Genomic DNA, 63,493 nt, shown 5'->3' with positions numbered 1-63,493 from the left:
CACGCTCCCCCACACCCTCCCTCCTGTCCAACTCAGTTCAGTCTTCCCCAGGTTTGTCCCGGGCTCTACACTCAGTCCATCCTAGCACCTGCCTACAAAGGATCCTGGGGGGAGGGGGGGGCTCTATTCCACTACAACCCTGTTTCCTCAAACCTCCACCTTTTTCTGTGGGTTCTCTTCCAAGACCTCACCTTAAGGGACACCCAACTTTCCTCCCTGGTCATCACTTCTTCCTTCTGAACCTTCACGCAAATACACTCCTAAGCTCTGTTTTTCATCTCCAAGCCACTGTTCTCCCACTACAAAAGCAACCTCTATTGTTTTGAAGTTCAGGACATTTTTACCGTACTCTGGTGTTTCTTCACCCTAATTCTCCTTCCCAATCTCCAGGAAGAACACACACACACACACACACACACACACACACACACACACACACACACACACACCGTTTTATGATGACATCAGCAGTTGTCTAATTGTTATCTTCTCCACCTTTAACCCCTTGTTGACTGTCCTTAGAGGACTTTTACTTTGTAAATATTTCACCTTTTAAACGCCAATGATTGCCCCAGCCTCTCATTGGTTCATCCCTGGATCTTGAAATCTCAAAATTCATTCTTTGACCACAGTGTCCATATCCTTACCTGAACCCATTCTTCCATAGAATGCATTCATACCACGTCTTCTCAAAATTTCAAACTGAGAACATTGATGCATCAGTCTTACCATGCCTGAGAAGTGGTGGGCATTCTTGGATGTTGTGCCTTTTGATTGAATGTCCATTTCGAGATATCACAAGAGTCAGTGTAGCACAGGGGCTAAGATCCTGGTCTGTGTTTGAACCCCAGAAGTTCCACTTGTTAGCATGTGACCTGCATCAGTTATTCAACCTGTTAGGAATCTCTTCCCTGGTTTGTACAACAGAGATAGTAACAGCACCGAACTTACAGAGTTTTAGGGATCAAATAAGTAACTTTGGACTTTGTGCCTTTTGGTTGAATGTCCTTCTGATATCCCTGAGAGGCTTCTTTAGCTCAGTTATCACCTCTTCCATAAAGATCTTCCTAACCCCACACCTCTCAAGACAAAACTCCCTCCTCTGCAAAGTTCATTGTCTTGTGCATATCTGCTATCATTGTTCTTACCCTCAAGGAGTGTAACCTAACTCCTAAAAGTCTTCCTTTCTAAACTGTGAGATGCTTGAGGGTAAAGACTTTTACTTAAGGTGTCTGGAACATAAAAGGTATTCATTGGTTTTCATTCAGTTATTTGTATTCATTAACAAGTATTCTTCATTTTGCATTTAAATTGCTTAAATTGATTTTCTGCATAAAAAGCTTTGATTGCCCCCAAAATCTTAGAATCCCTTATTTCTGCATAGTCTCAAAGTATTTAATATTTAGTTTTAAAAAACATAATGCTGGGTGTTCTTTTAAAGTTTTTTGTTGTTTTTTTAAATAATAAAAAGATATTTTCTATTACCAAGGATGCCAGGATAATAGGTGGTTTGGAGAAAAAGTATACATAATCAGGGGAATGGGGAAGGGTCGACAATGCTAAATCTAGGATGGGATTGTCACTAAGATTTTTTTGCCCATTAAAATATGCAGTTGCAGAATGAACCACAGGATATCTACATTTCTAAGATAACTACAGGTTCTCGTTTTTAGAAATGTGTGTATATGCCAGTCATTCAAGGTTAAAAAGCAAAATTTGTAACAAAATTAGAAGGCTACAGAAAGCAGGAAATAAATGCAATATATATATATATATATATATATATATATATATATATATATATATATATATGACAGATGAGGATTTTTAAATGGCTTTTACAAATCAATAGGGATGAGATGGACACCAGGACATAAAATGAATAAAGAACATAAACAGATCGTTAGAAAGATCCATTAACATAAACGTGTTCCATTAACTTTACTAATTACAACAAAATGAAAAACACTCTAATATTTTTGCTTACCTATCAAATGGACAAAACTTTATTTTGAAATAATTTCAAGCTTAAAAATACGTATCAGTATAAACTCATGTTTTAATTGTACCCTGTCAATATCCCCTAATCCATTTTCTATCCAGTCTCTGAATTTTATTCACCCTGACATTCCAATAATTAGAGATTCATTTCGATTAATAACCAATCTATTTTTCATTTTCCTACTTCTTCAGTTTTATTTAAAAATTACTAAATATATGAAAATGCTGCAAGTATGTGTTTTCAAAAGCCAAATAGTACTAAAAGGGTTGTAATGATATGTAGCAGTCCCCACCCCACAGGCCAACTCTAAGTTTTTAAAGTTTATACATTTTTTAAAGATGTGCCCTGCTCTGAGCCTTTTCTCCCATTCATTTTGTTGTTCACTCAGTGGGCCCTTCAATCTTGAGACTTATCTAAAAAATTTTCTTGTATTTTTTCTTTATAATTTCCTTCCGTTTTTTTGCTGGATGTGGGACTTCCTCACCTTTCTTTCATACTTTTTTTTCCATCTATCATTGTATACTATTTTCTGAAGTTTTCATCCACTGTATTCTATCTTTTCTTTTGAATCTTTATTTTGAAACATTGTATTCTTTAATAGCCCAAAAGCCCTTTCTTGTTCTGATTGTTTATTTTGCACCTTTTCTCCTTTCATTGGTAAGAGATCTTATCTCTCTATGGCTATTCACTGCGCTACTTTTGTTCTGCTGTTTCCTCTGTTTTGCTTTCTTTTTTTTTTTTTTTTCATGTTAGAACTTTCCACAAACATCTGGTGATCCTTGGCTATCTGTTAAGATTTCATCATGAGGCCCAAAAAGCTAGTTGGTAGTTCTGTGTGCATGAAATTGGGGTTTATTCATTGGGGTTTCTCAGAGGTGATTTGCCAGAGAACCAGCTGATTCACTGAGGGGAGATTACCCAGTATCTGAACCTGTGACCATCCCATTTTTCCCCAGGAAGGATCATTTTCTAACTGACTGCCAGTATTCTGGAAGCAGGGTACAGTAAGTAGCTTAAGAGTCCCACAAATGAGTATGCAGATTCTGAATCCTTAAGGCCTGTTTTCATCCCCTACACCTTACTGCCCACAATGACTCTCACGTATTATAACCAACCTGTTTTAACATGAGAATACATTAAGAGGGTTTTAGTCATTCTAGTATGAATTCATATCTGCTCAGTGTGCTTATTTTCTAGCTCTTAGCTGATCTGAGGAAATGGTAGTCTAATTGGTCAGGAAGTGGAGTAGGTGGGTAATTTGGGGTCACAGAGTCCCTTACCAGAAGAGCAGCCCAGAGGAGGTAAGGCAGATTGGGGAGGGTGCTGTGATCCAGGGCCGTTACCTGAATGCCACAGAGAGCTGGGAGGATGGAAAAGAAAGTTAGCTTACACTTACATGGTGCTCAGAGCCAGAGCTAGATGTGGAGCGTGAGAGTTGGCATGTTTTCTCCCTCCTGCACTGCACACAACCTGTCCTCAAAGACCCCGAGCCCAGGTACAGTAGGGGCCGGACAGTACACGCAAGGGAACCTGAGCACCAGTCACCCTGGAAACACGGCATCGAGGGCAAACTCAGTCGGCTTTCCAAACAGCCAACATATAACTGAACTGGTCTTTTGGACCACATCCTGCTTGCAAACTGAGGCTTGATTTGCCTGTAATGGGCCAGCCCTCGTAGTTCCAAGGGAGAGAGGCCATTAGCAGAAATGAAGAGCAAGAAATCTTTTAGTCCATTAGGTTAAAAGAGGATTTTTCTATCTTTTATTATTTATGATTTGTGACTTCAGTTACACTTTCCCGGAACAAACTGTTACAGTTTAACTTCAACTTTTCTGGTGCAAATGAGTGCTTATCATCAATCATACTACATATCACTCAGCAGTCACTCAGCCCTTTGGTGCTGTGGCTTCTTTTGCAGTTCTTTGATGTCTTGTCAGGCAAGTTCTTTTCTGTGCCTCGTCAGTTTCCAAAAGCTACCGCAGTCTGGGGTGTGTGTGTGTGTGTGTGTGTGTGTGTGTGTGTGTGTGTGTGTTATATATATATATATATATATATATATATCCATATTTATCTTGCAAATGAATACGATAAACTCAACGAAGTGAACAAAAGTAGACTCTAGTTTTTACTTTAAGAATGTCGCTCCTAAAAAATAAATATGGGGTCCCAAGGGTCTCCTGCAGCGTTTGGGACTACTTGGTGGGAACTAACAAACTCGGTTTGGAAGAAAGAGCAGGCCAAGTGGCCTCTGTGACCTCTGGAGGGTGCCTGATCCACCTGGGTGAGTTCCCTCGCCACTGCTGAAGGACGACACTCTGGTCTCCCGTGCTGCAGCTACTTCGGAAATTTTCAGTTTCTTTCACGTTCCCCTTTTCAGTCTCCAAGAAGGCGGGGGTGGGGAGGACTTGAAGGAGACACAAATGAAAGAGGAAGTGTCTCAGCACTAACCAAACATACAACAGCCCACTCAGTGACCTCTATGGAAATAATGAAGACATCCTCTGTGTCCTTTGGACTTTCCAGGGGAGGGGACAACAAGCTTCCCTCCAGCCAGGTCTTTGCTGGGAGCTGAGGACAGGCGGCTGCCTGCCTGAAAGTGGAAGGATACCCGGGGTCTTCCGATGGGTCCGAGGCAGGAAAGGCCTCCTTGTCCCTGTGTAACCCTCAAGGCTTCTTCCTCACAAGCTGGAAACCACTTTGCTCACAACAGGAAGATGTCCAGGCTGTGTTAAATGCAACGCAGGTGTCACCTGAGGCAGCAACCCTTGGACAATGAACCATTACTACCTGGCCTCCTGACTTTGGAGTCAATTGGCAACACCCACTGAACACCTATGGGGTCCAGCTGGTGCTAACTTAGGGACAAGATGGAGGGACTGACAGCCCTCTGATAGAGGGGACATGAAGACATATGAGAGTGGCCAGTGATGGAACCAAGTGTGCTGCAGAGGAAACAGGCAAGACAGCGTCGCTAGAGGTGACACCGGAGTGGTTAAAAAACCCATATCTCTCATGCATTGTGAAAATACATTTCTACTTGAGTCAATGTAATGAAAGACCATAATAAGACAGACTTACAATAGAAAAATCTGGAAGGACAGAAGAGTAAACAAAAGAATAAAACCACTCCTGGTCCCTCTGCCCAGAAATTACCTGTGTGAATGTTGGCTGAACTTTCACGTTTTGTGGTGTGCATTTTTTAACAGAATTGTGGTCATACAGGACCTCCAAAATTGTACATACTGATTTTTCAGTCTATTTCTTTCTTACTCCAGAAAGAATTCTCTCTGTACAAGATGTTCATCACAGCGTCGTTCACAATCCTGAAAACCAGAAAAATGAATGCTCATCATTAGCATTTCAGTCAAATAGTTATAACCTCACAATATATATTATGTAGTTATTAAAAAGATTGATCTCATGCTATGTATATTAACATGGAAGGATGTCTCCAAGATCTTGCTAAATTTTTTAAAAAGTTTTCAAAACAGTATATATATTTTGAGCTTATTTATATAACAACATGGGTGTGTGTGTGTGTGTGTGTGTGTGTGTGTGCAAAGATCTTTGCCAAAATAGTAATAATGGTTCTCTCTAGAATTCTTTTCTGTGTTGTTTGCTTTCTTCTATTTTTTAGTACTATTTACATTTTTTTTGCAAATGAGCATTTCCTAGTTTTATAGTTTTTTAAATTTCATTTTGAAAAAAAATTATTTAAATCCATACTTATATCAATATAAAATATACCTATTATATAGTGAGTGAAAATGACAGTTACAAACCTATACATAGTATGATACCATGTTGGTATTTTACATGTTTATATGCAAATTTACACATTTTATACATATAATTGCAAATACAAAAACATAAATATTACAAATGTCAGGTATAAAATTTACATACATGGAAGTAGAAAACTAGTTTAAAAACCTGGCTTGTATTTTTCAAATAACAACTCTGTGTGATATTTGAAACAATAATATTTTCATGGGTGGGAGCAATATTTGTGGCTGCACCTTGGAGAAATAGGGGCTGGCCAGTGCAGGGCAGTCCAGGCTGAAGGCACAGCTCGTGCCAAAGGCACAAAGTCACAACAAAGCCCGGCGTTTGTCAGCATATCGCCCCGGGCATCTGACACCACAGACACCTCCCTTCTCAAACTTTCTGCCTTACCTTTCTGGGTCACAGTTCTCTTTGGGATGCTCAGTGGCACCAGTTGACCAAGCAGGCACTGGGGGCCCTGAGGGAATGAGACACGGGCCAATGACCTTGGTTTTGTTGGGTGGGGACTCCATAGAGATCATGAGGATTAAAACAACCTGGTTCACAATATTCTAGAGCTCAGGCCTTGGCACCATGGGGGAGAGAACTGAATCTGTGGTCAGTGGACTTGGGTTCAAGTGGAGACACCACCCCCCCCATTGATGTCCGGTCTTAGACAAGACCCTTTACCTCTCTAAGCCTCAGGTCTTTTAAATAAGAGTCAGGAAAAGCCCCTGACAACTAACATTTTTTATCAGAAGAAGCTGACTACAGTAATAAGAGCATGGCAAAACCCCGAAGGCAAAAATGAAAGCCCTGACATTGTAACAGGTCATTTTTTGCCAAGAAGCCAGCGAACGACAACTACGTGTGACATATCCTCGTGGTTGGACATGTTGGTCACAAGTTCTAATTATGGAAATAAATGCTATCTGACAAAACGGCCTGTTGACATGAATCACCGGGTGGTTTAACTCTGTAGGCCGGGAACTTTCCTCAGAATGGTTTGGAGATATGTACATTCTAATGAAAACAAAGCAGTGATTGATCATCATTTTCACCCAGGAGGATTACTTTTACACTCCTGACCATAACAGATAACTAACTGGCTTCTGACACAGCAGGTGATAAATGTAACTTGCTAGGGTGCTCCTCCCTTTTACTTCCTTGCAGCACCTTCTTTTGAATTGTCTCCCATTTAAAATCTCTTCTTTTACATACACACCTCTGTTGATTCAGGATCCGGCCTGGTAACCTAGGTAAAACATTTTCAATGGTAATTCAAATAACTTCAGCCTGCTTGAAACTCGAGAAGATTCTACTTAATACGGGTAGCTATAAAGTGACTTCAAAACCGATTAAGCTTTTATTAATGGCCCTGGGTGTGAGAGGGTGTGATGACATCACTTTCCTTCAAGGGTGAATATTTCTTCCTCCTTAATGTTTGGATTTCTTATCTGAAGGCTTCTTGAGCTTGTTTCCTGAATTGTCAAGGTATTTGTCAACATTTAAAGCTCTTCTGTGCATGATTCCATAGATAGCAGTCAGAAGCACATACATGGAAGGGTGTTCCTGAAATCTTGCTGATTTAAAAAAAAAAAAGAAAAAGATTTCAAAACCATATCTATAACTTGAGCCTATTTACATAAAAACCTAGGAAAAGAAGATGCTTGCCAAAATGTTAATAATGGTCAATAATCATGGGGAAAAGTCATGAGTCTGAGTCCCAGCTGTGCGGTGTACTGGGGTATGTGACCTGGGACAAGGAGTTAGTTACAAAGCGTCTCTAAGCCTATTTCTTTCTCTCTGAAACTGGGATAGAGAGTTGTTATCAAGACTATGTGAGATAGCAGGCACTCAATGAATGCTGCTTATTATGATTCTGCATAGACCCTGAAGAAATGGATTCTTCCATGCGCTGTATTAGAGACCCAGAAAAACAGAGTGCGGTAGGTGAAATAAAACACAGCTTGCTGACATTGGGTGTCCCCTGGGGGTGATCCGCTCCCTGAGAATGGATCAGGCTCCTATTATCCAAGTTCACAGAGAGTAAGGTGTAGAAAAAAAAACCCAATGCCATTTAATGGTCATCTTCAGAGGGCTGAATACATCCGTTCTTAGATCAGCACATTCACTCCCAGGAGGCACGAGAAGCCAAATTCTAATGTTTTCTTGGTAAACATGGGGACTTCTTGAGATGACCCCAGTGGCCCCCGCCACTCAAAGGCCTGGTAAGTCTATCTCCCTGATGAGATCAGAGTTGTCCCTGACCTGGAAGTTTGGTGCTCTTGGACAGTGATAAAGAAAATGGCCAAAGTTTGTCTCTTTGACTCTCCATTTTCTATTGTTGACCAACCCCCCTTTCTGACCGGCACATTCTTAAGATACGTCATAAGAAAAAGTTCGAAGTGTTTTTGTAAATATGCTTTTCTTCCATGCACCAATTACAATCAAGTCTTGCTGAAGGACCCATTCTAACTTCTTCAGGAAGGTGCCTACATTTCTTTGTTTTAACCCGTATGCGTTAGTTTTGTACTTGAACACTCCAAGTAGGGTTGTCACGTACATACAGGATTCCCAGTTACTTACATTTTAATTTCAGATAAACACTGAATAATTTTTTAGTATAAGCATATCCCAAATATTGCATGAGACATACTTATACTGAAAAATTCTAATCAACGGGGCACCCTGTTGCTTTATTTGCTGAATCTGGCAACCCTGTCTCCAAGGGAAATCTTATTTCCCTATTTCCAAATTGTGGGACGTGGTGGTGACTTCACTGGTTGCTCATATAACGTATACACCATTCTGGAAAGGTAAGAAAGGTAATTCTACATGCACAAAGACACCTACCACTCCAGTATCTCCCCATGCAAGGCCGTGCTGGGTGACTGGGAGAATAAAGTCTGGTAAAACAGGGGCCCTGCCCTCAGGGAGCTTCCAGTAAAGAATATACAAATAACGGCAGTACAGGGCAGGACACGAAAGCCATATGGAAGGTGCTCCAAGCATTCTAAGTTCAGAGGACATCACATCTACTTGGAGGGGCTGGATGGAGAAAGGCTCCTTGTGGGAGTGGCATTTAGATGCACTTAAAACATATCAGCAGGTGGAGATGGATAGTCTGGCATTCCTGCTGGAGGGAGTGACTCGAGCACATGTAAATTAGAGGGAAAGAGTCATATTTGGTGCCTTCTTTGCACAGAGCATAGAAGATATAAAGAGGCCATGAAGGAAATAAGGCTGGAGAAAGTAGGTTAAGTAAACATGCAAACGAAAAAATAAGCCAAAAACAGAACCCAGAATCACTGAAACTTTTTGCGAATATAATTTTCAAATACTGAAATATTCCCAAATATTGTCTTGGAAGAAGAGGTGGGGGGTTATCTTGCCCTTCAAGGAACTGGTTTTTATCACATCTTGAGTGAGCTGAATTCACAAATGGTTGCCGCTGCCATTTAACTCATTCTTGGATTTAAGCAAAGGACAGGAAAAATAATCCGGTATGTTTGAGTAAAGCAGTGACGTCTGTGTCAATGTGGCCCATGGAAGAAAATATAGATATCAGATTAGATACAGTCCAGGAAAGTGGGCCAGGGAATGAATTTCTGAAAAGGAAATTTATTTCCCTCGTTTCAGTAAAATATGAGAGTCCCAGGCTCTGAAGCCTAATTTGCTAGTTTATTATGTAGCCTTCAGCTAAGTGCATAAGATGAAAACTCAGACTCAGTGTTCTCATCTGTAAAATGAGAAGGTGTCATGGCCCAAGTTGTTGCATTTGCCTCCAACCAATGAATCCAAAGGAAACCTCTTGGTGATGAGGGTCTAGCAGTATGGCTATCATAGAGGGTACCTGTGGTTGGATTAGTCCTTTCTTGATAAAATGAAAGTAGATTAAGCAACTACTGGGAGCCAACCCATTAAGAAGGGTGATGAGGCATGGGACCATCCTGCATGCCTCGAAGAACTAGATGCCACCTGAAAAGATGAGACATATAGAGCACTTGGTTACAGAGGTGGCGCACAGTGACCCACATCTCCTAATACCCTGTTTCCCCGAAAATAAGACCTAGCCTGACAATCAGCTCTAATGCATCTTTTAGAGCAAAAATTAATATAAGACCCGGTCTTATTTTACTATAGCATAAGACCGGGTCTTCATATAGTACTATACAATACAATATAATACTGGGTCTTACATTAATTTTTGCTCCAAAAGATGCATTAGAGCCAACTGTCCGGCGAGGTCTTACTTTCGGGAAAACTCGGTGTTCACATCTTCTGGTATTCAAGATATTCAACCTTGAATCTGGGTATCTTAAAACAATGGAATGTGACAGAGGTGACACTGTACCAGCTCTAGGCCAACACTGTAAGAAATCTTGGTGGATTCTGCCTTTGCACTTTGGGGTGCCATGGGGTATCATGTAAGAAGTCTGACTGTCCTGTTGGAGAGGTCACATGAAATGGCCACGTGGTGAGGCTGCATGGAGAGGTCATGTGAGAGGAAGAGGCCCTGAGACTCCGTGAAGGAGACCTGAGGAACACAGCCAGACTTGTGCCCTTGGTGGAACCGATCCAGCCAGTGCCAGGCTTCAGAGCCAAACCAGCTAGGACACGTGACATGGGGGTGGTGATGTCATCTTAGATGTCCCACCCAGACAGAGACCAGCCAGTCCGCTGTGCCTTGTTTAAATTCTGGGCCAGCAGATCTGTGAGCAACATCACTGCTGCTGTTTTAAGCCACTAAGTTTTTGGGGAAGTCAGTTAGCAATAGGTGATGAAACCTTATACTCACAGGACAGGCAATATGCCCATAAAAATGTCAGGAATCTCTGCCGTCAGGCTGGTCAAGTTTTTCAGGGTCCAAAGAAAGGACATGCCCAGTTTATCCATAGGCAGGAGTACTTACTATTGGGGACCAAACAGGACTCCTCTGAGGACCCCAGTTTTCAGGACTCAGGTGGGAATGGGTGACAGGAACCCGGGGGAGTCCCTAGGCTCTTGCCCAGAGCACTGCTGGACAGACAGGTGTGCCCCACCTGCTGGGCAGTAGCAAAACCCAGGAGAGACAGGAGGAGTGGAAGAGGGAGGCAGAAAACCAACCCACGAAGCAGCAAAGGCTGCCAGGGGCTCCTTCAGTCAACCCAGGGCAGGAAGCAGGACCCACAGGTCTCGGAAGAGTACATACCAGGAAGGGGGGCTAAATTCAGGGCCGGCTTCACGGGCAAGGACTGTGAAGGCTGGGCTGTGAAGGCTGCAAGCTTCAGCAGGGGGCGGGAAGGGACAGGGAGTTCTGCGGACAGGGAGTTCTGCACACAGGGGACACGGCCCTGAAGCTACGCAGGCATCCCAGCTGCGGGGATGGGTCATTTGGGGCAGCTTGGGGGCAAGGGCAGGAGAGGCTGGTGAGAAACCTGAATAGGAGGCCAAGGCAGCAAACAGGCCAGACTGTGACTGGAGGCTGGGCCTGGCTTTGGTGCACCATGGAGGCCCCCCGCCCCGTCCCAGCAGCTAACATGTAATAAATGCTCAAATATTTGCCGAATGGATGGACTTCGCATCTAGGTCATGCGGAGACGCTGAAGCTATTTCTGCAGGGGGGACCCAAGTGAAAGAAATGAAAAGGATGCTGGCTGGGGTGACAGGCCAAAGGGGAGGCTGGATGAAGAGGGCCCGTGAGGCTTCTGCAGGGTCCCCAGGACAGGAGGCAAGGCCCAGGTCGAGGCAGGGGCAGCAGAGATAGAGATAAGGGATGGGGGAAGCATCTGCCTCAGGAAGAATTTTACCAGGAAGGACAGCCACGGTACGAGTGGGTCTCGGCGCCCTGGGTTCTAGTCCAGCCTTGCCATTAAATTGCCATGTGACATGGGCAAGTCACTGCCTGGCTAGGGCTCAGCTCCATCTCTGTGAATCAAAGGTGTTAGAGAAGTTTCCCTTCTGCGCCGAGACTCTGTGATTCTGAGATTGGGTGAGTAATATGAAGTATTAGGGAAGGGAAGGAACTGGAAAGGTCAAAGACAGTTCCGAAGAGGGTTATGGAGAAAATGATGTGGCTGTGGCCAGAAACAGGAAGTCAGAAGGGAAAGCAGGGCTAGGCGGGAAGGGTGACGTGTTTAGGGAAGTTTCAAGGGGATGACAGCCCATCTCCAGAGCAAAGGGACAGTGGAGGCACAAAACCACAGCCAGCGGGAACAGTGCGTCTGTGGCCCCCCAAAAGATATCCAAGTCCTGATCCTTGGAACCCGTGGATATTATAAGGCAAAAAGGCCTTTGCAGCTGATTAAATTAAGGTTTTGAGACGGGGAGATTATCCTAGGTTATCTGGGTGAACCCTAAATGTCATCACATGTATCTTCACAAGAGGGAGGCAAAGGGACATTTGGCACATGGAGGAGAGGACCACGTGAAGAGGGGACAGAGAGAGATGTGAAGACGCTGGCCTTGAAGACTGGAGTGATATGGCCACAAGCCAAGGAACGTCGGCAGCCCCAGAAGCTGGAAGAAGCGAAATACAGACTCTCCTCTGGGAGCTGCCAGAGGGAGCACAGCCGAGCAAGACTGTTTACAGACATCTGGCCTCCAGAACGATGAGAGGGAATATTTCTGTTGGTTTAGCCACCAAGAGTTTGTGGTGATTTGTTGCAGCAAACACAAGAAATGAATACACTTACGATCGCTAGGCTCCACTCACAGCCAGGTCCCCTCACCTGGGCCCCAGGTTGCCACGTGTTTGTCTCTTATTTCTTAAAGAGCCTGTGAGGCAGGAACTGTGAATATCTCCACTTCCCAAAGGAGGAAAGTGGGGTGTAGAGAGGTCGGATAACGGAGAGCTGGCCAGTGACAGAGCCAATTCATGCTGAGACTTCAGAGGGACTCCCCTTAACCACTCTGCTAGTCTATGTCCCAGCTAAACACATATTCCTACAAATGTTACCTATGCGAGGTTTCAGGCTCTGGTAACGGAATCAATGCCTTCCTCTCTCAGCACCCTACGTCACAATGTTATTATGAATAACACCCATACTTCAAAATCCCGACTCAGACACAGGGTTACGGCACGTTAGTCTTGTAGTGGGCCTAGAGCCTCTATGTCCTATGACCCCTGTGTCGCAGGGGAGCAAACTGGGATGCTAAGAGGGGTGGCTTGTTCAAGGTCCAAAACTGGTCCATTGATATTAGGACCAGAATCAGAAGCCAGTTCAGAATGTTCCTACCCAGCAAACTAACACTGAGCATATTTTAGGAGCAAATTACGCAGCTTAAAAGTAGAAAGACATGCAGGCTTGCTCGCAAGACCCTTGCTACTTAAGAGGGTCCCAAGACCACTCTCCAGAATTAAAATGTAAAATCAAACGAACTTGACATACACAAGCACACTGGGCACTTCCCAGATGAGTGATTGGATCAGGGGAGGTCACCTGATCAAAACAGGCCCATCCATTGGCTGACTGGAGGCCTACAGGTGCTCTCCAATGGGACAAGCTATTGGATTAATCAGGCTTGTTCCTTGTACTGAATTGGAGAATGTGGAAAAGATTGACGGGAAGGGGGCGGAGAGAGAGAGAGACAGAGACAGACAGAGACAGACAGACAGGCAGGCAGAGACAGAGACAGGGCCACCTGTCCCCAGAGCTACTTTGCACCCTGGAATCTTTCTCAGCTGGGCTTGCACACCTTACTCTCCAACCTGAAGGAAGCTTCTGTGATTCTACATCTTCACAAAGCACGCAAACCTCCTACATAGCTCACAGGGCACCAAGCAGAGGCAAACGGTCACAATTCCCGTTTTCTCCCCAATCCTTTTGCTTTGCACCTTTGCCCTCAGATGTCTACATTTGCAATTCCTTTCTGAGGCGATATACTTATAAATGTCTTCCTGAATTTATTTTGCTGCCCGTCACACCAGCAAATCCACCTTGGGTAAGTTGGACTGCAAGACAGTGGGTCCCTCTCCGGAGATGGATCCCAGGAGGGCGCCTAACGGACCAGATTCAGGCAGAGACCACCCATGTTCCACTTTTTCAGGCTCTGAGGGCCAAAATGAGACAGGGGTCGGGGCCGGGCAACCTGGGGCCCCATTTCTCTATATCAGTCTTGCCTGAATTAAAATGGTTTGAAAATAAATATTAAACCCTTTACCCACTGAGGAATGTTAGTATCTCCCCCGAGCACAATGCTAACTTAAGAAAATACTTATTTTGTGTTTTCCCATAGTAAAAATAGAGTAGAGCTAAACTCTGTTGGTCATTGGTCACTGGTTTAATAATGATTTATACCTGTGGTACTAAATCAATCACAAGACTGGGATGCACAGCTTCCACACCCCGACCCTCCCCCATTTTATTGCTGTATTCTCTTTACTCAATAGTCCTCTCAATTTACTAATATTGCACTGATGTTATAATATAGATTTCGTGGGCAAGTGCACAAAACAAAAAGATGGCGTGCACAAGTATTTTGCTTAACAATCCTATTACTACAAGGCTGACCTTCTCCAACTGCACCCTTTCCCTCCAACCACCAATATCAACACACCTTCTTTCTCAGGGGACTTTTAGCTTAAATAGCACCTCTGGGTGGCAAGAGTGACATAGCCTGAGGATTTCACACATTGGTTTCTGGGTTGTTTGGGGGGGAAATCTTCAAGTTGAAAAACAAAGGAAACAAAAGAGTAGGTTGAGAGGGAAGAAAAAAGACAAAGAAAGTAAAGGGTGTGAAAAAGAATAACATAAAAAAGATAAACATTGCAATGGAAGTAAAAACTAAAATAAACGAATGGGATTATATGAAACTGAAAAGCTTCTGCACAGCAAAAGAAACTATTGACAAAATAATGAGGCAACCAACTGAATGGGAGAAGATTTTTGCAAACAGTGCCTCTGATAAGGGGCTAATATCCAAAATATACAAGGAACTCATGAAACTCAACAACAAAAAAACAAACAACCCAATTGAAAAATGGACAGAGGACCTGAAGAGACATTTCTCCAAAGAGGATATACAAATGGCAAATAGACATATGAAAAAATGCTCAACATCGCTAATCATCAGAGAAATGCAAATGAAAACCACAATGAGATATCACCTCACCCCAGTCAGAATGGCTTTCATCAACAAGACAAATAGTAACAAGTGTTGGAGAGGCTGTGGAGAAAAAGGAACCCTCATACACTGTTGGTGGGAATGCAGACTGGTGCAGCCGCTATGGAAGGAAGTGTGGAGGTTCCTCAAGAAATTACGAATAGAATTACCATATGACCCAGCAATCCCTCTCCTGGGTATCTACCTAAAAAATCTGAAAACATTTCTCTATAAAGACACGTGTACTCCAATGTTCATTGCAGCTTTGTTTACGGTGGCCAAGACATGGAAACAACCAAAATGTCCTTCGATAGATGAATGGATAAAGAAGTTGTGGTATATATACACAATGGAATACTATTCGGTGGTAAGAAAAGATGATATAGGAGCATTTGTGACAACATGGATGGATCTTGAGAGTATAATGCTAAGCGGAATAAGTCAGAAAAAGCAGAGAACCCTATGATTTCACTGATATGTGGTATATAAACCAAAAACAACAAAAGAACAAGACAAACAAATGAGAAAGAAAAACTCATAGACACAGACAATAGTTTAGTGGTTACCAGAGGGTAAGGGGGTGGGGGGTGGGTGATGAGGGTAAGGGGGATCAAATATATGGTGATGGAAGGAGAACTGACTCTGGGTGGTGAACACACAATGGGATTTATAGATGATGTAATACAGAATTGTTCACCTGAAATCTATGTAAATTTACTAACAATTGTCACCCCAATAAATTTAAAAAAAAAAGATAAACATTAAAATAGATAACTCCAATTCGTGTCAGTGCCTAGCACTGCAGCCACTGCTGGCATTGCCTGTTTAATAAACAAATGGTATGACCGCACAGGTGTTACAGATGAGGCAGTCAGCGCCCAGAAAGGTGAAGTCATTTGCCCAAAGTCACACAGCTTAGGAAGTAGAGAAGCCTGGATTTGAATCCAACTTCGTCTTACCTCCAAGTTCATCTTCTTGTTTATCAATCACAGGAGCACCCTCTAGTCATTCCTTCCAGAACCTTCCACAATAAAAGGAACACGCAGCACAATAATTCCGTAGAAAAATCATAACATAAAGTTGAAAGCATCGGTGAAAAAATTGTAATGAGTTATGCCCTATGCTGGAATTTGGCAGTTTGGACCTCTTGTATTATTGAGCAAAGAGGCCATTAAAGAAATAGATCACACAAAGGCTGGCAACAAAGTGCAGCCCCTTGGGGCTTCACCGCAAGGATGCCACACAAGGTCTGTGACTGAGATGAAAGCATCTTGCTGTCATGGATCTGGCATCTCAGCAATGCATGCCTTCTGGTATGGACCCCACTCCAGCCCAGGCTTTGAAGCTGTTCTTACCCTTACAGCACCACCCCCGTGAGGCCATGATCTCTTTATTTTTTCTAATTTTTTATTATGAACAATTTGAAACATACACAAAATTTGAAGGAACAGCATAGGGAACAACTAATATTTTGCCATTTGCTTTATCTGTCTCTCTTCAACTGTCTCTCTGGGCGAGTTCTTGCTGCTCCCCCCACTTGTAAGTTCTGCCATGCCTCAGTGCCTTTGCACATGCTGCCCCTCTGCCTAGAACTCCCTATGTCTTTTATCATAGCCTTTCCCATTTTTGTTTCCACTGCTGGACAGTGCACTTCTTGGGGGGGTGGGTGTTGTTTCTCCTCTTTACTTCCACTGCCTTACAGAAGGCTGCTCAATTAAAAGTGGTTTCTCATTTCTATGCTGTTCCATCCACTAGGCAGGGAGCCTTTCCTGCTCCTTATGCTCAGATATACGTAAGTCATCTTTGAAGGCCCAGCCCAAATGCCATCTTTCCTACAAAAGTGTTCCTGATTCCATATAGATGGAAGCAATTGCCTTTTTCTGAGGACCCGTAGCACTTTATCTAGTCCTCCTGACTGGAACTTATTGTACAACTTGGTTTAATTATTCATACACCCATATTTTATCTCCCACTAGACTGTGAGCATCTTAAATTCAATTCCATTAAGTGGATCATTTTCTCATCACAGGAAGTATCTAGCACATAGCTGATATAGTTGATATTTAATAAATTCAGTTACATTCCACAAATGTTTTTGAGCACTTACATGTATCTAGCCAGCTACCAGACTCCGGACATTGAGAGACAGACACAGCACAGCAACCTCTGCCCTCTGGGAGTTTATGGTCTATTCCAGATGTCAGACTGGAAAACAAGTCACTACACATATGATTGTGGAGGTAACAGGAGTCCATGAAATGCTCTAAAGCAAACACAGAGACGCTTATGCTTGGCTGGTCAAATCCAAGGTTGTTCTTTTACTTTTAAATGTTCATTGATTGGTTTTCTTAATATAAAAGTAACAGATGCTCTCTGTGGAAAATTTAGAAAATGGAAAAGTGTTAATTAAGAAGACAAAATATCTTGGGATTATTATCACTCCAAAAAAAAAAAAGTTAACCTTTTGGTCTGCATTTTCAGTCTTCTTGCACACGATGTGGGGTGACTGAAGGCTCAAATTCTTTTTTTGAAAATAGCATTATTGGCGCGGCCGGTTGGCTCTGTTGGTTGGAGTGCAGTGCTCATAACACCAATCTCACCGGTTCAATTCCCACATGGGCCAGTGAGCTGTGCCCTCCACAACTAGAGTGAAAACAACAGCTCGACTTGGAGCTGATGGGTCCTGGAAAAACACACTGTTCCCCAATATTCCCCAATAAAAATATTTTTAAAAACATAGTATAGCATTATTATTTATATAATTGACATACTATAAAATTCACCAATTTAAAGGGTACAATTCAGTGGCTTTTAGTGCAATCAGAGTTATACCACCATCACTACAATCTGAGAACAATGTCATCATTTCCCAAAGCATGTCCCCATTAGCACTTACTCCCCATTTTCCCTACCACCAGCCCTAGGTACCCACTCAGCTATCTTCTGTATCTATTGATTTGCCTGTTCCGAACATTTCACATAAGTGGAATCATAAAGATTAAGGCTTTTGTGTCTGGCTTCTTTCACATGGCACAATGTTGTTAAGGTCCATCTCTACTGTTGCATGTGTCAGTACTTCATTCATTTTACTGAATAATATTCCATTGTATGAACATGCCACATTTTATCCATTCGTCAGTTGTTGGACATTTGGGTTGTTTTCACTTTTTATCTGTTATGAATAATGCTGCTGTGAACATTCATGTACAAATTTTTGTATGAATGTATTTTCAGTTCTCTTGGGTATACACCTAGGATGGAAATTGTCGGATCACATGGTAACCGTTTAATAGTTTGAGGAACTGCCAAACTTTTCCAAAGGGGCTGTACCGCTTTATAATCTCACCAGCAACAGATGAGGGTTCCAATTTCTCCACACCCTTATTAACACTTATTATTGTGCGTTTCTTTGGTTCTAGATATCCTGGTAGGTGTGAAGTGGTGTTTCCCTGTGGTTTTGATTTGCATTTCCCTAATGGCAAATCATGTTGAGCATTGTATGATGAGCATATTAAAAGCTCAGAACACTTGGTTATTCAAGGATTGTGCTAAACACAAGTATCAAATCAACAGTGAATAAAAGCCTGAGGTTTAGCTGCCAAATGCCCTTTCTGGGAGACGCTCACAGATAGTTTTGAGCTGCCTTTTGTAAACAATTCTGAGGACATCCTTGGACATAAGCCCTATCCTGCTAGAGCATGTCCCTGAATACACAAAACTAACAACAGAAAAGCTCCCCAAATCTAGGACCATTAAGTGTGAAATTCAAATAAAGCTTAATCTTACAGTGCAGAACTAAAATCATTTCACTATTTTTATTGATAAATGGGTAAAATTATTTACTATCTTCCTCAAAATGAGAGTTATTCATGTAATACCAGTGACCCACAAAATACGGGGTCAGTTTTACATTTTTCTGGTCTGTTCTGTGGTGCCACAGGGAAGGTGTGGTCCAATCTGGAAAAGGTCTTTGAGATACTGGATTTATGATACTGGAAATACTGGAGGATTTCAGAACCAAACGCACTGGTGTCTGGGGAAAAAAGTCAGGCTCAGAAGTAATCTGATTTGTAGGAATCTGAAAAGAAAGTGGATGTTATCATTGTTGCTACTGTAAGAATAGTTCCCATCACGAGTTTGGGCAAGAAGTCCAAGTAGAGAGATATAGGCAGGCACTAAGTGAAATATGTAACTATTTAAAACCATTATCAGTGGGGCTTATGCTAACGACATACACACGGTGCCAAAAAAAATGTATATACATTTTAAGAAAGGAAAACTGTATTAAAATTGTAATACTCAATACATACCGATAACAAAAGATGAATACAAGTCACCTTTGACTTCTGCAATTACAAGAGGAGGTCAAAATGGTTACCATCAGCGTCCAGACACTTCTGATTATGGTGAACTACTGCTTGAGCAACGTTGACCAGTGTCCACTTGTATACAATTTTTTGGATATATATGTGTGTGTGTGTATAAATATATATATATGTATGTATATATAAATATATATGTATATACATATGTATATACATATACATATACATATAACTAGACAGAAACATCAAAATTATAGTAGTTGTGGAACAGTAGTAGGACTGGGGTGTTAGTTTTTGGTAACACATGGAGTTAATTTATGGAGAAAATTTATACCAAAAAAAGTGTTAAACAGAAGACGCTCAGGAGTTTCTAGATTCTTATCCCTGCACTGATCACTGAAAAAAATGGTTTTGTTTGAAGAAAAAAAGGCAGAAAAATCAAGCTGGGTTCAAATCAACCTGATGATGTTTTGGTAACTATTATGAGCTAAATATTTGTGTCCTCTCAAAATTCATGTATTAAAGCCTTAATCCCTGTGTGGTGGTTTTTGAAGGTGGGGTCTTTGGGAGGTGATTAAGTCATGAGGGTACAGCTCTGATGAATGGATTAGTGCCCTTAGAAGAGGCCAGCTGGCTGTCCTGCTAAGTGAGGACATGAGAAAAAGGCAGTGTGCAAACCCTTTCCAGAACCCTGTCATACTCACACCCAAATCTCAGACTTCCAGTCTCCAGAACAGTGAGAAATAAATTTCTGTTGTTTGTAAGCCACCAATCTGTGGTACTTTCTATTGCAGGGACCAACTAAGTCAGTGACCATGAAACAAAGGAATCGACCTTCATATACCAGAAAGCTCCAACGAATTTTGGAGGCTATCAGATCCTAACTTTCAAACCTCAGAAAGACAAACATGGTCTTGAACATCTATAGCTTGTTATAAGGAGATTCCCCGTGAGGAAAAGCGTGTAGAAAAAAAAAAAAATTAACCATGGAAGGAGGCCAAGTTTTTTATAAAAACTTACTGAGTTAATCTTAGTGTCCTCAAAGATATTTATAATTTCCCCTCATGAAGTCCAACCTTTTATTTTTCTCAGGAAAAAAATGGTCGATCTTATCAGAGGAACTTTGTATTACCCACTATAAATCTACATTATGCTATAAACAATTTTTGTTACCAGCTGGAATATTCTAGAAGGCTTTCAAGAATCTGAAGGCAGTAAAGACCTTGTTAGTCACCTGGTCCAAACTCCTTACTTCTCAGTCTAATCAGGCCACTCCTCAAGCTAGTTGACAGTCATCTGGGAAACCAAGCTCCACAGTGGTCGAGCAGAGTTCTCTGCACCCCTCCACAGTCTAGCTTCACTCAGGCTCCCATCACAACTCAACTGTGAGTCTCCTAAGAAGTACGGGCTGTGTTGGTTACTCTCGGAAACAAACAGATGTGTCAGGCAGCTACTCAGGGAGCTTAGGAACAGCATCTGTGCAATAAGGTTGAGTTCTCATCACGGTCAAGTAAGGTTGCTAAACCGTGAACACACATGGCTTCAAAGTAAGGTAGGACCTTTGAAGTGCCCTGAGAGAGGAATAAGATGGAATAGGTGTTCAAAGGAAGAAAGCTGCTCCTAGCCTTGGGGTAGGTAGAAATTAGGAAATGTTCCTTACGGTGGGGCCTTGATGGAGGAGTAGGGTTTGGCCCGAGGCAAAGAGAACCAGAGAGAGGAGGTATGGGGGAAAATTATGGTGTAGTTCAGTTGGAGTACAGGAAGCAGGAAGGGAAGGTTGGTTGGAAAGCAAGGTTGAAACTACCTCAAATGCTGGGCAGGGAGTTTGAACGTTTCTGTTATATGCACTTTAGAAAAGGTTATGCTGCATAGTATACTTGTGTTAAATTGATGTTCATTATTCCTATAAGGTTGGTGAGCCAGCTCTTGCTATGGAATGTATTTCTCTTTTACACTGATTTATAGCATCTTCCCCCAAACTATAACCTGCTATATAAATGCCAGGATTGTCGGCACAAAATTAGCTTTAATAATGTAATTTTATCAATACATGCTGAGCCTTGGGTGCTGTGATATTCTCTTTCAAGATTAAGTTCTGATTAACTAATTTTGATGTCAAAAATAAACCAGCTAGTTAAATTCCACCATGTTTACAAGAACTGGGATTTTCCGTGTAGAATAATAGAAAAATAAAATGAAACAACTATACCTTGTCTCTCCCACGGTCAGCAGTGTTTGGCCTTCAGTTTCATCTTAGGAGTTTGTTCCCTCTCTTCTTGGACATTTGACAGGCAGGAAATCAAGCGTCAGTCTAAAGCTACAGTGTAGTTAATTACAAAAGAATGATCAACTTCTAAAAAGACTTTGTTCACATTTGTGTTTTCCTATCATGCACCTCTATGGAGAAAAGACAAACCAATGCATTCCTCCACTCCGTGTAAATGCTCCTTTTGGTCACAACTTCCCTCAGCTGCCTTCAACAGTTTGTACGGAATACTTGTGAACCTTTTGTCGTCTTGGTGTACTTGAAAAAGGGACGTCTGTGAAATACAGCTACACAGCGTTTTCACAGAGGCTCCCACCCCACTACTGTGTCTCAGTTGCCCCCCTCTTTTCTGAGGGAAATGTACAGTATGCATTTAAAACACTGCCCAAGGTCGTGTTTTTGAGGATTTGCCACATCTCCCGTCACCAAAACAAAATTCTGATTTAACCTAGAAACTATTTCTTTTTTTTAATCTATAAACTCTTAAGTTTCTTGCTTTCTCAAGAGACCAAAGTCTCTCTTTTCCAACAACCCACATTGTGGGCAATGGGACAGGTCATTCTGAGAATATCCTGTGCCAATGACAGGTGATTGTGCCAATTAACCATGAGGGTGCCAAATGCTTTACTAGACAATAGGTTGAGTTTTAGTGATTTCCTCTCAAAATGAATATTCCCCTTTTCCAATAATAAGAAAAGTTTTGAAAAAAAGACTCGGTGGTGTGTTTTGGGGATTCAAATGCTCAAGTGAATTTAGATTCAATTTTAAAAGATCTTGAATCTCTAAAAGAAAGCCTTTAACGAACAACCTGTTTGCAATCTACACATTTGTAGATATTTGTAGATTTGTAGGTATTTCTAAGTTCAAATTTTTCTCAGTTTCTCTTGGGAGCAACACTGAAACTTAATGATGAGGTCTTGGAACAGAATTGTATTTGCCAAAAAGGCCTGGAGCCCACCAGTCTCCAAGTATAGCAATGGCCACTGAACATTTATTCCCATCTTCTTTGCAATTCCAGTTGTGGGGAAAGGTCCTTCCTTCTGGGGACGAAAAGTACATACTCGGCTTTCCACAAATGCCAGTTAAAGATATAAACATGCCCGAATTCATTTAACGACTTCTGATTTAGATAGAAGTTGTTAAGGAATAGATGAGTGGTATGCCTGATAGGATTTGATGAGAATGGCACTTTACCTCTGTGTTCCCCAAACCCAGACTAATCCTGAGAAAAACATCAGACAGATCCCAACAGAGGGACAATCTACAAAATACAGGCATACCTCAGAGATACTGTGGGTTCAGTTCCAGACCACTGCAATAAAGCGAGTATTGCAGTAAAGTGAGCTGTAATCTTCTTGCTGGTGGAGCGTCTTGCCTTCAATTTGCAAAACTCAATGCCTGTGAAGTGCAATGACGTAAGGTGTGCCTGTACCTGACCAGTATTCCTCCTCCTCAAAACTGCCAAGGTCATCAAAAACAAGGAAATTCTGAGTAATAGTCAAGAGGAGCTGAAGGAAACACTAAATGTCATATGGCATCCTGGATGGATTCTGGAACAGAAGCAGATAGTAGGGGGAAAGTAAGGAAATTTGAATAAACTATGGGCTTTAATTAATATTAAAGTATCAATAATTGGTTCCTTAATTATGACCAATGTACCATACTAACGCAAGATGTTACTTGGGGAAACTATTTATTACAAAGGGTGTGGATTATAGGCTGGGAACTCTATCTTTGCAATTTTTCTGTGAATCTCCAAAAATAAAATTTAGTGATATAAAAAAATGAGTGTTAACGCGTTCATTTGTTTTGAAAACAGCACTTCAAGTACAACAGACATAGCTGCATTACTCTTGCAGTTGGACAAACCACGAACTCAGAACAATCCCAGCGCAGTTTTCGCAATTTTAAGAGAAGCACAGAGAAAAAGGAATGCTTCCCCTTTCCCACATCAAAGCATATTGTGAGTCTGGGACTTCCTTAGACAAAGTCGACACCTCCATCTTTAGTGAGGAAAAGTGTATAGAGTAATATTAAGGCAAAGTATGGTTGGAGATCTGCCGAAATAGAGATTACTGTGCTTTTTAAGTCACTAGATGAAACTTTTGCTTTCAAATTTTAAGTATCTGCTTTACACTTTACATTTATCAAACTGTCCGTTTAAATAACATCATAGTATTGAATAGTTTATAAATGTTTATTAAATGGCAGCAATCTTTACAAAGCAAATATTAATAGCAAGAGGCAAAATTTTTGCAAAATATGTACAAAAGTAAAAAGCCTTAATGAACTAGCAACTCATTTATAAAATCAAACCGTTCTTTCATTTGCAGACCTACTTTAGAAATAATTTATTGCCAATCCTGAACTTAAGCGCTGACAGAAAATAATTTACAGTATCAGATAATGTGCTTTAGTTCCTGGAAAGTTATAAAAAGACACACGTATAAAAAAATCCTAAACCGCAAATACTTTTATACAGAACTAATACAAAGCATGTTTTGTTGGGTACAGAATCTATGAGGTTGTTACAAAGAATACTTTTTGATAAGGCTTCTTGTGGTAAATGAGCTTTCACCACATTAGTACACAAAAGCCATTTAAGACATTTTATGCTACTGCTTTCAAGTAAGAGGTAAAGAAAGGGTGAATAGTATGGTTTGTTGCATTGTTATATATACGAGGCCTGACAATTAAGTTCGCAAACTCATCCCTGAAAAAGTGCTACATACCTCGTTGCTGAATATCACGATGGTCACCTTTGAAGTACTCCCCTTGGGAAGCTATGCACCGATGCCAGTGCCTAGTCCACCTTTCAAAGCAATTTTGGGACTCTTTCTGGAATGGCCATCAGAGCTATCATTGTATTACCCTTGATGTCATGAATGTCATCAATTAAATGTCTTCAATATTTCCTTTATCTTCAGGTAAAAAAAGAAGTCACTGGAGGCCAGATCAGGTGAGTAGGGAGGGTGTTCCAATTCAGTGATTTGTTTACTGGCTACAAACTCCCTCACAGACAGTGCCGTGTGAGCTGGTGCATTGTTGTGATGAAAGAGCCACGAATTCTTGGCGAAAAGTTCAGGTTGTCTAACTTTTTCACGCAGCCTTTTCAGCACTTCCAAATAGTAAACTTGGTTAACTGTTTGTCCAGTTGGTAAAAACCCATAATGAATAATTCCTCTGATAGCAAAAAAAGGTTAGCAACATCGTTGCAACAAGTTCGTGAACTTAATTGTCAGACCTCCTACTTTCCAAGAAGGCCCCTTCCCTTTTCACCCCGGGTACCATCAAATAGGCACGACGGAGGACAAATGCATCACTTACTATGGCAAGAAATATTATAACAAGCTTTCTAAATACAAACCCAATTTAGATACCAAGCAGCATATTTCTATCATGACTTTCACTGATGGAAAATTTATGCATAGTGAGTCCTAGCATACTTTGATCCATCTGGAAATTTTCATCATCAACAGCAGACATGGACAGGGCACACGATCTTTCATCAATCCAGAAAACACTGCCCTATCATTAATGCTTTTTGGTCCACATAAGCTCTGGCATTTGAAATCAGGGGTTAGACCTGGATGATACAAGAATGAACAGATTTACTTAAATGCTAACTATACATTCAAGTACGGACATAAGAATGCTAGCGGTACAAACACTGTACTTCAAATGATGTTAATAATCACTTACCAGCCCGTAAGGCTAATAGTGACTTGTTGGTACTTGAATAAGCCACGAAGTCCAACTTGTTGAAAATGTTCAGGTTTAGACTTATACTTCAGTCTCCAACACAAATTTATTAAGCCCTAACCTCGTACCGTAAAATAATGGGCACGTACTGCCATCATTTGCTTTATTTGGAACGTGGAGACACATACACACCCACTCACATACAATCCCTCCCTTCTTCATGTTTACTAGACTGAAAAGCCAGCATGCATCCTAACATTACAAAATCAATGCTGTTCGCCAAGCAGCACAACACATGGACAGATCGTTTGCAACTAATGGAACTTAACCTGTTGGAATGAAGGGAAGGAGAGATACAGTGAACAGGCACTAAGTCAAACCTCCAACTGAAAAACACACGTGCACAATTTCTGTTCTTGTTTCCTCAAATAAAATTAAAAGAAATGAAAAGGTAACAGAGTGACTTTCTCTATATTTATTAGAGAGTTTGTTACAAATATTTGATGGAGCTTTACAGTCATGATCTCATGGATTCAAACAAGAAATTAAGAGTTAACACTGATATTCAGCCTTCCCGTTACACATACAGAAATAATATTGCTACAAATTGCAATGGAGAGAATCTTGTTTCAAACGGCTTGGTTTGGGGTTTTGCCTAAATGTATCATTATATAATGAAAGCACCAATTTGAGGGCTTCTCAAATAGTGATTTGACTTTCAGAACATAACAAAACATAACTTGGCAACTTTATTCATGTAAATAAGGCATAACCGGATATGTGTGTTAATGCTGAAAATACATTTTATCAAAAGCATAAATACAAGTATTTGGGTATACATTGGAAGTTAAGATTTACTCATTCTTTCTTACAAAAAGTTATAGGGCATGTGATTTCAGTGGAATCTAAATCAATACTTCCAATCAGTTCTTGTATTAAGGTCATCTTACTTCCTTCTAGTTTAAACCAACGACTGCCACCAACTGAACAAGGATTTCCCTAAACAACCTCACCTGAGAGATTCACCTACAGATCTTCACTATGTAAAATACATGCCAATGAAACTTCCAAAAAAACAAAACAAAAACGCATCTTTTTCATTCCACATTCCTTTCTTGGGTTGCGGCTGTTCTCTAGCCATCAAGAGCCTTTTCCAGACAAAAAGACTGAAATGAAGATCACAACTTAATACAGTATTTGGCAGAAAGCAACAATTCCTTGTATTAAAAATAATTTAAGTGGCAGAGACACACCTTAAATTATTTGGATCTTTAGAAAACACTTAACAAAAACTTTTCCCTATAAAAATCAAGGCCCAAATTTGTGGTGTTCTTTGATTTATAAGGCAACTCTGTATACTATAAAATTCTTCAAGGTCAAAAAAGACACTTGTGTGATTTTTCATAGCAACTAAATGAGAAGACATTCAGGTTTAAGAACAGAATGGAATGAAGAATTAGGCACATTTTATTCCAAATCATAACTGTAAAGACTTAGAAAATGAAAAACACCAAAGAAATTTGTATTTAAATTACTTTTTTAGAGATTAGAGGGAAATTGACGTAGTGAAAACTGAGTGTCCTTTTAACTTCGCTGAATTTCACCTCCCTCTTCATCTAGTGGTGGTGTTTCAAAAGGATCTGGTTTTCACAATAGGGGTAAAACAACTCCTTCACATGGTTTAAAAACATAGCATATAAAAAGTGTGAACCTTACAGTTCCATCTCTCAACGCGTGTGCCATGAAATATAAGTAATTTACTGCCTCAAAATATAGTCTAGATATTACTATAAAAGAATGTTGACTCTCAGACATCACATGCACATGGAAAGAAAACTGCAAATGCCCAAAATAATACCACATCTATTTGGTGTTTTAACATGTCTTGGTGGTGGTCAACATGGGGAAACGTGATTATTTCTGCTTTGTCAGGCAATTTTATGGTTCATATCACAGATCTTAAATACAATGTAAATAGACTAAGTTTCCTATTTATACAGGGAACTTACTTTTTAGCTTTTGCTGGAGTTAAACAGTGTTCTGGCCATTCAATAAAGCTATTTGATAAATTTACACAGACTGCCACCAAAAAGTCCCTGTTACTGAACACATATTCAGATATCCACTAGCACTGACATTATTCTTAGTCTGTGGATTGAAACAAAGTATTCTTTTTGCCAAGCAGCGCTACATGTAGACTCTGCCAACACGCATGAACTGTACTATGAACACTTGTGTTATCGTGTCGGGGTACAGGCCTGTAGGTCATGTATTGCCAAGGCATGGACACACTGCAAGTGACTATGGATACCATGAGGGTGGAATGCCAAATGCAAGATAAGTCAGGTGTGTGAAGAACGATCCCAGGTTAGCTCACTGAAAAGCCCTACTCATACTAGACAGCAAGACAGGCCAAGAGCCATTGTGTTATGGCTGGAAAGGCTGGGTGAGCCCTAATGTTGACCCATCTTTCCAGAACTTTCTAGCCAATAAAATACCTGAGAACATGGTTAGCTATACAGTAAAGTGACAGAGATCACAGTCTTAATCACAATTTTCAGGAAAAGGAGAAAAGCTGCCATACTTTCCAAACTGTCATCAGCCTTGTACGTCTGTTTCTCTAATCCAATTCTAAAACCACACATAACCTACAGGGCGGTATTTTTAGTACTGCAAACCAGCCATTCTCATGAGTGTGCTATGAATGTACTTGTAACGGGTACTTCATTGGTATTTGAATTTGGTAAGTGATGGAAGGGGGTCAAATGCAATCAACTTTTGGTGTCAACTAAAAAGTTACTACTTATTCTTGGGAGTATCCTTAAAACATTAAAAATGTACATCAATGAGCTGGAATTTCATACAAACACGGACGTACTGTCTCTTTCATAGACACACCAAGATTGAATAGAAATCTGAAATAATACCTTCTTGAATACTGTGACAAGAAAATACTGCCTTTGGCCAGCTCCAAATGAACAAAAAAGTCCAATAAATGCCACAGTCTGAGCTGATGGGGACAGGAGAACAAAAGAAAGATGTCTGTGATGGCATAACAATGATTTGCTACAATAAGGCCCCAAATCATCTGAGACAGGGTTGAAAAGACTGAGAGTAAAACACTTAACATTCTGGAAAAGGCTGTTTATTTAGAAAATTCTGTTATCAAGTTTCTTGCAATTTTTAGTTACTGCTATGGCCAAAATGTTTCACTTATGGCACATTTATTCCATGATATTTAAATATGAGAAGGGTAAATGATATTTCACTAGTAACTTTGACCAAAACACTATATATGGCACTTGCTTGCCTTTTGCTACCCCCCCGCAGTACCACTGGTGAACGTTCTTTACCATGACACCAGAAATCCTTATGTAAACTTTTAAAACACTACAAACATTACCTTTAGAAACCACAGAAACTGAAAAACAACTGTTGTGTCTATAAGCAATTAAAAATACATGAAGGCTAAATCTGTGTAAATCTATAGAACATTATTCCTAAGTTCAAATTTTTTTCCAACAGCCCTTTCAAAGTAAGTCACAAGTGTAGAAAGCGAGGCACAAATGTAGGGCGGACAAAAGATATCTCATTTGTTTTAGAACTGAATATTCTTAACCTCATACCTACGAATATTTAAGGACACCTTCTATACTTGGCACTACAGGAGAATTCAGTTTGAAAAGTGGAAGAATTGAAAGCCTGAAATATACCTTGAGGTTTGGCAGGAAATGACAAGTCCTCTCTAAATGGAAGCCATAATGAGACAGATCAAAGCCCAAATTTCAGCAGATATCGCCGGTGCGTTACTCAGCAGTTTTCAGCCACAAACCCAAGTCCACAGAGGAAGGACTAAGATTTCGAAGAAGTTAAACACAGAATCAAGATTTTTCTAATTCCTGTTGTAAACTATTTAAAAAAAAAAACCAAAAAACAGAAAACAATCCAAAGGACAAAGAAGGGATTAAAAGAGCAAGTCTTGTGCAGGTCACTGGAGCATAAGCTGCTTGAGGTTGTCATGAAGAATAGTATCCTTCACGTCCCGGAAAACCAGGCGGATGTTTTCCGTGTTGATAGCAGTGGTGAAGTGGTGGTATAAGGGCTTCTGCTGCTGGTCCCGGCGCTTGTTCCGGAAACATTCCACCAGGAATTTTTGGACGTCTCTTAAGCAGTGGGGATCCCCTTCAAATTCTAAGAAATAGTCTTTGATGCTCACAATTCGCACCTTCTCCTCAAGCAAATCTGTCTTGTTTAAGAAGAGAATTATGGAGACGTTGCTGAAAACCCGGTTATTGACAATTGTTTCAAAAATGTTCAGAGATTCTGTCAGGCGATTGGTTAGTCGATCTTCCATAAGCACCTGGTCAAATTCACTTGAGGAAACAAGGAAAAGTATTGATGTCACACTGTCGAAGCATTCAAACCAACGTTTTCTTTCTGATCTTTGACCACCTACATCAACCATTTTAAAAGGAACATTTTTAATTTCAAAGTCGTACTCATGAATGCCTTTGGTGGGTCTTCTGGCAAGCAGAATATCTTGCTGTGATGGAATGTAATCCTGGAAAAGAAAAAAAAAAATTTTAGACTCAGCAATCCAAAAGTAATCAGAATTGCTAATGTTCTAACTGATCTAGTGAATGGAAATGCAAACAAAACTATCTTTGTAAGGACACCTGATAACAGTAAAGCATCAATACTATTATTCTTCTCATTAGACAATGCCAAGATATATTAAAATATTAATGTACAAAGACTGGTTCGAAATTCACTGCAATGAGCGGCGCCTACTTTTTTCCACCCCTCCACGACTACTCAAACTGAGGTCTCATCTCCCAAGTGTCCTCATTCCCCTGCCCACTGCTATATGTACTGTCAGTATGACTCCTCGCCATTCCCCGCTCTTAGTTCCAGCCAACATGACCTCACTGCTGGCACAGCCACCTGCTCCTTACTCCTCGAACGGCAATCAGGTCTGAAATGTCAATTCCCAGAAATCACTTTCCAGTTCACAGATCGCTCCCTCTTTCTCTCCCTCTCTCCCTCTCTCCCTCTCTCCCTCTCTCCCTCTCTCTCTCTCTCTCTCTCTCTCTCTCTCTCCCCCCTCCTTCTGCCCCCCCCCCATTCTAAACATTTCTCCACTGTGTACCAGCCTTCGTGACTAAGAGCTTCTACACTGGTCCCTCCATGTTATCACTGCTGCTACACGACACGTATGGAAAATACTTCCTATCCTATATCTAATAAACCGAATACACTTTGGGCCCCTTCCTAGGTTTGTTCCAAAGTACAGTGTATCTGGGTTCCAGCTTTCTCATCTACTGACACAAATAGTCACTGACTCTGTCAGCACCTTTGCCTGTGAAATGAAGGTGGCCATCCCTGGCCTACCTGCCTCTGAGGGAGAGTTTAAGCAAAGATCAAATGGGCCTTTCTCTGTGAACAGGATCAGTCAACGATAAGACCCTGAAAGGATGGAAGCTGCTGGTCCCACAAGCTACTCCCTGACAGCACACTTCCTTATGCAGTCAGTGTGACTGGTTCTTTCTCTTTTAGGACTAGTATTTTGTAAGACCTTTGACATCGCTTTTTTTGGCAATACTGAAGAGGAGGGCTTTTAAATGTTCCTCATCAAGGTCAAAATATTTTTAAAAATCAAGGCAATATTTTAAAACAGTGCCAACTCTTGTTCATAATGCTTCATTTTATGCCTTTCAAAATAGTGTAATATGATTTTGAAATGTCATAACAATGCAAATACTTATCTCCTAAAAAATGGTACACTGGAGTTAAGAATTAAAGAAAGTAGGCAGTTCTCATTTATCTGTAATCCACAGCCACTTATTAAATAACTCGAAGACTCCAATAAATGGGCTTCCACATTTCCTACTAGCTTTGGTTCATTATGATCAGCATACCCACAATTTTCAGCTTCCCCCCACTTTTTGCCTAACATTTTATCATGAACTGTTTTACATGCTGATACAGCTGTGTATCGTTTTAAAAGAGTATAAAATACATTGAATGCATTAATGTGATATCATTTACATAAACATTCTCCTAGTGGTCATTTAGGTTTTCAATTTTTGATTTAATTAATAGAAGTGCTGTTACATTGAAATTCTTGTGCAGAAACCTTTTTCCCCCTTTTGGATTATTTCCTGAGATTAAATAACCAAGAATAAGGCTATGAGGTCAAAGGTTATGAACATTTTGATGACCCTGGATACAACACCCAACTGCTTTCTAGAAAGGTGGTACCAATTTACAGTGCATGTATATGTGTGCCAGCTGCTTCAGAAACATGCCAGCCCTGAGTTATTCTTTTTATAAAAATTTTCTAATTCCATAAAAATAAAAAGCTCTTTATTATTACCTAGTTAGGAGCTAACAATCCAGTTAGGATGCTAAAAGCTAATTCATATAAAGCATAAAACACAGGACAATGTAACGCAATGCTAAATGGTATGGCAGTAACAGTGATTAGGACTATGGATCCAAGGCCAGTGTCCACATACTAGCTGTGTGACCTCGGATAAGTCACCTAACTTCTCTGTCTCAATTTCCTCATCTGTAAAATACCGTACATAACATTCATAGAGATGCTGTGAGGACTAAATGAGTTAAATGAGTTCAGTGCTTACAAACTGTGTTATGTGTTCCTAGACCAGCTGTTCCTACTGCATCTGCCACCACCATCGCCACTGCTATAGAGGGAAATCAAGAAGGCTGTGATAGCCAGGGAAACTTCCATTCAAGTCTCTCGAGTCACCTTTATAAATGCTCACCACTCATCTGCACTTGATAATCTATTCACAGACACAACATATTCAATAAGAAAACTCATTTTCATCCTTACCAACTCCTCTAGTCCAACTCACATGCTTTTCTTTCTGCTTCCTGCTCTACCAACACTGTCAGTGTCCTGTAAGCCTCCCTATGACCTTGGACTCTTCTCTACCATTTTCTATCTTATACTAATCCTGTTGCTCCTTCTTTGAGTCTTTCTTACAGTTTCCCTTTCCTCTTTATTTCCACTGTCCTCATTTTTTTCCATCTCAGGTGTGGATTACCATCTCTTCACTGGTTTCTCTGCCTTGGATGTCTCGTACCTCTCAGCTCCTCCATCTCTGAGCCTCCCCTAGACTAACCCTCCTGCACCATGACTTCAGGACTTGTGCGTATGGTGCAACCTTACTTCATCAGATCCCAATCTGGCTGAGCAGCTTTCATGACCCTCCTGACTCCGTTTTCTGGAAGCAGCAGACTGCTCCACAGAGTTCAGGCTCACCACAGAGCCTAACATCAAGACCTGCACAGAGCTTCACGTCATGATACCGTTACGTGTCCACGGACTTGCACAACAGTGCAAGTGCAATGAACAAGGCATCCAAACACAAGCTCCTACCTGCTAGAAACCTGTTGTTATGAGTTAGAGCCAAGAGCCTCACGTATGATGTGCCGCCTAAAACGAACCACATCCAGCTGTCTCTCATCTTGGTGGGCTGCATCTTCTATTTCCCTATCTAAATCCAACCCACCTTTCAGGTGGCTCAGGTTCACCTACTCTCACTGGCTAGCTCCAACTTCTCCAGCCAAAACATCTCTCCCCACTATGAACTAATAATCAGTATCATTTAACTGTCCTCTGCCTGTTTTGTGTATAGTAGCTATGTCTCTGATTAGAATGCGTTCCTTAAATACAGGGATCAGAGAACAGAACAGCTACGAGCACTGAGCACCAATGACGCGCAGGCACCGTTCTGAGAGCCGTTCGGGGAGCCATGCGCTGAATCGTGCCCTCCCTCACAAATTCACATGTTGAAGCCCTAACATCCAATGTGATTATATTTGGGGCTGAGGCTTTTCGGAAGTAACTAAGATTAAATGAGGTCATATGGGTTGGGTCCTAACCAGACAGTATTTGTGGCCTTATAAGAAAGAGAAATTTTCTCTCTCTCTCTCTCTCCAGGACTATGCATTGAACAAAAGCCTGTGAAGACACAGTGAGAAGGCCACAATCTGTAAGCCAGGAAAAGAATCCTCACCAGAATTAACTATGCTGGCACTTGATCTTGGACTTCCAGCCTCCAGAATAGTGAGAAATAAATGTCTGCTGCTTAAGCGCCCCCACTCTATGGTCTTTTGTTATGGCAACCCGAGCAGACTGAGACATGAGGTTTATTTCATGTAAACATCCCATAACCCTATGAGGTCAGTTCTCGTACTATATCTATGATATGGATGGAAAAACTAAGGTTTAGAAACGCCTAAGGTCAGACAGAGCCAGTCTGTGATGGAACTGGAATTAGAACCTAGGGGGCTGTACAACCCGTGTCCTTGACCCTGTGCTGTTCCACCTATCAGAGTCATGGGGCTTGGCACACAGCAGGGCTTCGATGGCCCTGGTACTGTATACAGTCAGAGATGGACAAGCAAATGCATTCTGTGATTCTGTAACTTATCTGATATGCACAGAATGCGTGGCCAATCTATAGCACACCCAGAATTTTTTCTCCCCTCCTTTATAACTACCTATTCATCACAGTACTTTTCTCATATTCTTCTAGATGTGGCCTCAGAATTGTCCTCAACAAAAGACCCTTAAGTAGCTAATACAAATTGACTGGGGTTGGCCTCTAGTCATTCATTCACAAGCTATTTGCTTGGTGCCTACTATGTGCCATGCACTAGGCATCAAGAACTCAACTCTTCACAGTCAAGAGATGAAGTCCTTGCCCTTATGGAAAGAGGTGGGTAAAAGGCCAATGAACATGTAAACAAATAAACCAACGGGAGTAAGAACAACGAAGTTTGAAAAAAGCAAGGGCTGCTGATGAAAACAAGAGGGGATCTACTTTGAGTGGTGTGCTCAGAGAAGGCCTATCTGAAAAGGCAAATTAAGGAGAGCAGGTCAAGTCAGCGGTGTCTGGGTTGGAAAACATGAAATAACTCTTAAAAATTAGTTTATCTACTAAGGCTTCTCTCCATTGGCCTATACTTAGGCTTATAATCTGATCAGATGGAAAAGTGACAATGAAATAAGTCTTAATAAAAGTTTCACTGATGTGGGCTGAGTAAACACAGATAAATACAGAGATCTCAATTTCTGGAACACCTGTGTCTAGGAAAGAGGAAGGAGAAAAATACTGGTTTAAGGGTAGACAAATGCAATTTAGCAAAATATAAAATAAGGGAAAATACAAAAATTATCCTGCAAGAGCAAAAAGAAGGTACTTTTTCACATGTCCTAGATACATTAGTATGTTACTTTCCTATTTCCAGTGGGTTTCATTTTGTGCTTTCCTTCACTTACATTTTTACAATAACAACTTGAAGGAATCCATAAGACTGTATTAAAATTTATAACAGAAATTTGCTGCAAGGGGAGGCAAACAAAGCCACACTAAATTTAGCAGGTAACAAATGACTCTGGGGCAATGCTTTCAAACATTTCTCAAGTATCAGGAATGTTTCTTCCAGTGAGGTCTCCTGCATGAGTGTGATATGGAGAACACAGTGTAATGCGGCAGTTCTACACACCGTGGGCCTAGGGGGCCAGGGCCAGGCAGTGCCAGCTGAGCTGCTGGCTCTGAGGGGGACGTGCAAGAAAATCACAACCTCTCTTCCCAAGGGCGACCCCTTCTCTTACATCGTGGTGTTTTTTCAGCATCTAGCCCTCCTATGCTGTAACTCAACATAAAGGAGTCCCGACTGGGAAATAACATTTGCTGAAATGTTTTTAATTCAATTAACCCCGTTTTCTTCCTGTTTCTCTTACAAAAAAACCCAAAAGGACAGTGAAGTAGCACAGATCATGTGCAATCTCATTTTCATACATAAACTTCTTTCCCTAAACAGTTTTAGTTTCATGAAGCTGTGGACAGGGCATTCCTTAAGGAAATGGCAAAGACCTGGATAATAGAGGGAGAAAAAATGAAGCAGGAACAGTCAGCATACTATCACTAGTTAAAAGGAAGAAGCAAAAAGCTTGATACGTAATTTTTCTACATTCCCTAACACCAATATCCTGACTACTGTTTTCAAATGGCAATAAAGATTCAGTTTAAAACTTACTTGTTCTCCAAGTTTATCCAAGTTATCCAGGAAATATTTTACAGATTCACCCTAAAACCAAGAAGAAAAAAAAGTTATTAGGGCTGAGAAATGGAAGATTTTGTTACGACAGTTTATATTAAATTGTCTGGTTGTACACTTAATCCAAACATCGTTTGCTGAGTCACCAATTTCAGACTCAACAGCTAAACCCCACTAAAAACGTGTGAAATGCCTGCCTCAGCCAGAGTGCCACAGCCTGGTTAATTCCACAAATGCTTCACATAAATGATACCCCCAAGCGATCACCTACTTGGACAGGATTATATGTATGCTCCTGATATCACTATCTACGCATCCAAAGGGAAGATGTAATTAAAAGATGAAACTGCTTTTGAGATAAATACTCATACATACATCTACAACTAAAACTTAAGTGGGATTCTCTTTCTCCACATTTTTCTCTTAAGTTTATACCAGCAGCAGTTATCTTCAGAAACAAGAGCAAACTGGACATGAGGTGAGACCACCACACAAAAAAATCTCCAGGAACAGGCGTGGCCTGGAGACACGCCTTGCTCCAGAAAATTTTGAATAATCCTGCAAGCTTCCTGTTCTCCAATAGGTCTTTTCCTGGGTGACCAGCCCTCTCTGTCTGAGCCCAGATTTCTATTGGACCTCCAGGCATTTCAAGTATTTAAACTGTATGAGAATACATTCCTAAAAGGAAACAGTTGTACAGAGGACAGAGAGGAGGGTAGTAAGCAGTGGTAGATAATACTGCTTTTTTTCTGGACTTGGAATATTGGTACAGTTTTTACAACATCTAAAGATGATTTTTAGAAAAAAGGAAAAGAAAAATCTTCAAGGAATTCATTTTAGGTTAACAAAGAGATGATTTGGTTACTCCTGTACAAATATTTTGCATTATGTCATCTATTTTAATGAAAAAATATTTTTGTGTTTGGATGGAAAACATTTTATAGGTCAAAGGGAATTTAACCTTAATCTTTAAATAACATCAATAATTAAATGAACTTATATATTTAAAGTACTTAAAAAGTAAAATTCAAATAAACATTACAAATTCTGTTTCACTGAAGTATATACGTCAGTTTGTTAGACAAATATAATAAAAGACAATCACTGTTTATGTATGAGTCAGATCAACAAAACGGTTACTCTTTCAGTAATATGTACACTGATCGAATGTTAAATGCCTTAAGTGAAATTTAAACACATTTCAAAAAAGGTGTGTTTTAACTGGTAGTAGTGTTGTATATTGCACTTACTTTTTTCTTGATTTTAGTATTAATAATAAATTCACTGTGGAAAGTTTGAAAACTGAAAAAAGGAGGAAACAGGCAATAACTACTAATTCCACTACTCAAAAAACAGCCAGTTAATATTTAAGGATATTTCCTTCTAATCACTTTTTGTATATTTAACATAATTGAAATAACAGAGACAAGACTGCATCCTAATGTTTCCACTAAGTAATTGTAAGTAAATTCCAATGGTCAAAATAACCCCCACTATTCATGCTAAAAAGTTAAATAAAATCACTAAATATTGGATATTTGAGTTTCTTCCTTTTTGTAAACAGTTTATATTTTAAAAATAAATAATGCTGTGATAAACAGCTTTGAGTACAGCTGTATGTGGTCTTGAATTATGTTCTTAGTGAGCTCAGAAGAATTACTAAGGCAAGGAGGTTAAACATCTTTAAGATGCCTAGTGCTTACTGCCACAAATGTTCTCCTGATTCTCTCCTATCCAAGAGTGAAAATGACTGAGTTTATTAATAGTGAAATTATGATGAAGATAAATTAAGCCAAGACCATATAAGAGTGTCCTGCAGATCCTTCTATAATAAACTAAGGTACAAACTGAAAGAGTCCACATTGTGGTGACTGATGCTTATCATTTTAGGGACCGCAGAGCAAGAGAGCTCTGTTTAAAACAGAAAATTACACTTTCCATATCCAAATCAAGAATAAAAATTCAACTATACAAATATTTATTTCAGTTAGTATTGCTGTTTATCTTAACTAATGATCGAATAAATGGAAGTTAAAGTAACCTTAAGATGAACACATTATCTAAAGCAGCAAGACCTCCTCCCCCTTTTAGAAAATAAATGTTTATACCCAATCCATTGTTTCTGAGGGTAGAGGGAAATTGGTATATTTATTCTAGTGATGTTGAAAATTCACACAAACTTTTTACAAAGTTGTAAGTATAACTCATAAAACGTGTAATGAACTCTTCTTAGCCATTCTAAGGAATTTACTCAACTTAAAATGATACAAACAAAAAGATATTTTACTCTGTGCCACTTATGATAGCAAGATGTAGAAATTCATTTTCTCACTCATTAGGAGAATGATTTAATAAATTCTGGTATACTACCAGTAACATAAGTCATCAAATTATTATTTTGATGTAATTGCTACATATGAAATATTTATACCATTAAATAAATGTTAAAGTAGCAGATTACCAAATGAAGGTCCATTAACAACCACTTATCCACAAGTTTTTTTGTAGTAAGCTTGGCCCCAACACTCATTTGGCAGCAAAACCTGACCCGAATAGATGTGAGGTTCTTTACAGTCTTTATTCAAATGTTTTGCTAACGTTGTGGATATTACATAATCAGTACATGTACTGTATTATCTTTCTGAAATCCAAAAAATGCTTAATTCCATAAAAATCTGAACTCAAGGAATTATGATGAGAATGCATCTGTATTATGTATGCTTTGATTTTAGCTATTTATAAGATGGAAAAGGTAACTTTGTGTGTCTATGAGTGACTATATTCTATTTTTTTAAAAAGAAAAATTGTCCCTATTTGATCATCTCTTGGTATACAAATATAAAAAAATATTTTAAGTTATTTACACTGAAGCCTCCTGATTTAACCTTCTTCCCTAAGAGGGAATATCTTAGATCTTTTGGGTTCAAATTACTACATGCCTTTGTTTATTATGAATTCATAATCTCAAACAGTAATAATTATACAAATATGCATGTGCTCCTACTATTAAATTTCAACTTCTAGTGAAGAAAGTTTCATTAGTATTATTTACGAAGTCTTTTGTGCACTCAAGACTATAAAAGTGAAATAAAAATATTTGTAATTCACTTTCAAACATTTGAATATATGAATACATTTCGGTTTAAAATAACTTCTCACGTAAAAAAAAAAGGATAGTTAATTCACCATTTTATATCAAAGGTGATACCAATCCTTCCATTAATAAGAAAACAGAGTGGGAGACCGGAAAAGCCTAATAATCTTTTAATACAAGGACGGGAAACTAAAGCTTCATATTGCTAACAGATCAGTCCATCAAAGGAAGCTTTTAAGCACACACGTGAGTGCATGCAAATGCACACGTGCATATGCTATAAAAGGACACTTTTCTGAATTAGGTAATTTAGAGAAAATTTTTTACAACAGCTTTAAAGAGTTTTACTGAAAAAAGAGAAAACCTGTCTTTTTACAATCTCAAAAAAATATTCCAAATTAAAAAACATAAAATGTATTTTTTTTGCAATTTAACCATGAAGGACGTGGAAAATGAATAATGACATCTCTGTTCTCAGTAAGCCCGAGAGCTTCTGGTCGTCGCCTCCTGTTTGTGCATTAGTGCCCTTACGCAAATTTTATACCTAGTTCAGTGCCCAGCACCTGGTAGCTGCCTCTCCTTCCTCCCCAAAAGTATTTAGTGAATAAAGTATGATGTACTAGAGGAAAATTTCTCCAAAATATTTTTTCCTAAGTTTCAGAAGTGATCAAAAGTCTTCTAGCTAGCTGTTTCATATTAATGTTACGGGAAAGATGTGAATTCCAGTCTAAACTTCTCAGGGCCTCAATTTAACCAATAGTAAAATGAGGAAGTTCTGTGATTCAATAGATAATCACTGTAGTTCTGCCCTAGGCAACAATTTCAGTTTGTACAATTGATTTAAATTTAAGTTCTCCTTTCTTTAGATCTAAGTGTCTATTTAATCTTAAATTCACTTCTGTTGTGACTCATCATTCGAGTTGTGTTGCCCAGTCTCTTGGCTAATACAGAAGATAATTTCACGTATTGGGCAAGAAACAGTATGTGTTTAAGACTCACTTTTTGTTGGTTATGACTTGAGACTATTTTAACTTTCCCCAACCTGTTTTATGTTACTGAAGGTAATTTCTAATAAAATTCCAAAGAAAAGCCATTTCATACTCATAACTTTTTAAGTTTAAGATGTTTTATGTCATCCCTTCGTTCTTTCTCTGTTCGGAATACTGAGATAACTTTCTCGGTTACTGTAGTTAGGCCTGAACAGTAGAAAGTAGCATGGCACTCTGAAAGCCTTGTGGGATTTCTTTACCCTGTGGATATTTATGTTTCCACCTAAATAACGGCATAGCAGCCAGTAGACTTGGGTTCTAGTCACAAAGCCAATGAAATGAACGCTTTGTGATTGACAAAGCCAATGAACAATGTTGAGCTTTCAGTTAAGTTAACTGAAGAATAAAATGCTCACATACGCAATGTAACTATATATATATATAACTATATATGTAACTACGTTTATATATATATGTTTATAACATGTTTATATGTTTATGTTTATATATGTTAACTATATGTTTAAGTTAACTGAAGAATAAAATGCTAGATGAAATTAACTAGCTTCAGTCCCTTTGAATTTAAAAAATTCTATCAATTCTATGAACTATGTTGTATGAACTATACAAAGTTGCAGCTAAACTAGAAATGGCCTCAAGGTTGCCCCACATTCACCAGAATCATTTGTTATAAAAATACTGTCTTTGCTTGCAAAGACAAAATGGGTCAGAAGCCCGGAGTTTAAAGGTACCAGAAAGGCTGAGAAAGCAAATTAGAAAACAATATCTGGTAGACAAATGTGCAGTTATAGTGAGACTTGGCAATTTATCTGCCCAGTTACTGAACTGGAGACAGATTTATTCAACGCTGTCTTCTGCACAGCTAAAATATACTCAGGACAGGATTTAGAGTATACTAGTTTAAAAAGACATAAAATTTAAGCTGGGAAGCCAAAGAATACACAAGAAGAAATTATCTGCTTTTTCAGAAGAATATACTCAAATACTGGCAGCTTTACGTTAATAGGAAGGGGGCAACTCTACTTATACAACATAGGTACAAAGCAGAGAGTTTTAACTTTAAAGTCTGATCTAAACTTCTAAAGTCTACAGACATGACGATCAAACACAGGTTTATAAAAAGCAAGGCATACATATTCTAAAAAGCAATTTGGCAATATGTAACAGGAGCTTTAAAAGTGTTCTCCTCACAGTGCAACAGGAATAGTATGTGCAAGTACAAGTGGTCATGAATTACCGCAGTGGCAGAAGGAAAGGATGGCTGAGAGCCACTGGAGTATTCCTCCCATGTTTCTATATTCTAAACCACGGATCCTCCGATTATGACCCACAGGCCAAATCTGGCCCACCCACTGCCTGTTTTGTGTGGCTCATTTCTAAATGGTTGGGGGGAAAAAAAAATCAAAAGAAATGCTGTGACCTTTGAAAATGATATGAAATTCAAATGTCAGTGTCCACAAATAAAACAGGATTGGAACACAGCCATGCTCATTTGTCTGCGTACTGTCTGTGGCTGCTTCCACTCCACGGCAGCCACGGGGGCTCTCCCGACAGAGGCTCTCTTCACTTTGCACTACAAATTGCACGGACCTAGTTATAACTTGAAAATGTTTTTGACTGTCACTGGTATTCCCATGCCATGACTTTTTTTTATAGCTAGTTAGTACACATTCATCAAACAAAAAGCAAAAAAGACTTTAAATGCCATGCTTTTGAGGTACAATGGAATGTGGATGGATAACTTTGATATCAAATTAGATGGCACTGTATTTATTATGCAGTGACACTGTAACTATGCTAAACCAAGATAATGGACGTCAACATTACCAGACTTAGCACTCTTCAAAATAATCCCAACTCACAGGAAAGCAATGGTCAGAAAACTTACAAAATTTTTAATGGAATAGTTTATTCACAGCAGAATTTCTCCACAAAAGCAAAACATGAAAAAAACGAGACTGCAATCAAAGTAAGCTTCCAAGCAGTTCATATTTGTTAGCCAGCAAAGACTACCATTTGCTGCTCAGTTGTTTACTCAAGGAATCAGGGCCAAGTTTGCAGTGATGAAACAATTAGCCTGCATGAATGTTAGTGCAGAACAGATGAGAATGTTTTCAACGAAGCTGAGAAAACGCTATATCAGCACAACCTGTACGGAATGTGCTAGGGTGTTACAACAGATGGAGGTAAAACTGTGTGTGGAGCAGAAAGGGGACAAACTTACAAAGATTGTGAAAATGGTTATGCATTGTATTATTCACCAGCAGGTACTCTGTGGGAAAAATATAAATCTATCATATGTTATCGAGCCAGTGGTGTCAATAATAAATTTAATTTGCTCTCATGGACCTGACCATCAGTTCCACAAATTTGTCAGAACTAGAGGCTGAATATGCTGACTTGCTCTGTTACAGTTTGATGGCTTAGGAAATTTTTACTGATTTTTTTGAACTAATGGCTGAAATCAAATTTTTTCCAAACAAGAATCACCTTCAAACACTAATGTAGACCACTGAATGGCTTTGGAAATTAGCTTTAGGGAAGACCTGGACACATTTCTTTGTGAATTCAACCCCAAATTAAAACGCAAAACAGTTTTTGCAAAACATACAGTGGTAAAGTCATTTCAACAACTAGTATTATTTCAATCACACAGTCAAAACTGCTTTATACGCTTTATTTGCTGTCAAAAATTAACACAAAGCGAGGCCTCCATTCTCACACAAATTTGTAGCCGATACATATTTCCAAAATCAGATTATAGTTCCGCAGCATCTTTCAGACACCAGTGCAAGTGCAAAGGAAATTTCCATATTTCAAAATCCTTTTAACAATGCAAGGAGGCACTTCCACCTAACCTTCCATCGAAAATGGTTAATTTTCAATGTAAATGACATGTCAAGAGGCAAACATGGAGAAGAATGCGACAGGATTCTACACGAGTAAACATCTTCCAAGCAGTGACTATGCTCAGTTAAAAGCATACTCACTTGGCAGAACCTATCTGTGTGAAAGGACATTTTCAAGGATGAAATGTGTAAAACTTCATCACAGATCAGCACTCATGGATGAACATTTTGCAAGCGATTTTGATAGGGAATACTAAAACTTTGAAGCCAATGAAATAAGATATTATCCCTCTCCCAAAGAATCCCATTCTTCTTATTAGTAACTCTATATTACAAAACACTGGATACAATTTTATTATTATATATTTTGAGTTTCATCAATGAAAAAAAATTGTGGAAATCTGTGTTCTCTTCTTACATAAATACCTACATAAAAGCCCTTGGATTTTATCTCTTGGCATGTGAAGTCTAAAGTATCATACTACCTGGCCATTCACAGAAGCAGTTTCCTGACTCTTGTTTTCGACCAGTGGTTCTTAATCCTGACACTGCATCAGAACTGCCTAACGTGCTTGTTAAAAACCCGTATTCCCAGGCCTACCACACATCTACCAAATCAGTAACTTAAGCTCTAAGAGAAGTGAGTCTGATGTAGCTGTCTCTAGCATCAGTTCAGAGCTGGACATTCATCTTACTCAAAATTGGATTTTACATTAATTTCATCTTTTGGTGCTGATTACACCCAAGTAGCTGTTTGTTTAAGCTTTGTAAAAATGCCAACAATATTAAAAAACTAGATTAGAAACTTATTTAGCTTTATCTTATTGCAAAAGTAGATTTCAAGCAACATTTACATTCAATTAGGACTTACAAATAAAACATCAGGCCTTCATTTGACCTATGACATATAAACAGTTATATATGTCATGACAAAAAGTTATGACATATAAACAGAATTAAGTCTACAAATAGAGCTTTCCTTTTCTCTTTTTAAAAATTGATGTGGTAATTCAGACATACTTTACTACAGTTCTAGCTGCCTTCCTCTCCACCTCCCCAGAGCTTATTTTCAAACATCCACCATAGTCCATGGTTTTCAAAGCTAACTCAGAGATTTTTGTGGTTAAAAATGAATAAACCTGGTACTCTAGTTGTAACACTGTTAAGCTGCTATAAAACCACAAATGAGAAAAACTATTAGAATTGCTACTTATAGTTTAACATAGGATCGTAAGGAACTTAAAAACCTCAACTAAATTTACAAAATCAATTTGCTTCTATAACAGACACCATAACTTTGCATGATTGATAAATAGAGCAATTGAAAGTGCTTAATAAGAAGCACTCTTATCTTTTTACCTGGTAAACAGGTAAAACAACACTGTGGAATAAAAGGGTCAAATAAAATTCAAACAACTGCACTCTATAAATAATGTATCAGATTTTAGTTTGGTACTAAAATGAATTACCATTGTTTAATCTTGTAAAATATTCAGAATTTAATTGCAAGCCAATTAAGTAGTCTGTAAATGGCAGAAAGTTCACTGTGAAAAAAATAAGTCAATTAGAAAAAATCAAAAAAGTGAATTAAAAAGCATCCTATTTTTACGTGTTGAGGCCCTTTTAGTTATGAGACTAGCATCACCTTAATTTTTTGTTTAAAAGCATGACAGTGCAACACATGAAAAATTCGGAGCAAATCTAGGTGTTTATGGTATTCTAGGTAAAAAAAAAATTTTTTTCAGAGAAAATCTATACTACCAAGATAGCTAAGCAATGAGAAATTTCTCTTTTGAAATATAAGTACACATGTGATTCTGAAAATGAGTGTGACTCAAAGTTAATATCCAGTTTCTCTTTTATATAAAGAACCAACCACTAGTAAAGAACTATAAACAGCAAAACATTTCCTAGTACTAGCAAACTACAAAATAGACGTTTGTGTTCTAAAACTGCTAAATCTAATGGTTTCAAGTGGCTTACATATTTTCCATACACATTAAGTCCTTCTATTTGCAAGTTTGGAATATTTCAAAAAGGGAAAAAAATATCAAGAGATAAGAGAAAACTAGAAAGTTCTGTTTATTCCTTAAATTAATTACAATTGGGAATTGTATTGCTATATCGTATTGCATCTATTGCCGTAAGGCTTTTGTATACCTGTAATATGCCTTTAATTTACATCGGTCTTTTAATCCCCAAACTAAGCCAGCTCAAAATGTTTTCTGGATGTTTATTAAGCAGGCTTTATTAAGCATATGTTTGGAGAAATCTATTCAATAGGAAAACTTATTAACTTGCCTTTAAAAGTGACTGATAGGTTTTTCTTTCTTTTCTTTCTTTTTTAAAACAGGACTTTATTGGGGAACTGTGTATTTACAGGCCTTTTTTTTTTCTTAATTGGGGAACAGTAGTAGTTTGTTTTTCCCAGGACTCACAGCTCCATCCAAGTTGTTGTCCTTTCGGTCTTAGTTGTGGAGGGCGCAGCTCAGCTCCAGGTCCAGTCGCTGTTGTTAGTTGCAGGGGGCACAGCCCACCATCCCTTGCGGGAGTCGAACTGGGAACCTTGTGGTTGAGAGGACGCTCTCCAACCAACTGAGCATCTGGCCACCTGGCAGCTCAGCGGCAGCTCATTGACTTCATTCTAGTTGTGGAGGGTGCAGCTCGCTGGCCCATGTGGGAATGGAACCGGCAGCCCTGTTGCCCAGAGCTCGCGCTCTAACCAACTGAACTACCTGTCTGCCCATTGATAGGGTTTTTTTTAAATCAGTATCACATTTGTATACACTAGTAATTTCAGCCCTGCAAATATCTTCGTGAAGCCACATCTAAATAAGGAGCCTTTAGGATAATAGTTTATGTACAGACTTTGTGCAATACAAGTTTTTCCATCTAGCATTTACTTATATAAGTTTAACAGTAAGAATCAAATAATGCCAAATATAAATAAGGTACAAAATGAAAACCTGGGGCTAATGTTGGTTAATGAAGTAATGTTGGTTAATGAATTAAGACTCTTCATTTCAATCTAAGGAAATGATCTAAGGCAATGGCTACAACAAATATAGAAGGTAATATTATTTAAAGATTCAATTTCCTATCCTACTTGTCCTTCCTCTATTTTCTCTTCACATATTCACATGAAAATATGAAATATGACAAGATATTGCTCTGCTCACATTATTTATCTGAAACCTAAAATTACAACATTCTACTTAATTCCTTCAAGACAATAAACATAAAACAAGGCCTAATTCTATTTAAAGGGTTTGTTCATAGCTTTAAAATGACTCTAAAGTAAAAAGATCATGGAATCTTACTATTTGAAAAATTTGAAATGTACCACCTCTGTAATGGGTTCCACGTCTTTTCCCCTTTAATTTTAACTTCAAAATAAAATAAAAGAGAGAGGCTAGTTTTACACACTGGGCAGGCATCGGCTCTCCTGGTGCTCAGAACCTGCCATGGCACACTTTCACTTCTTTCATTTACCACCCCTCCAACATTCTCATTGTGCCTGGTCTTCACAAAGGACCTATTTTATTGTTCCTTATCTTTGAGATGACCTACTTTTTTGTTTAATGACTTTCTGTACTCATTTTTCTCTGGAGAAAGTATTATAAAGTATTGATGTGACACACAGCACATGTTTTTAATAAGGGTAATATTGTCATTTTTATCATTGAAGCATAAAGTACCACCTACTACTCATGCCTTTTTGTTTGGTGCACAAGAAGCAAGACAGTGTTTACTTATACTTTAAGAAGTAGAAGCTATTTTCTTTTGCTCTGTATATAGGTCAAAATTATGTAGACTCCAATTAAATGCAGTTTCAAATTTCTTGTGAGCATTTTCTATGCGTATCACCTAAAACTTCCAAAAGAGCCAAAACTAATCAGTTACAATAACACAAACCACCCCAATATTTAAAACATTTTTCAAATTGATACCCCTTTTCAGATTAACCTAATATAGTTTATAATACCCTAAATAGAATTTCCAGAAGAATACCTGTCTAATTTAGAAAATTAATTTCAATTATTTCTTGCACATAAGCTATAAAAACAAACTAGTGGACAAAATTAGAAATAAGAGATTTTTGGAGAGAATTAAGTTGTTATTTTACTTTGTAAACTGCTTTTCCTTGCCGCTGCTCACAAATTAATAAATTTCTTTCTATATCAAGATTTTCGATTAGACTTATAGCCAAAATAATTTAAGGCTAACAATCTTAGTTTTCTGAGTGCTCCTGTAGTCCCACCAAATTCCAATTTACAAATAACACAAAATGTACACAGTTTAGTAATTCTCCTACTATAGAAGTCACGAAAAAGAAGAACCTTATTTCATTAATGCTTCATCCTAGAGAGTAGAAAAAATACATGTCTAAAAATATATGTCTAATAAGCATTTTTGGATACATATGTATCTTATGCATTATGTATCTAATAATTATAAGCTATTTAATTTTGCTATCTTAAGTATCAATTATTCTCAAAAGATTACAACCCCCTTTTTAAAATAATACAGGTTTCAGAGTGGAGGCCGGTATTTCTTTTAAAAGTCGCCTTCTCTAAGAAATGAAATACAAATTTTAAATGCGAAAAAGGAGTTGCAGAGATGCACTAGCTCTGACGTGATATATAATACTGCTCAACAGGGTAGCAATATGGTAAGATTTATGCCATATTTATTCCATGTTACCATTTAGCATTACTACTTTCTGTTCATTAAAAAGAAAAATACAGGAAAGAACTTTCCATTTAAGTCAAAAATTCACATCCATTTCTAGAAGAATGCCTTACAGTCCTCTAAGAAAATCACCTCCTCCAGGAAATGCTAATGTTGCAACGTTAAATGAACAGGATATAAAACTATACAGAAAAGTTTATCTCAACATCCAATACTGTATTCAAATACCGGAAGGAAACACACCAAAATGTCAACAAAGACGTCTTGGGGTGGTGATAATAGTGGCTAACTAGATGGTTTTCTACAATGGACATACATGTCTTAAAATTTAAATTTTTAAAAAAGCTAATTTGGATTCTGGAGCCAATAAGTAATTATCTCAAAAAACAAAACAACTTTCCTACTTCTCTGTTTTCACATAACAGTAACAATCTTACCCTGTTTCCCCGAAAATGAGACCTAACCAGACAATCAGCTCCAATGCGTCTTTTGGAGCAAAAATTAATATAAGACCCGGTCTTATTTTACTATAATATAAAACTGGGTATAATATAAAATACATAATACCAGATCTTATGTTAATTTTTGCTCCAAAAGATGCATTAGAGCTGATTGTCAGGCTAGGTCTTATTTTCGGGGAAACACAGTAGAGTTCTGAGAAATTCCTAAACGTTTCAATACTTTCGTGAAAGGGTCCATCATATACAATTACAACAATATATATAGAAACATTCAGCTTTGCCAGAACTAGAACCTTTCAATAGTAAAATTTTTTATTCTACAAAAAACAAACAAAAAACCTCAATTGTTAAGAAAGAAAAAAAAAATACAGTTTTCCAACACAGGTCATACTTCCCAAATCTAGTTTCAATTCCCCTGTTATCTCAATAGAGGGGCCTATAAGAGCACTTCATAATACCCAGAAGTCCTTGTCATACACACCAGGTAGAAAGTTCTGCTCTATGATGTGCTACAACAAATCTTGAAATCCCCACAATTCAAACATTACACAATAATCAACATTAATTAATAAAGTAATTCTACACCTAAGATCACCCAGCAGATGAGAGGAAAATCCACCATCACTTTATTCCCAGGTTAGTGTTCACTCCCTCATCGTAAGCTCTCACTAGCACACAAGCTCCACAAGCCGACACAAGCCCTAACTCCCCATCTGTCAAGCAATCCCATCAGACAGCAAAGCAACACAACCTGTGACTGTTTTAAACACCGAGGAAGGTGGGAAATAGTTCAAAATTTATTATACTATTATATCAGTTCCTGTTTCCAAGTCACTATTTGATTAATTGTGTCATTAAGGGCTACAGGAAAGCAGGGGAGCGAATACCAGACATGGACTACAGAGTCCTACATCCCTGAGTTTGAACGTGGCTCTATCACCAAAGCTAGCTGTGGCCTTAACCTCTACGGACCTGTGTTTTATGTACGAAATGAAGTGAACTGGGCTACATGTTCTTTCAGGTCTTTTCTAGGTTAGTAAACACAGTGATTCTGTATAGTCTTGGCAGTAAGGCCACAACTGCAGTCCACCAAAGCATTTATCATTATTATTTATGTGCTCCCCGTCAGATTGAGAGTCTCCATGAAGACAGCTGGGCAGTTCTTGAGTTCCCAAGGCCTACTCAACCCAGAAGACACGGTAGCACGGGCAGGTATTCAATACACGCTTGCTAAAGGAACAAAGAAGTGTATGAGTGCCATGCATATAACTGATCAAGTTACTGCCCTCACTAAATAAGGAACGGTCATAAGAAATACAATCAGGGAAAAGATCTTCTGTCTTCACCTGGCCTAAGAGATTAATAACTTATTAACTGACATTAACTCTTCTTCTGAGAGTGAGATTCAAAGAAACTGGTTAACATAAACACAGTGTCTTCTTGAACTTTTCAAAAGGCTTGGAAAAAACACCCAACTTACTAAGCCAGGTGGTTCAAAGTACTGCAAAAGGGAAATGAGAACAGTCATTTTGATTTCAAGTGGATCTTCTCTACTTCCTCACTTCTCTTCCCTCTTCAACCCCTCCAGTCTGGCCTCTCCCGTGATCATCATGTCACCTGCCACAGTCGGCAATAACCTCCCTGTTGCCAAAATCAATGGACATGTCAGTCTTTACCTTACGAGACCTTTAAGTGGCATGCAGCACCACTGACCATGTTTTTCTTCACGGAAACACTTTCCTAGCGTCCACGGCATTACATGTTTCTGAATTTCTCCTACCTTCCTGGCCATTTCTCTTTGCAGGTATCTCCTCTGAACATTCTCAAAATGTGGAAGGTTTCTCAAGACTCTTATCCTGAGCCCTAATCTCTTTCCACACCCTTTCCCTGAGTAATTGTATGCAACCTATAGACTTTAAAGAGCAACTGAAAACAACTCCTAAATTTCTACCTCTAGCCCAAAGCTCTATTATGGATTCCAGACAAGTGTATCACTAACTGCCTACTTCCTTCCACTTGTATGTCTCACAGAGATCTCAACCTAATGTGCCCAAATGAAAGTCCTAATCTTCCCCCTCAAATTCTTTTCTTGCAGTCTTTTCATTTCAGCAAAAAGCACCACCATCCACCCAGTTGTTAAAACCAGAAAGCCGAGTCACTCTTAACATATGCCCCTCTCCCTCATCCCCTATGCAATCTATCAGAATCCCACCGATTTCCCCTACAAAGCGTACCTTGCTTGATATGTTGAATCCACTGTCTTCTCTACATCTCCATGGCTCCACCTAACTCTGGAACTGCTCAGCATCCCATCCAGGACAGTAGTACAAAGGTTCTCGATAGATATTTACTGACTGACCGCTTTCCTCACTTCCAGCCACCTTCCACATTCCAGCAAGCTTTCCCCCACCTCAGGTCCTGCACACATGGTACTTTCTCCCTGCCAAACTCTTCCCTCTCCTGCTCTGGCTCACCCTTTCTCATCCACCCATGGGATGTGAAATGTCCACCTCTTCACACCACCCTCTTGTTCTGTCACTGCTTCCTTTTCTTTTCTTTCCTTCAGAGCACTTACCATATGTGGGATTATGTATTTGTTTGCCTATTTAATATAAGTCCTCCAACCAGCATCTAAGATCAATACTTTCATTGGTTCACTAGCAAATACCCAGCCTGCAAAAAAGTGCCTGCCTCATTAATAGGTGTTCGGTAACATGTTACTGAACAGCTGCTGAAAGACGCCAGTTACCTGTTGAAGAATAACAGGCCCCTTGAGATGCGCCACCCAAGGCCTTCTTGCCTTCATTGCCTTTTGCATTTGCTCCACACTTTTCACATTTGACGAGAAAAAAATTCAGATTACCATAATGAAAATGGATACTCAAAGTACTGTGCTAATAAACCTTAACACTTGCATGTAGTATAAAATATAAACACATATAAAACTATCAGATGGACATATATGTATTCCTATCAAAAAATACTACTCTGCACTACAAAGGGTGTTTTTCTGTTTGTTTGTTTTTAATTAAGAGCTTTATTTTCCAAAAGAAAGATACCTTACATTAAGGCCAAATGTGCAAAATTCTATACAACAGGTGGGAACCTTGGTTCCTTAATAAATTTTAACATCAACCTCAAAATTGGGTGCAACATTTGACCATAACATAATTTAAAAGTCAAGAAAAAAAATTAAGTAAGGATAATTCTCCTGGCCCTAGTCCCGAATTGAAATGTGTATCATCTATATGGTAATTTAAATTTCTATCATCTTTTAAAGCTGTAGTTAATAAAGAAAGACAGTTTTACTGTAAATGTGGCAAGTTAGTAACAGTTCAAAATAGCAAATCATTTGTATTGCTATATTTAACTTAACAGGTTAAATCACATTACTCGTTAACTATTCAATTAGAATAAATAGGCTTAATCACATTACTATAACTATTTCAACTAGAATAAATAGCATTTGCAACTTTGTGAATATACAGCATTCAAAAATTTTTTAAAAATGAATTTAGAGACTATCTTACATTTGAATAGCAATTTTCCTAAAGTATAATCATGTATATTTTTGTATTTATTGGGCCTCGTGTAACACAGTTGGCCAGGCAATAATCTATGAGTGACTCTCCAGCACCTTGGAAAACCTAGTGCAGTTGCTCAACACTAGTAGCGTCCACGAGTTTTTCTTTTACTTAACATCAATAAATGGATACAACCACCCTTCACATCATGAAACCTAAATGAAAACTACATGATGGTATAAGATGACAGATTCTCTATACAGTTTCTTGTATTGAGGCAGTATGTCCTATTTAACAGAAAAATAATTTTTATAAAGATTATCCAGGGAATAGGAAAAGACTAACCAGGATATTGAAAAGGAAAGTGAAAGTCTCTCATCCCAATTATTCATCATTCCAGCTCTTTTTAACCTTTCTAAAAAGTTTAAAATAGAAATGCCCTATTAATAGGCTAAATATAACATAACTGCTCCAGGTCAAAGAACCCAAAGATACTGTTATACTATTTGGGGTGGGGGTGGAGGAGGTAGAAAAGTTTTGTTTATTGGCTAACATTGTTTTTAAACACCAAAATCAATAAAATGTTTTTCCCCAGTAGGGGAGTAAATTTAAAATTTGTTTATTTTGCTCCAGGAGAGAAGTTAGGAATTCTCTGTTAAGACTAAGGTTTTTAGTTGGCTTTTATACAAAATGGTCAGAAGTTCCAAAATCTCATGAACAGTAATATGAAAATCTTAAAAAATCATTTTGTATTTTGTAAATGTAAGGAATTTTTTTACCTTGGAAAAAGAAACCCAATACCCTCTAACCTGAGTACCCACAAAGTCTCTGCCCACTACAGGTACAGGAAATGGCAGAACGGAAAAGAGTATACGTGTGTACAGGTGGAGGGTCTCCACAGAGATGGAGGAAGAGGGAGAGGGAAAGACAAAGCAGCACATTCAGTGGCAGTGGCAGAGAACCTGCACCTATGCCCAAGGTACCACCACACCTCCAGTAGGAAGATAAGGATTTGGCTACTTCCACCTACACATCAGATTGAAAATCCAGCAAAGTGACATGAGAAGGCAATAATGTAGCAATAAAAACCTCACATATCTTTTGGATGTGCTACCTTTATTAGAGACAACAGATGGTCTAATGAGAGTGTAAGCCATATTCCGCATGACTTAGAATTCAGAAATTTCTATAATATATTGGTAATTAAATTCGGAGAGTAATCAAATCACAGCTGTGTCTTATTTTTTAAAAAGCTACTTATGGTTTGTGTGCATATGGCTAATGTCAATAATATGCTTAGTGTCAGGCACTGTGCCAAAGACTTTACACGGATCATCCCCACAACAATTAACAGAAGGTACTCCAATCACCCCCACTTTACAGTTGCAGAAACAGAAATTCTTGCCCAAGGTCACAAAGGAGATGACAGAGCCAGGACACAAGTCTGGCTGACCATTTAATTCCACTTTATCCCACAGAATAGTAGAAAACCATATCAAAATTTAAGGCCATCACATTAAAATCATTTGTAAATGTTTTATAATATGTAAAATGTATAATTAATTTGAACATGGTTATTCTCTAATTTGTTTGGAAGATACAAAGTAAAGTTTCATGTAACAAAAACAAAGTACACAGGTCTTATGACTAAGATCAAAAACCAAAACAAACTAAGAATAATTCTACTCAAGTATTTGCATCTATTGTAGAGTAGCTGGGGATGAAAAAGTACAGCCACTGTGCTGATTTAAAAATTTTTTATTCATTTTGCCAAAAGAAGAGAGATTAAACTTGGCAGATTAAGATAAACAACTGATATTAGTGTAGCAGACTGGTAACTTTAGCCAAGGCTACTAAAAGTCAGTTCTCAAAACAAAACTATTTCCTTGATCTGTATCATCCCATTCTAATGATACTGCTAATGCAGATGTAACAAATTCTCTTGGAAAAAAGGCATCTTGGAAAAATAAATATATATATTATATATATTATATACATATAACGTATGTATACGTATACGTATATACACATATATGTATATGTTCACCATATAGACAAAGATGAATTGTATTATGTACTTAGAAAAAAATGAAGTACTTTCAAACAAGGACCTAAAAATCACTGTTAATTTCCAAAATATTTGCCTTAAAAAAGTCTGCAGTTTCTAACTAAAACAAAAATTTGCAACAAACTGCTCTCTGGAATGCTCATAAGTAGTAGAAACACTGCGATCGTTACATGAGAAATACTGCAAAGGAGCTCATAATAACAGAAAAGTGTTCTGACATCCCCTTCTCCAAACCAAAAGCAACTATACACCAGATATGGGCCAATTTCCAAATGACACTTTCCTACAAAACTATATAGCTGCCTTTCAGACAACTTGTTGCCATTAAATTTTTGTTTTTCAGGGTGCATAAAAAACCATGTTCACAAAAAATAAAATAAAATATAAATAAATAAAAACCACGTTGACTGACGGAACATCAGTTGAAGATTAGCAGTACATTTAGTTGATGAATGGTGGTTAGGATGAACTGCACCAGTCTAAGTTAGTAAATTTACCATTAAATGTCATTTAAGATTACTTATATAGTAACTATAATCTAAGTTTATGAAGTAAAAAAGGAATGGCACAAGGATATTATCAAAGTTCACAATATAAAAAGTGTGTGAATGTCAGTGCAATGCTATGTATTCTTAATAAAATCTTACACATATTTAAAATAATAATGTGCTATGTAGAACTTACCAGGGGAGTCGTAATATTTGAGTGAATGGATGTTGGTCAGACGATCCTGGTAATGAAAGAAAAAAATACTCCACGGATACAGTATTTGAGAGCTCATAAAATGCTTTAGTGAGTGGCAGGTGCTGTGGCCCAGGGGTTGGCCCAGGTTCCAGTGTCTATTCTTTCATCATTTACTAGCTCTGCTTTCCAAAGCATCAAGGAACCTCTACATCTGAATTTTTTAATCTGTGAAATGGGGACAGTAACACGTATTCTATTTCTCTCTCAGTTTTTTAAAAATTCTATGATAATGTATGTGATAGAGATTTGAAAAGTACAAAGGCATTTTGATAAAACATAAGATATTAAAATGTGATAACTATCAGCACTTGAATTAATTTTCTGGAGAAAGAAATTGGCATGTGTTTTAGGCTAATGACTAGAGACCTCAATTTGGTTGAGTTGCTGCCTATTTGTAAAACATCACCAGGTAATGTTCAATCCAGGGAGTCCACGGGCCATTATGCTTTTACTACGTGAGCTCACAAACCTTTCTCTTGGGTTAGGTCCACTCTCTAGTAAAGAATTTTGAAACTAATAATGTCTAGTTTTCATAACAAAATGATTTCCTTGCTTTATCCCTTAATTGTTTAATAAACATTTTCAGAGCAGCATAAATTACCGCGTCACTAGCTTTATTTAGCAAAGTAATACAGAAACCAGCACAGTATTTTACAATCCCCCTTCAGCACACACTTCCCATGGCTAGTCCAATTTCTACCCCCACCCTCAAAAATAAGACACAAACATGAACACGTGAATATAACACAACAAGTCAAGGCACACGCTTGTGCATGCATGTGTGTGTGTACATACACACAATCTCTCTCACAAAGCTGTACTGTGTAAGCACATGGCCAAACATCCTCTTTGTTTCTGATGCAAACAGTACTATAGCTCTGGGCTTCCAAGGTTTGGATAAAATGTAACCACTCTGACATCTGATCAAATTCACCTCTGGCGTTATATGTAATCCTCATTTTATATAGGTTGAAATATTTTACTCTAGCCCTAGAATCAATAGACAATAGGTATTTAGCAACTTGAAGTCAAAGTCTTGTTTTGATTTTACTCATAGAGAAAATGAACCAAATCCTTCTCCAGCAGAAACATGATTAATAGTTTACAACTGAAAGTAGTAACTGATTCACTGTTTAAATTCAAATTAGTGTTAAAGAATAAACCAATGCCTCTAACTCTCCAGTATTTCAAACCCATGAAACACTGCAGTACAAATAAAGAAATAAATATTTTACGCTAACCTAAAGTTTTTATTTTACGTATCAACACTCTTTTTTAGCAGCCAATGAAGGAGATGAAACAGTTTACTCTGTTACACAGACTGAAGGGAAGTACTTTCTCAATGAGTAAACTACCTTACCCCATCAACTTGGAGAAATATAACTATCATCAAACACAAACTGTACTACTTGAGTAAGAAAAATTAAATCGAACTGAAGGTACCAAGATAACAAATAGTTTTGGTTTCAGGGACTTGCAAAGAAACACTGGTCATTACAGGAAGTTGTATTAATGCTGACAATGTTAAAGTGTTTATAGAAAGTAGGAAGCTCTAGTGTTCCTCCCAGTGTCACATACTTTCCTGCCCCATGTAACCAGTTCTATAAATTTTGCTTATATTTCTGAATAAGTAACTGTATATTAAAATTCCAAAAAATTTAATTGGCAGTGATTCCTAGTCATTTGGTTAGTTTTGCTACATATCTCCAGTCATATCATTTCCCAGCCAACCATGGACTCCCATCTATTTAGTCATCTAACTTACCAAATTCCCTAACTATTGTCACATAAGAGGTTTTTCTAAAGCGAGGGCATATCATTAAGTGCACTGGCAGGCTATAGTGAATGTACAGCCAAAGCAAAATATTACAAACATTTAATCCAGTACTAAAAGAGGCACTTCTTAGGGTATATTATCCTCAGTGTGCTGGTTTATAAAAACTAGCATGGTACCTTAAGCTATAATGTACTAGATTTTTCTTCTTCACAGTAAGCTATTTAGCTTACCCATAATGAAACCAACCAGAAAAGGAAATGTTTGCCTTTCAGAACTTGGGATAAAAAAACATTCATGTTTGCACCGAAGTTATTACTAACAAACGAATGGCTTGCTAAAAACCTAAGCTGTGACATCACTACCCTGTCCCTTGTCCCAAAGACTGATTACAGGGAAAGTCATTTATCTTAAAACAAAAAGTCACAGACAGGCTTAAAAACTGTCCCCATTTTTTTTTTTGCCTTTCAATTCGCATTAATAAGTTTAATAATCAATTGTTAGTTAAAAGAAAAATGGCTAATTTTATTTTATCTGTTAATTCCTCCCATTTCTCCTGATGTTTACCCTTTCTAGCAAAGATTCAAGAACATACATTGTTAAACATAACAAAAAAGAAAATATTATGATTCTATAATACAAGGATTTCCCATCTCTTGGAAAATGAACAAACTAGCATACAGAAATAATTCATATTTCCCAAAAGGAACTTAACGTGGAATGTTTCTTTTTGTCTAGAAGAACCTTATAATTCAGAATGTCTAAAAAATAAGGAAATAAAATAAGTGCCAGGCCCTATGCAAGTGAGAGAGAAAAAGACAAATAAGGCACACCAAAGGAACTTCTCCATTAGTGAGAGAACCAAACATGAATGCAAATAACTCAAACCAGGCAAGTAGATGGGAGTTAGAAAACAAGCACACCACAGAGAGCACAGGGCAGAGGGATTCCAGCCAGGAGGACTGGGAAAAGCTGTGACCCTAAAGCACGGTTCCTCGGGGTGGCCAAGGAACATACAAATCGCCTATGGCTATCTGCTAAAAATACAGATCACTGGGTCCCATCCCAGATTCCTGAATCAGATCCTCTTGTGATAAAGCCTCAGAATCTGTTTTTTGTTTTATTTTGTATTAGACAAGCATTCCAGAGACTCTAATGCAAGGGGTTCATGGAGGACTGCATTTAGTCGCATTAAAATTTGATTACCACTATTCTAAGTGATGGGTAGGGCCATCATGAACAGATACAGTTAATGGAAAACCTTGATGGAGGGCCTTTGTGAACAGAGCCACAGAAGCAGAACATCAGGCATGAGGGAACCGAGGGGTTATAGGGTATGTACTGTGGTCTAATGAAATACATTGTTGGAATCATAGGTAAGCTAGCTCAAGTCTTGACTCATATAAAGAGGTTGAACTCTGTTCTGGAGGCCATGGGGAATGAGCAAAGCTTTCTGAGTAAACACCCACAGTGTGTTTGACCAAGATTACCTGGGATTCCAAGCAAGAGGTACTGGGACAATAATGTAAAGGAGGAAAAGAAGGAATGGATGCAAGAGACTTTGCAGACTTTGGGTAGAAAAGGCAAGACTCAGGGAGTTGCTGTATGTGGACAAGAGAAGGAACTGAAGATGACTTTGAGGAAAAATTTAAATGAACCAAGTGCCTTCTCAGTATCCAACATAGACTATGCCAGGCACCACAGAGCATCCAAAAGTATGAGAGTCATTAATTCAACGTAATAATTCAGCACCTACTATACAGGCCAGGTACCACTACCAATGCCAAGGACACACAGGAAAAAAAATCCCTGTTCCCCAAGAGTTTAAAATTAGATCTTGCCCCATTCCTCTTCTCTTGTGTCCCGACATTTTATCAGGAAAGAAGTGTGCCTAAACTTGTCTCTCCTTGCCCATGATACTTTCTTTGCTCCTAAAGCAACAGCTGGCTTAAGTGGAGAACATGCAGGTCCTCATCCTGAGTGGTTTTACCTATTTGCCCTTCATGGCAAATAAATATTTAGGACTGCCTTCTCAGCAATGACCAGACAGTCTTGATATGAGACTGTAAGATGTGAATGTCCAAATTCAAGAAGTGGGAGTGAAGCCCACCTTCACCTAAACGGACTTGTGGAACTTTGCTAGAGAACTTGAGAGTACAGTTGTTTATTCATTCAAACAATATGAACTGTATGCTATTACAATGGATGTTTCTTCCCTGACCTGGGAGGATGAACAACATCTTGAGAAAGTAGAAAGTGTGATTTATTGAGAAAATGAATGGTTTGTTAAAAGAAGAAAGGAAAAAACGCAGCACTTAAAAACAGGAGAGAGGATGAAGGGAGACAAGAAGGGGTATGTGGAGAACTCATACGAGATTGCCAAAAACAATTTAATACATACTGACCACAGGACAAAAATTAACCACAAGTCTGAGAAGTAGATAGAGGTCACCTGTCAAGCTAATGTAATAATTTTCAACATACAATGCTGCCAGCGACTCAATTTTAACAACTCAATTTTAACAACAATGTGAGACAGTGTCTACCTTTCATTAAGGACAATTTTACTTGACGAGATATATACACCAAAGAAGGGAACTATATAAGACAGCACATAATCAAGCGCTAGGTTGTGTGATATATAGGAGAGCCATAATTCAGAGAAAGTTGCGATTCAGCTATCAGTTTTATAAAAAGCTATCGTGAACACTTTTATTGAACTTTTAATAGCCAAGACTGCTTCTGAGTACAAATGGTAATAGGAAAGACGGCTGAGTGGACATCATTTTGCAGCCACACCCCTGAATGTGGATTGCTTTAATGCTGGTGACATCATCAAACAACTTTCTAAGCAGTTTTCCTTATAACTGTCACTTTATTTTGATCATATTACAGTAAAACACTTCAGATCTGAACTACCTCCAAACTGCATACAGTCTAGATTGCTAGCATTCCTGGGATCTTTCCGGTCTTTGGCAAATAAAACCCAGAATACAATCAAAGCATTCACAATTAAATTACAAAACATTTGATTTAAAAAAACCTATTTCAGTTATTATTTTTGTATCTTTCACTTGGATCGGATCCTTTCTCTTCCACCCTCTCTTCAATGCTCTCTAACAGCTACAACATTTATGGGTAGTCTTGTTTAAGACAAAGTAGAAAAGATAAATATAAAATAAATTCTGGGTGCTTCCCATGTGAAACAAAGGTCTAAGAAATAACTAGAATTTTTCTGTTTAAGAAGGAGCATTTTGTTTGTGCCTAGGAGCCTTAGAAAAAAAACTCATGCAAAAGCAGAAAGCAAATACAGAAAAAGCACAATGATTGTTAAACATTATTAAGGACTTTAATCTCTTCTATATTAATCTGTACCATAAAATGAGTACTTCTAAAGACAAAACAGCACATTTGAATCTAGTTCAGTTATTGAACTCTTAGTCCAAGAGTAAAAGGTCGTTTTTTTTTAAAGGGATGAATATTATTGCTATAATTGGGAGGAAATTATTTTCAAAAGAACAAAATTAGAAGTGCCTATGAAAATCATTCTGATCTTACTTTTAAAAAGAAAAATGACCAATTAATATAATAGCTTTACTGAATCTATGATGTTTACCATATTTTTACCTTGCTTAGTAAAAAGGTCATCTACAGAGCAGTCCCAATTTCTGAGGCTAAAATTCTGCACAGATATACTGTGGAAGTCAGTGAAAAGGGGGTGTTAGACTCAGACATTAATGAATGTCATTAAAATAAAATCATAACATTGTAAAAGAACAAATCTCTTACCAGTTGAAATTCTCGACGCCGGTCATAGGCATTCTGTATGCCGCTGTCTGCCCATAATGCTCTTATAGCAGGAAGATATTGTAAAAAAACTCGAGTTTCCACCATTCCCTGGGCCGCTAGGGAGGACCGGGTGTCAAATGACATCATCTTGTCTCCATGGACTTGGTTTGAGTTATCTCCCCAAGGAATATGAAGCTTCTCTCGAGCATCTACCAACACCCTCATACCTTTGTTAAGGGAAAAAAAAAAAAAAAGAAAAGTGTGATAGGAGTCATCAGATATTCTCATAGATTCTATTCCAGTATTATTTTCTTAAATGTCTTAAGTACTCCAGGCCCACCTCCTCCAAAGATGGAGAACATCAAAAGACACTCACAACTTCTCTGAGCTTAAAAAACCTGTTATTCACAGTTATAAAAATTAGAGCCTTGGAAAGCACATACTATCACACAAGTGCTCTTTCTGAAGAATTCTAACATGTTCTAATTTATAAAGTAACTTCTGGGGTAGAAGGTAGTCATGAGAAAACCAGACCTAGTGAAGAAAAAAGAAATTAGGCTGCATAGCCTAATGTTCAGGCTATGAAGCAAACGGCTGCAACCAAGATTTTTTAAGCCCCTCAAAAAGACATTTATTTATAAAATGCCAAGAACCAAACATCACTCTGTGTTCTGTTTGGTCCCGGAGCACCCTGCTTAACGCAACACTTGAGTCTTCTAGAAACGCATTCAAAACTCAAAAAACTTGTTCCATACTAAACTTCAAATCAGGGTTAAGTCACAAGACGGCCTTAGATTTCCCTAAAAGGGAAGAAGACGAAATGCAAAAAATATGTACGTAAAAACAGAAATCTCCACTCACAGAGATTGGTTCAAACCCAGTATTTCTATCACTAAACTGTTATCTTTGGTCCATCTTAACAGTCACATGATTATCAAGAAGTCATTTGTTTGGATAACTGAAAAACTGTTTTGCTGTTAATTTTCTGATCATGCCAACTCAAAAGAAAGTATGTATCTAGTGATTTACTCCATCTCATAATCAATGCTCAAAGTAGGTCACACTTAGGACCCAGGGCACATTTAAGAACCAGGTGTTCACCTGGCTCATAATCAGTTAACATGTTGACTCAATTCACTGACATAATTCCTTCAGTTCAGCGACATCAGGATACAAAGGTACCTTCAATTAAGGACTGGCAAGGCGGAGTCTGCGGCCTTGAAAGAGACCTTAATTAGTTTTGTGCTAAACACGAAGATTGGATAAATACAACTGTTCTGCACAGCTTAACTGCAGTGGTACCAGGGCTCGGAGCTCGCTGTGGTCTGGAGCTTCCAGCCTCGTGCTCTTCTCCCGTCATTACGCCACAATCCTTCCCCCCCAAACAGTTCTCCTCTACTCAGTCCTGGGAGGAAAAAAGTGACCCCAACGAGTTGCTTGAGTACTTCCTGAACAAGCAAACAAAAATGACCTAAAAAAGCACTGCCTCGAAAAGACCTGAAATCTGTTGCGAACTCCTAGGTAACTGTTACAAAGATGAACGAATCTGGATACATCTGAAGTACCAGGCTGTGTATCTCAATCTTGCCAAAATGCCTTTTGTAAAGTAGAAGATAACTGATACTATGACAAATGAGCGCTGATCACCACCAAAAGACAAAAACAAACACCATCTCCTCTAATTCTTTGAAAGCCCAGAAATAAAATGCTTATGTGTTTTCCACTTAAGAACAAAGGTTAATTTTTGAAACTATCGTCAAATAAAAGCAGAGTGTGGATCCAAGCTGACCCTGACTCACTGACGACCTGTACAGGCTCCACATCCCTCCGAGGCCAGAGAGTCTTTGTATCAATGCACAATTTCATTGACACACAGAAGCAAGTGGTGGTCCACACCCGCCCTCCCACCCGCGGTTACTGAGCGAAAACGCGAGTGGAACGCGTTGCACCGTGATTACAGGCAAACATCCTGCCCGGGCGTGACCGAGGGGCGAAACACCACGGACGCTACGTTTTTCAGACCAAACCGTGTGGGTCTCGTCTTCCCTCACCGCCAGCGCAGTAAACACGACACCCTCGAGTTCCGTATCCTGGCTCGGAAGGGCCTACGGGCTGTCACCGTTCGCCCTTGACAAGAACCTCCGGCGAAAGTGTCCTGATTGTGGTCGTTCGAGAACGGCCTCGCTCGGGGGGCGGCCAAGGAAGCGGGGGATCTGGGGACAGGCCGACTCCGTGCGACTCGGGTCCCCCGCCCCGCGCGGCGGGGTCGGGCAGGCGCGCGGGGGGCGCCGAGTGGGGGCGCGGGCTGCGCGGCGGCTCTCAGGTCCCCCCGCCCCGCCCGCAGGGAGGACGCGCGAGGACAGCCCGCACTCCGGGGCGCTGGGCTCGCCTCACTTCCCTCTCGGAGGGGGCGAGGCCGGCGCGGGGTGGGGGCTGGGGGGCCAGACGCGCCCGCGCCCGCGCCCCGGGAGTCACAGTGCAAAGCGGGGCGCCCCGGGAGGCCCTCCCCCGGGGGACGCAGGCCCCAGGGGCGGGAAGCGCCGGTGCCCGGGGCGCGCCCCCGTCCTGCCCGCCCGCCGGGCCCGGTCCTCCCGGGCGCTGAGCGACGGAGGGCGGTGCCCGGCCCCGCCGGCCCGGCCGCAGCCCCGACCCTCGCCCCCCGGCTCCCACCCTCGCCCGGCACCTTTGATCACGTTGCTGTAGATGGTGGGGCGGAACTCCTCGCGCGCGCGCTGGTCGAAGTCCTGCCCGTGGATGATCCGCATCTGCTTCAGGAAGGTGGACTTGCCGCTCTCGCCCGCGCCCAGCAGCAGGATCTTCACGAGCCGCTTCACGTAGGTCTTTTCCCGGGACAGGCATTTGTCGATCTCCTTGGACTTGCGCTGCTGCTCGGCCTCGCCGCTCGTCAGCACGCAGCCGGGGAAGCACACGGACAGCACGGACCGCGACGGCAGGAAGTCCGCCATCTTGCCGCCGCCGCCGCCGCCGCCTCGGCGGGCCCCTCCGGCTCCCTCCACCTCCTCCTCGGGCGGCGGGCGACTCCGGCACCACGGGCTCGAGGGCGGGGAGCGTTGTGGCGGCCCGAGCGCGCCGGGGGAGGGAGGGAACGAGCGAACTGACTCGCAGGGCGGGCCGGGCAGGGCGGGCCGGGCGAGCCAGGAGGGAGGGAAGGAGGGCGGGCCCGAGAGGGGCGGTGGCCCCGGCGCGTGCGCGCGCCCGCAGCCTCCCGGGGGCGCGCGCGCACGCGGCAGCCGCTCCCCCGCCTCCCGCCTTTGACGGCCGACTTACGCTCCAGCTCGCGTGCGCGCGGCCGCTGCGGTCACGTGACGGCCGGTAGGGCCGGGCGGGAGCGTGCGGCGTCCGACTTTCTGTTTTCCTTTAATTAGCTGCGCGCATTCCGGGCCGAAGGGCTATCTTCCTGCGTCCGGGAGGCCCGAGGCAAGATCGCAGACCCTGTCCTCCGTGGGGCTCCCTAATTGGGCCCGCCCCTCTTTCTCCCAGGTTCCGTGCCCTCCGCCCGCTGTCACCGTTCGCGCACTTCGTTGCCAAGCTTTTGGCTGCCAAGTTATTTAGACAGCGGGCGCGAGCCTGGAAGGTGTGGGGTATGTTTTCAAAACTAAGGGGGTCTCGTTCGCAGCCTGGTCTCCCAAGCGCCGAACGATAACCAAACGCCATCAAGCCCCCCCCGCCCCCCCCCCTATTTTTGGCATGCTTAGACCTCTGCAAAGACCACACACACACTGAGGAACAAGAACTGGAGTTGAAGTTCATCTGAGATGTGCGAGGAGGGGGTGTTCGGGTCTCTCGGTGGATTCCCGCCCGAGCGGCCGCGATGCAATCAGTGCCTGGGAGCTGCAGCAGGGTGAGGTCATGGTGAAAATCCCCCTACGCCGGACACGGGGATGCAGACTCTTCCCTACAAGGAAGCAGATAAGCAAACAGACCGAGGGCAGGAGCAGGCAGATTTTAGGTTTCCTGCCAGATCACAGAGGATATGACCAGCTAAGGGACTTTTTTCTGTTCTAACAGCAGACGTAGGCCAGGGCTCCTGAAAGGGCTGCCAGGACACAGGTACCCAAGTGACAGCTGGGAGAGAGACTGCCATAGCAAGGACCCCGGAAGCCACCTTTTTCATTCTTAGTATGTAGTTTCAGGTGGTAAAAACCATGTGGGTCTGTCTCTCTTTTTGGCAGTGCCACCATAATACTTTTGATTTGGGCTCCTGTAGCTCAGAAACGAGAAC

The 63,493-nt window shown here is 39.8% G+C and overlaps 1 protein-coding gene across 3 annotated transcripts; it reads right to left on the bottom strand.

Annotated features, from left to right (window-relative positions):
- Window positions 1-23,625: 23,625 nt before the first annotated feature.
- GNA13 (G protein subunit alpha 13) lies at window positions 23,626-62,431 on the bottom strand. 3 transcript variants are annotated; one of them, XM_081027504.1, is made up of 5 exons: window positions 61,934-62,356; window positions 59,251-59,477; window positions 35,225-35,275; window positions 29,647-29,708; window positions 23,632-29,520 (listed from the first exon to the last, which is right to left on the bottom strand). In XM_081027504.1, exons 1-5 carry the CDS (start codon window positions 62,214-62,216, stop codon window positions 29,136-29,138), a joined length of 1,008 nt encoding a protein of 335 aa, XP_080883630.1. In that variant the 5' UTR covers window positions 62,217-62,356; the 3' UTR covers window positions 23,632-29,135. The 3 variants fall into 3 exon arrangements, with proteins under 3 accessions (XP_080883632.1, XP_080883631.1, XP_080883630.1); XM_081027506.1 differs by having other exon boundaries at window positions 23,626-29,708; window positions 61,934-62,431; XM_081027505.1 differs by lacking the exon at window positions 61,934-62,356 and adding an exon at window positions 61,302-61,595 and having other exon boundaries at window positions 23,626-29,708.
- Between the last annotated feature and the right edge of the window lie 1,062 nt (window positions 62,432-63,493).

This window comes from Rhinolophus hipposideros, assembly GCF_964194185.1.
Source record: "Rhinolophus hipposideros genome assembly, chromosome: 20".
NCBI lineage: Eukaryota > Metazoa > Chordata > Mammalia > Chiroptera > Rhinolophidae > Rhinolophus > Rhinolophus hipposideros.
The sequence above is the reverse complement of the archived record's forward strand: the minus strand, read 5'-3'. Positions and strand labels throughout refer to the sequence as shown.

Coding starts and splice junctions, on each gene's coding strand:
- GNA13 (XM_081027506.1), bottom strand. CDS start 62,216: ATGGCGGACTTCCTGCCGTCGCGGTCCGTGCTGTCCGTGTGCTTCCCC. Junction 59,478..61,933: donor CTACAGCAACGTGATCAAAG/GTGCCGGGCGAG, acceptor CCCTTAACAAAG/GTATGAGGGTGTTGGTAGAT. Junction 35,276..59,250: donor GGCGTCGAGAATTTCAACTG/GTAAGAGATTTG, acceptor TCTTGGTTTTAG/GGTGAATCTGTAAAATATTT.